We start from the raw sequence: 72,089 nt of genomic DNA on the forward strand, positions 1-72,089 counted from the left end.
AAAATAAGTGTTTGCTTTATTTAGAAATGGATATATTAAACCAAGCGTTTATTTTATCTTTTGAACTTTATTAACTACAAAAAGTACGTACCAAATAGAATAATGCTACAAGCATCGCAGGAGTAATGTCTTTGAAGAACAGTGCGGTCAAATGTTATAATTTAAATCAAGCCTGCAAAATATCATGCGCGTCTTATCTAATAGTCAATAATGTCCTACATTTGGGGCAATTATTATTTGCACTCAAGGTCTGAAGTTTTATCAATTTACTCCAAAGTGTTCTTTCTTTTCTTTCCTCATCTGCTTCTAACTGACTACCAGTGGATTATTTCCGTATAAAGAAGTTCCGTTATACGGATAGATTTAACTTCATGCAAATTTATACGACAAAAATAGCATCAGAGAATATGAAACAAACATTTTTTTATATATAATGACTGAATATTTATTTATTAAAAAATAATTTAAGTAAGGGTTTGTAGTGTATAAGTTTTTTTAACGATAACGTTATTAAAATTTATTCAAAAATACAAATATGCACATTCAGAACATTTGTAGATTTATGAATACATGACGACTTTTCTCTATTAATCTTGTATACCAATATTTATCCTTATGACAAGTTTTAATGTTGCAGCTGTTCATTACATATTTTTTTTATAGAATCATCCATATCACTATTATCCAATGAGAATTTCACCTTCTTGCAGCGGGGGGGGGGGCGTTTCACGTATTCAAACCGTCTTTCTCTATCTGCAGTTTAACGGGAAACAAATACAAGGCCGTTAAATTATTGGCGCCCCCTCTTTTGGAGATGCATTAAAAACGAGCTAGTGACACTTCCGAGGTTGTTGCGGTGAGGACCGGACTTTTTCTAATACTGCAGAAATCTCGAAGCTGAGTGGGATTTATTTATATTTCTTAACATAGTTCGCCTTACTTTAAAAGTCGGGAAATGCGTTGCAATTAAGAGAAGATTAATTCACCGACATATGTGCAGTAACATACATAACACCAAATTTGGACACTTAAATACCTTTAAGATGTTCCATGATGGAATGTTTAACAGCAAATCGATTATTTTGCATATGTGAAGAAGAAGCATCAACACAACTAAATTATATAAGATATGACACCAATCAGTTGCTTTCAAAATGTAAACGTTTTAAGATTAAGCAAAATTGCTTATTTTGGATCAAGTAGCTATTATTGCTTTTTCCCAAATGATGCGGAGCAAATGCCTTGGCGGTGGCCCTAAGATCAGCAGATGTCAATAATGCTATGTTTGAGGGATATGTACTCCTATAACTGTCAAATTGGTTAAATTTGACATACATGCTTTCATTGGTCCATACAATCCTATACAACCTATACAAATCGGCATGTCTGTATTAAGTTGAAATGTCTCTATTGGTGTAAACATGCGACCCATGAGGTATATAGCGCAGCGTTGAGCTCATATTTAGAAGAATCACATTGATTCCAGCCAAACCAACAAACAGCATGAGCGCCAAAATTGGCACCATTATGTCTCAGCGAGAAATCTTAAAACAAACTCAGATATAAATGGTCGATCTTGTGAAAACTCACTGGTACTTATCAGCGGTAGAAGTCCCATTCCCGGTACCACAATCATCGATACGAATGCTCTTCATAATTCGCTCGTTAGTATCTAACGTGCGAATATCCTTCCGTTCAGTTGGTCCGCTTGACATAAGGATAGAGGTAATTTCTTTGCATGTTGAGTAATACATGCTCTTGCAAAAACCAATCATATTGACATTACAAATAAGCAGTTAGATGTATGACTATAACATAAATATAACACAAACAATAATATAATATAACACAAATTCGTAGGTGTTGTGAATAAATTTTAAACGACTATGAAGCAATAAAAAAATTAATGCTATCGTTTCGCTTTTACCTTGCTGCATAGATACATTTAGATTTGTAGATTTTTTAAGGATAGGTGTTGCCGATTTTTGTGACAAATAGTTAAAGTTAATAAATGGCAGCTTTTGGCCTTTTAAACATCTATGAAGATATATTTGAAAGAAGCTTGATGGTTATGAAAATTCACATCAAACATAGCATAATTTACGTGAAGGAAGTCGTGTGCGTTAGGCGACCAAAATGGCTCAATCGGCGTTCTAACATTCAGATTATTTTCAAAAGCTCAACTATACTATTGACTGAATAATTATTGTACTTGAATAATCGATCATGTATAAATATTATGGTATGTCGACATTAAGATTTGTTTATAACCCTATAACGTCATATCCAGTTGTGTCCTTTAAATTCTCTGATACGTTATAAGAATATCAGCGTATTCATGTCATAGAATAAGCAAACACTTTTGTAAGCGCCTTAAACAATTATGCAACATTATCAATTAATATAACTAATGTAATACAATGAAAATTCGACATTTTTTGCAGTTAAATCGCTCGTGGTATGATTCATTGTCTATCACAATATTAATATAAACAACATTGTAAGGATATCTCAAACTATCCAATATTTCATCAACAATACATCGGCTAATACTGTTATATGCTCGCTGAGTAAAAAGTTTATATATTTGAATGTACTTGTATATTGTTTAAATTATATGCGTTATTTGCCTGTATCCGATTACATAACCAACAATCCCTAGACCGGTTTGATAGTAATTCATCCATGGGAAGGGATGTCAATCATTCAACTATTGTATACTATTGTATTATATACACAAACACGTACAGAAGCAAAGAGGGTTTATAAAAATGACACACGAGAGTCATTAGAAAATATGAACAGCTGCTTAAATACATTATGTTACTACCATTCTGGGTTATAACCGTTTGAAATCATCCGCTTAACCGCACTGCAAATATAAGTGAGAAAAGATCGCGTCAAATACGGAATCCCCTTGTGCCGACGGAAACACAATCGTGTGTTGTTTTATTCAGTGTTAGTATGTTGTTTTAAAAGAAAGGGTTTCTTTGTTAAACTCAGCAACAGCCCTTTAAGTCATTTAATAGATATTATAATATAGTTTACATAATACTTGTTGAATTGAATACTTTGTAATCGGTTGATGTTTTTAAATAGTTAAATAAAAGAAATAAAACATAATGTTAAGCTACAGTTTTTTCAATTGAACACTGCTGCCGGGTGTAACACTTTTGGAATGAAAACCATTACAAAACATACCTTTGTATGATACAATCATACACTAAGAAAACCAATGAACTTCGTGTTATGAATTGAAATGTATTTAATACAATGCAATATAATATTTGCATTGAATACCGGTACACACATATGGAATATATCGTTCATCTTGACATAAACATCTTATTGTTGCGTCATTTTACATGTCAGTGAAACCGCAATCCCCAATCAGCATTCGTTTCGTCGAATAGGGTTTGTATATGCATGCGGTAACATGTTTTTCATTCATTTCACGGACAATTGTTTCTGTCTTGGTCGCACAAAAGGCGATTTGAAACATCCTTTGAGAATTAATGTGACATTTAAATGTTATAGGCAGTTTAATTGCTAAATGTTTAATATATCATGTTTTACATACCCAACCTGATATTATGATAAGGAACATCCGATAGCCTGTTATCAATAATAATTTTCTGAATGATATTACTAAAACCATCCTTATATACTCATAAGTATCCGTTAATTCAGACGCAAATCTGCACAAATACAGACCTTAAGCGGAAATTATACCAAAATCGGCAGCACCTCTAACTCATCATAAAGCATTGCCACCACCGCCTACAACAGCATCAACACCGTTGACAGGGTTGTCACCACCTATATCAACAGGTGTGTATCAATTTATATCCACATCACCACCACCAACATCAACAACATCAAGAACATCAACAGCACCATCACTGCCGGTTTAAGTATGCCTGATACCAATTTCGGCATCATTACCGGCATTTGTATCGATACCATTCACATAACACTACCGTATTAACATAATCATCTCAATCCCCAGCATCAACATCATAATACCAACGTCACTACCAATGGAATCAACATTATTTGAAACGGAATAAGCATTACCACTGGAATCATTACAACACACACCGAAATCCGCCTCCGAAACGACATAACACAATTTATGCTACATGAACGTCAAATATAACCTTTTGAAACCAAATTCAAAGTTTAAAACAACATATAAAACAATAGATAATTATAGTTCCATTTTAAGTGAAGAAGTTTATTGTGGTCTGTTTTGTTGCTCAAATTGATCATATTTGCAAAAGTATCACTGTTATTTTAGAGGGCCTGTACGTCGATAATCCAAACTCAGTTGGATAATTCAAACTGAAGAAAAAAATGTCGGCCGAAACTGAAACTGAAACTAAAAGATAGGTGATTATTTTATAATTTCTGCTAATTTAGTAACTATATAGAGGATATTTGTTGGATTTGGTGGAGTATCAATTTTAATTCACGAGTGATCATAGAACATATATTTTTTCTATGATCACGAGTGAATTAAAATCGATAATCCACCGAATCCAACAAATTTTCTTTTTATTTTATGCCTTTTTTACAGTTTATATACATTGTTTAAGAGTTTAACTCAAGAATTTCGCTGGGATAATGATGTCATTTCGTCAAAAAATGACGCCATTTCACAGTAAACAGTGAAAATTATCGATAATTTTCACTGATAATTTTCATTGCTTGAAACAGTGAAATTATCAGTTTTAATTTACTGATATTTCTCTATAATCCACCGGAAAGCATAAAATAAAATGACGTTATTGTTCTACACATGTGATAATGGATGTCTGACACTAACATGCGTTTTGAGTTCTGCAATGATTTAATAGATTTTTTTAGTAAAAAAACTATATATTTGTCTTCGGAAAATTATAATTATCATGAAATGCGACCTATGTGTTGAATTATTTACAAGTTAATTGACAAAAGAGCGAACGAAACTTTAACAGAGATATGCCAAATTATATAATTAATGTTCCTTAAAAGTTTACTTTTAACACCTAGTATGTTTCTGTGTTAAAATTATGTGTTTGCAGGAAGGGTATACAAGTTTATGGATAAATCCAAACTGATAAGAAAATTTATGTGGATAATTACCAAACTCAAAATGGATAATGCACAAACTGCGATGTATTTGACATGTTTTCCAAAGACAGGTTGGATATTATTCTTTGAAAACAACTATTTATGACCAAAACCTCAAACGATGTGTATAATGGAATATAAAAAATACGTTCCACGAACATCAACATTCATTTATTTGTTATTAGTGAAAGCAATTTCAATGGAAATTGCATATATATATACAATTGAGATTAGAAGCAAAATAAGCATGCGAAATTTGCATTCCACGTACACAGAGATGCCATAGCCTACTTATTATATAATCACTTGATTTCGAGGAATTCGAGTCGAAGCTGAATGTTAAAATGGCACTTGCCCTGCTGATTCGTGTATTTGTCACCATATTAGAGGTTTCGAATATTATTCGAGGCATAACTGATCTGATTCATTATACATTATATCAGAAAGATTGCATCGAATTGTACACAAATATTTAAGGCAATATCGACGGCTAGTATAGCATTTTACTTTCCGAAATATATTTACACATTGAAAAGAACATTTTAAATGATTTCTAAATACACAGACATATATATTAAAAATCTTCTGTAAATGATGTATTTTAATAATAATAAAAAGTTTTCCCCATGACCCTTTTTGCCGGCGCGGGAAAATTGAAGTAGTAGTAAAATAGTTACGAGTGAATTGTACAGTACCCCGCTATGCGCATGCTCACTTACGATAAACTACTTTTAACGGCATTTAAGCATAGAAGCTTGCGAGTTCTATATGGAATGACTTTTAACCCTGTTGAAACTTTGGTGGGAAAAATATTTGTGGACTTTTAACTATTTTCTTTCCGATTTCATTAATTACGTATTATTCCTTCCGATTTTATGATAATACAATTTGGACTTTTTGTAAATGTGAATATTTGATATTTTATTATATAGGGAAATACCGTCGATTCGCTCCTTTAAACTGATGACAAATAGTTTTAGAGCCGGGGCGATGGGCAGGCAATTTGATTAACTTTTTCTGTCACTTTGATAACGCCATTTTAAGTAGCGAGTTGCTGATGTTGTTCATCTATGTTTTGTGGAGTAATATCAGCATATATTTTTGTCCGATAAAATAATTGCCGGTTGTTTCATCTAAGGTAAGTTCTCTGATTTTTAATTTTTCTACGTAATAGTTAGTTGTGTTATGGATTAGTATTTCTTTCAGGCATTTAAAGAACTCTGTAAAATAATAACATCTGTAGTTTTCAATTATCTTCTATTTTACATGCAAAGAAAACAAAATCATTTTTATGAAGATTGTTTAACAATGTGCTAAAATGTTTTTGTTGTTAGCAATTAAATAAATCTCGAAATATTTTACAAAAGTATTTTATTTTACATAGAGCTTTACATAAAGACATCTTGCAGTTTGGTCATTATCCATCGACTTCCTAATGGTAGTTTGGAATTATCCATACACTAGTTAGGTCATTATCCTATTTGTATATTCTTGTCCCAAACAAATACGAATATATTGCGTTTTCGAGCATTTACGCCAATCATATCTTTTAAATACATATATGAAAGGTTAATATATAAGTCCAAGCATTAAAACATTAAAAAATTCGATTATAATTGTTTTTGGCCTCAAACTTTCGACAATTTCATTTATTTTTTCCAGATTTTCTAACATATTCATGTTATTTCGATGTAATTGTTTTTAATGGTTATGTTTTTTTAGCACATTGTATCCGGAAAATAACATTTTATCAAAAAGAAACGTTTATTTTGTCACAACTTACCATAAATAAACGTGTTCTTATAAATAAATGACCGGAGTCTTTATTTATGTCGCGATTTTTTCTTCAGTTTGAATTATCCTACACAGTTTGGATTATCGACGTACAGGGGGTGAAGACGCTCACCTGAAACATGTAGGAACTTATCGACTATGTGTTAACTATATTAGAAATCATGTTATCCCAGCCCCGTGTTAACCCCCATGGGGTTTTTGAACATACTTTGTTTAAGACTTCCATACGATGTAACACATCCAATTATATAATATCTTAACCTTGCGATTGCAAAAGTTACGATTTCAAAAGTGTTATACTATATAAGTCTATAGAGATTTTGTGACCTCTTCGGCGTGGCAAGTTTTCATAATTGGGGCATTATTTAAACGAATTCAATACAAGACCTCATTTGTAAAATCTATATCCGATCTAGTGACCTAAATCTAAATAGGTTTAACTATAAAGAACAGAGAATTTTGAAAGATGACACACAAGGATTATTCTGTCAAGTGTCATGAACATTTGCCAAGCGGTTCAGGGGACATCGCTAGAATAAACAAGTCAATGCACGCAGTCAGGGACTGACGGACGGAAATTGCTCTCTGTGAGCACTATGAGCTCAGGTAGGGTTTAAAGAATAATTAACCACTAGGGTGGATTCGAATTAAGCCACCGGTGCATCGTTTTAACAAAAAATAAACAGGACAATCGAACGAAGTTACAAACCAACAATTTAACTCCTTCCCATTTGGTTTCAGAGAAAATAGTTGGTGTTTTAATTTAAAAAAATATATTAAACCTTCGGTGACCTTCTGCATTAGACATGAATGTTTTGCACACTTGTAAGTGTTCAGGTACATGTTTTGAACAATCTTTGTAGAGGAACACTACATGATGTTACACACCAAATATCAAACCTCTGGACTTGTGTTTTTTGAATGGAAACTTTTAACAACCTATTTCATCTATAAGTTTTTATTATAACACAGTCACCCCGTGGACGTGGCCGGTTTTGACCACGGATTCATCATTCGAAAACTGTGTAAAGAACCCGTATAAGGTTTCAAAGAAAAAAGTATTTCCATGTTATAATCTAATCATGCGACAACGTGGGCGCGTCCAGCTTGGATTCCATGGGTATGATTTAAACAATCTTTGTACGTGACTGCTTTTGTTATCAATATACTGAATATCAAAGTACTGGTACTCAATGTTTCAGGGAAGAATATTATTTAAAAGTTATTATAGTACTCTATAAACATCACTTGACCCCTGGAACGGTGCCTTTTTTATCCAAGAGCAGGATTTCAGCAAACTAAGGAGACGAACAATAGACGATATTATACACCAAATATTCAGCCCATGCGCTTTGCGCTTGCAGAGAAGAAATTTATCATGTATTTGCTATAAAAGTCAATATAAATCTTAAAAAAAGAGTCGCATCTTTGACAGTCAACGTCTTCATGTTCTCCCTTTTTTCAAGCAAACGTGTAATATGAGAGGGCCACTGATTTTGTTCTGCCTTCTAATGCTTGGGTTTTTCATAAAGATGCCGAAGAAACATGTCCGCGCGATAGAGATAGTTAAAACAAGGATGGTAACACCATATATCCCAGGAAACCCGATACTTTGTGAGCAGCGTAATACCATTCGAACAGCGTTGTGTATTTTAGCATGAACTTACATAGGGTAAGTAAATTGGAAAAAAAATTCAAAGTCCAATTTGAAACAACTATGTATTTACATTGATAACATAGGTATTGGCCTACATGTAGAAAAAATCCTGACAACTTTTCTTAAAAAATGAGCGAAATGTGTTTCCCTGAAGTAGAAGATCAGGAAAATGGGCAATGTTCAGGCATTTAGGGGAGAAAAACTGCTTTAATTTGCAAGCCACTACAATAATTAAAGGATTTATACAAACTTACACATGTCTGCCGTAACCTCTCAGCAGGGTTTTTCCAGAAAACTATTTCTTGTGGAGAAATTTGCGTTTTTAATGACCATGTTGGGAAAACATGGATACCATCTGGAGAAGACCAGGAAACGGAAACCTTATGTGAGCAGTGACTTTATAATTCTTTTTCGTGACAAAAAATCTAATTTCCAGCCATTGTGTTGCAATGTCTTTGCTTTGTAGAGACCTATAGAAACTGTGGGCACATATGCATACGAATGTACTATGTCCTTTTAATGCTTTATAATACATCCTATGATATTCTTTGCATTTCATCCATTATCATTTCAGAAACTTGAATCCTTTGTCTAATATATAATGTGGTTATACTATTTCGACTTTTAATAGTCACGTCCGTTCCGATTTTTTGTCCGTCTGTCCGTCCCGATTTATTTTCATGAAATAACTTTTGAACAGATCAACATACAACTTTCAAACTTCATATGTTGGTGCACTCGTATGAGCTTTATATATACACTTCATTGTTTTTTAGGTCACTAGGTTAAAGGTCAAGGTCACTGTGATCTCTTATAGAAAACTGTAGCATAGGCTCCAGAATTAGATTGCTTCCGCCTAAAGCCTTCAAATTTCATGTGTAAATGCACCTTGATGATTTTCACACGTCACGCCCTGTTTTAGGTCCCTAGGTCAAAGGTCAATGTGATCTCTTTGTGAAAACTTTATCGACTGTATAATGGAAATGCTTTCACATACAGCCTTCAACATTCATATGTTGATGCACCTCTATGAGTTTTACAGGTCAAATTCAGTGTCAGATCACAAGGTCAAATGTAAATGTCACGTCAACCTCTTATAGAAAACTTTAATGTTGGCTCCAGAACAAAAATGCTTCCATCTACAATCTTCAGACTTCCTATGTAGATACACCTGACCTCAACGAGTTCTACATTATCACACTACATTATTTGGCCATTAGGTCAAAGGTCTAGGTCACTGTGTTTTCTGATGAAGAAACATACTATTGGCGCTTCCTGGGTTATACAAACCTCATATGTAGATACATCAATGAATTTTGCGCACCACATACCCTTTAGGTTACAGGTCAAGGGCAATGCATCCGCGTTAACACTGGCTCTAAAATAAAGGGATTGCAACCTTAAAACTTCATTTGTAGCTGTACCTTTATTAGTACTGTACGGCATATACAGTGTACATTTAAATCAAGTGGAAGTCTCTTTACTATAATATCACATTTTCAATCATGGCATATGGTGGGGGTATGAATCACCTTCATTGGTAGCTCTAGTTGTCTCAGTCGCAATAAACTCATTTATTATTCCTTTTCGTACAGGTCATGATGTTTGCCTTCATTTGCTTCTATTGTGCGGACAAGTTTGAAGTGTTTGAAGCAATAATTAAACATCTCAACCATCGCCCCCAGAAACAGGACATACAATATAAGAAACTTGAACTAGATATCACTATAGGCTTACTAGGGTACAGGACAAAGTCACTAGAAGGCGTTCAACTATCAACGCATACAGTGTTGGCTTGTGATGATAACCTAGTAGGAAATTAAAGAAGTCTGGCTGGTAAACACGTAATATAACAACTTCAAAATATTTTAAAACATCATAAACTTGTTTGTGCTACTATTGCAATTTAAGATCTGATGACTATAAATGTATTTTAGAACATGTCAACAATTTGCATTCAAGTGAAGTGTTAAAATACAGACAGTTAGAGTTAGACGACCGCAGTGGTAAATTTGGTTATCGGACAAAGATAATTGAACAGAAATCTTTAACAAAGGACCTATCAGATGATACATTAGAATTAACACAAAGAGATTTAAATGTGCTGAACATGACTATCACAGCTGAAGAAAGGGCGTCCGAATATAAATGTTCAGTGACAGTACAAGATGATTCGCACGGTGAATCAGATGACTTAGATGAACTAATCAGTTTAATGCCGGGTGTAATTAAAAGCCTCAATGAACATGGCCAAATTGAACAATACAAGAAATGGCGCAAGCTTGTTGCTTCTGAATTATTTCCCTTGGAAAACATATCTTTTTTCGCTTGTTGTTGTTGATTGGTACAGTCATTCTAGTTCATCTGAACTTAGATATATTCAAGAGAAAACACTCAATTTCCGGAAGATGGCCTATAAACTATTTCATGGGAAGTTTTTGTGCTACAAGAGTGGTTCACGAAATGCAGGGCAAGTTGTAAGCGGGCTGTGTTACCTAGGTAATTGCTCTTCAGAAGATTCCGAAGTAAACGTTGCAGCTCCGTCGAAAACCCCAATGAATAAATATCCAGTGTCTCAAATATTTCTTGGTATTTTTATGGATGCGATTACGGAAATGTCAGATCATTTTAAAGATTGGCCTGTGAAAATTGAAATTGATGATAAAACATTTCAAAAGGAAAAGGAAAAGTTCTTGGAGATATTGATTGCTGGGGATTTGAAGGTGTCGATGATTTAGATAGTGAATCTCTCTGTGGTGTCTTAGACCAATCATGAATAGTTCACTTCAAGCAAACAGTTCGTATCATCAATGAAAAAATTCAAGCACTGAGGCAAGAAATAGTCTAGGTTGACCAAGGTATTCAGAAATTCATAGTTCTCGGTGAAAAAGAGAAAAAAAACTTGGAAACAATCGATGTTCGCACCAGTAATACGCAGCCTTAAAGTCATCAAGTATGAAATCAATGAAGCTATAGAGACAGCCTTTAAGTTAACATCAATGCTATTGCTGTATATGGCGTCAGTAAATACGCAGTTACTCTACCAGTGGAAGAGTGAATCTTTCGGGACAGACCAACTATAACCAACTGAAACCAAACAAAAGACGCCAAAATGGCATTGCATCAGAAGTCAAGCTTTAGTTAAAGGGAGTACGTGCAATAAAGCTGCAGGCTTAGGAAATTAAAACAGCAACAACTACATTTGACTGTGTTGTCAATGGTGAGGAGCGTCTCCACCAACCATCTAAAGACCAACTGAAGACCAACTGAAGAATATGAATTACTGAACAGCAAACGAAGTTCATGCTGTTGCAACTATTGTGGGTACATTCTTGCCGGCATACTATCCATTCCTGCAGTAGTTTGAAAAAAGGTTGCACTTGCATTCCATATGAAGAAAACGAGACATGTATGGTAGTCAGCCCGTATAGAAGTTTCCAAACAAAAGAAAACGAAAAGCCGGTCTTTATGTTTGAAACTTAATGCAAATGTCACAATGAGTACATACAGATGTTTACTTCAAAATACCTCTGTACTACATTCCACAGGTGCTTGCTTAAATGAAATCTTACACATGCACTGACCTTCTTTTCAGCTGTTGGTCCCATCAGTCGCTTACAGTATTCAAGATAAAATTTGACAACGAGTTATGGGATAAAATCTTGGACATATTGTGTGAGACATATGGGCAGCAATCACCAAAAAGACCGACGAAATGTCCTGAAAATATCAAAGACTTAAGGGAAGCAATAGTAAAGTTTCAAAAAGAAAATGTTCAAATTCTGGCAGAAATACCTTATTGCAAAAGTGTTAATTTGTCAAAAGGCAACTACACACACAGCACAGTTATGTATGTTACAAAGACAGACAAAACTGAAAAAGACAGTAATACTGACACTGTTCATAGTGATGAAAACTCTGTGGTTAAAGAGGATGCTCTATCTTGCTTCCATAACATATCAAACTGGTTGAAGAACACATACAATTTGTCTAGGTCAACGGCATCTGAAATACTTGTATTTATGGTCCATGATTTGGATAGACGTTATCGAACTGAAATATTGAACGCCCATCCGCTTTCATATGCAATGAAAGGTCCAAATCTTAGTAATGATCGTTTCAGTGCAGCGATTTGGCATACAATTGAAGTGTGTGAAAGTACTAGTTTAAATGTATTGGCAACTTCTATCGATGGGAAGTGGCATCGAATTGGTGTACGTGGTCTAGATTATGAGCCACTTATTATCTATCAGTTGCAAAGGGATATCTGGAAATCGCACAGTAAGTACAAGCAAGAACTGTTAGCAGAATTAAAGTCATTAGCTGCTGTCAAAAGCATTGACGATGTACAGGTGTAGAAACTTGGTAATATACTATATGTGAATGGTAACATTAGAGACAAATTTATGCAAGTTTTGAAGCAACCACTCAGGCGTTACCAGGAAAATGTCGACCAGGAAATAGATCAGTGTGTTGACCAGGAGAAAGATCAGTCTAATGACCAGGAAGATGACAGTTCAACAATGATTTTAGATAATAATGAAGAAGTACAAGAATTAGACGAGATTGTTGATGATGTCGGATGTGCCATGGAAAGAGGATATTCAAACGACGTATATGATTACAACAACAATTCATCAACTGTGTCTTGTAACATAACGTTTGGTGCTAGTTATAATGAGTTAAGTCAAAGTGGTAATCTGTCAGATAGTCTTTATTCCCATGATCAGTCGTCTTTCCTGGTGTCTTTATTCAGTGATGAAGGTTGCAGTCTGAATGAAGGTTACGATGAAGTATGTGGTGATGGTTGGGGGGTCGAAAATGCATATTCAGTTTTGTATGCAAATGGAGAAATAAGTGAAATGAAAAACGATGAACAATGTTGTAGTATGAACGATCTAGATGAATTTGGAGAAGAACAATATTTATCGCCATTGGACGCCCCCAGTAAATGAAAAATGTCATGTATATTCAGATAATAATCTGGTTTTCGGTGCAATAGATTGTGATAATCATAGCCTTAATGACAACTCTGCTAGGACTTCAGAAGAAAAGCTTGTCACAACTGAAACACCGTTAAGTGGTAAGAGTAGCCCACACATCAAGCTACAACATCTAGCACGGAAATAGTGAATTGCATGTACCATATGCTACAAAACAACATTCGTTTTGGGGAAAAATGGAAAGTAATATAATATGATTCTTTCGTTAAAATACTTGAAACCCCTGAAAGTATTTGCAAGGCTATGCTTAAAGATGAAATATCAGCATGCATTGATGATGCAAATAATACAGCAGGTAGAAGTTTTCCTAGAAAGAAGTCTTGGGTAAAAAATAAACTAGCCGAAACGTTGATCAATATCAAATAACAAACCATCAGTTCAATCAAAACGATACTTTCCTAAAAGTCTGACGGTATTAGCTTTCTCCAAAGTTATTTTTTTTCTAAAGATACACTTACTTTATATATTGTGAAGACAGTTGGAATAAAGAAGTAAATACGTGGAAGAGAGACAGTCCAACTACCCGCGTTAATATTCCAGACTTACATGAAGATGTGAGCTTGCAATAGTTTTCAAAACCTCATAAGGATAGAAATGGTAAAGCACGGTTTCATTTCACTTACATTGACATGTTTGAGGACCAAAATATGCACAACAGGCATAGAAGGCCTAAGAAAGGCAGCATGGGTTAAAGCTGCTATAAGCAAAGACACTAGTTTGGACATAGCTATTGTAAATAAATGCATCGATAAGCAAAGTGTCGCTTTCGCCAAAAGATTATTTCGGGACGATGCTGAAAATTCATGATTGCTAATGACTATCACAAAGAAGCAAACTTTGTTCGTCTAATAAGAAGGTGGTTTGAAGCAGAGGATGAAGGTGGTATATCCGCGTCTGAACGCTGTTTTCGGAGACTTGAACTGAGACAATATCTTCTAGACAAAAATTCATCCAATGAATTTCTGTATAAGACGCAATACATCCTTGAAATGCCAGTGGTAACATTCGAAGCATTATTATGCCATCTTGAACGTAAGATACAACAAGAGGGCCATGGTGGCCCTGTATCGCTCCACTGTTTTTTATGCGTAAAAGCGTGCCATGCGCATGGGTTGAAATGTACTCAAGCATGTGACTTTCTCTTTCTATCCCTCGTCCCACTGGGCGCTTTAAGTTGGAAGGATGGCATTTTTTATATATGGAAAACGTTACTACGGTGTTAACTAAACAGACTAAAAAGTCCGGGAATTGTCGCACAGGTCCTTTGCTTATAACGTAGGTACATTTATCTCTCCAAAAGATATTGTCGTTCTTTCTATTTCACATATTTTTTATGCTGAAGATCAAATCTACGCATGTTCTATAAGATTAATGAAAGTTCCTTCATTCAATCATGAATCTTTTTCCAAAATTCTTAAAAGTGTTTGTAGGTTTCAAAGTTTCTGTTAAACATATAGTTCATGACATATGCAAAATTCCTAATGACGTAGATCACCTGAACTTTACTTCATTCTTGAGGCATTAGTGAGTGTAGCAGGAATGTTAACGTGGTGAAGAAATTGTTTATTGTGAAAATAAGATATGTGCCTGAGGAAACATAAAGTTACGAGTTTTTCAGGTTCATGAGGTGCCGAAAGGCAGTAGGAATGATAACTTTGTAGAGGTTGTTTGTAAAACAAAGTAAATGTTATGAGACAAAAAATTGAATTATAATTCATCAAGATGTTGCGATCATGGCAACACTACTTGCATATGGCGTGAGGTTTAAAGAGATATCATGACAAACAATTAGCTTGACCTAACTTCCTTTACTTTTTCCATCTGACATTGGTTACCTGTCATGTTTGTTTTTGAAAAAATACTAGGATTGCCATATATTGAAATAAGGTATCTGACCTATTCTCTGATAGGTTGTTAGTAATAGACTTAGCGGCAGTCATGTTATAAACAAGGGGATTGTTCACGGCATTGGTAGAATATACTTTTAATAGATACATCTTTTTTAAGTTTAAGTTGGATTCTCCTTACTTTTTTGCTACTGAATATTAAAATCACTTAATTTCAATGTAACAATTTGTTGTTAAGTTTATCTTGAACAAATATTTTTTGCAATCTGTTTATAAATCATAAAATGATGTCATTCAATTTTTTTTTAATAAAAAGGGCCTATAATAAAACAAGAATTTTGAGAATGTTAACATAAAAGAATAATACTAACCATTTGGTGAAAACAAACAAAAGAATACATTTTTTTTAAATAAAATGTTATATACAACAAGGTTAATGGACTAAATATAAACAAACACACTTGAGTGTTCTACTTGTGTTAATGATGTATTAAACTGAGTTAAATTAATATATATAATTTGTTTACTTTTCAATATCTTGCGAGTAGACTGAACTCCCATTTTGCAAACAGAAACACAGGTTTCCGTGACACAAATTCACTGTGCACATTTCTAAACAAAATATGTGTTTCTTGTACCTAAAACGTAGTCTTTTTCGTTGACTAACACATTTCATTATTCCTATCAAACTATATGATGTCAGTCGTTAATTCGATTGATATTTGTCATTTCAATAATCTTAATTTTTGCTTCACAACGGCGCCATTTGCATACGAAATACCAAACACATTTTATGAAACCGATTTTAATTGAAAGATTGGGAAACGACAGCCAATTATATCGCTCGTTTTAAAAATGCTTAGGCAGAATCTACCAGTGTAAAATGCGGAGAGATTTCACGGGCCGCGGATATATTAAGTTTATGTTCATTTTTGTGACCCACGGGGCAGGGTCAAATTTGACCCCAGGGGCATAATTTGAACAAACTAAGTTAAGAACTATTAGATGTCACTACATACCGAATTTGGTAGCCCTAGGCCCCACGGTTATGGACAAGAATTTTTTTTAAGTTTGCAAAAAATAGGCTTTATAAAAGCATTTGTTCAATTTTGTGACCCCCGGGGCAGTTTCAATTTGACCCCAGGGGCATTATTTGAAGAAATTTGGTAGAAGACTATTAGATGTCTCTACATATCCAATTTGATAACCCTAGGCCCAATGGTTATGGAAGAAGATTTTGAAAGTTTTCACAAAATAGGCCTTATATCAGCAAATTTTCTATTTTGTGACCCCCGGGGCGGGGTCAAATTTGACCCCAGGGGCATAATTTGAACAAATTTGAAAGAGGTTCACCGAAGGAACATTCCTGAGAAATTTCATCAGAATTGGACCAGTACTTTAGGAGAAGAAGATGTTTAAAGAAAAAGTTAACGCACGGACGCACGCACGCACGGACGCACGCACGCACGACGGACACAGGACCATGACATAAGCCCCGCTGACCTCTGGCCAGTGGAGCTAAATATACCAATTCACACCACTAGGATATAATGCACGAGCTCTTGGTACGCAAGAAGTTGAACAATTTTCTAGCACGTTTAGAGATATGGACCCTGCTGGCCTTGGGACGCCAAAGCCTGATGACATCCCTGATATGATGGCCAAAGCTGTGTTCCTTGATAATATCAGATTTTATCCAGACAGGTAAATTGAATCTAATTTTATTGTTATGTTTTAAAAGTGTTGAACATAGGGGTGTATTCACTGTATGAATAATATGAGGCAGGTCGATAGGAATGCATTTGTTGTTCTTTATGAAATATGATATACATGAAATGTATGCCAAGCAGGCATTTAATCTGGGAAACATCATTTTCATGCTTTCTGTTGATTCCGTTTAAATGCTTTTCCTTTTAAGGAACAAATCCATTTTCCCCTAAAGCAACAAATTATTTCTGTCAGGTGGCCGTGGAAGGGCATAGACAACACAACAATTGAAGCTTCTATTACAAGTAATACACTCATGTGGCCTTGAATTGCCGTGTGTACTGGAATTATCATTTCGTGCTGTTTTGTCTCTAAACGTGTTTTTACATCCTGGATATTGACACTTTACTATCTTGGATGGAGTTCCCATATTATGTGTAGCAAGGAGGCGCTCTTAATTGAATTTAGTACTGAAAGACTTGCAACAATTTATGCATAAATGGTGCTGATGTTTTGTCCGTTTATGTTCCAGTAGTTTGCTTGAATCCTCAAAGAAAAGTGTGCAAAAAGAGAACACTTGTATGAGTCTACACTTCAATGGACCTTAAGATGCATTGGCAGTGATGTTGTTTTCAATTTATATGATTTGCCACAAATGTCACAATTAAAGCGTTTTTCATGCACGTCCACCTCTATGGATATATTTAGAAATAAGCCATCAAGTATAGCTGGATCACTGTGTGCCTCCTCAGGAACATCAGCAGCATCTTCTACAAACTTCTCAGCATCAGCAACGAAAAGGTCTTGCAGCGGCTCTAGATATGTAGGTGACTAAATCGGAAATATATGTAAATTGGCATTTATTAGTAACTTGAAAGTCAGGTTGTAAGGAAATTGTTATACAGTGAAACATCCACTGACAGTCACTGTCAACAACAAACAGTCATCTTCAAACAATTTCACTAATGGCTACCTCTTAGTTTGGTTTACCTCCCCTTATCTTATCAGATATATTCTATGCATGAGTCCCTGTAATACAAGGAACGCTACCTCTCCCTATTGCAACATTTCAAACAAGAGCACCGCATAACGGGTGCCGACGCTCGGCTTCGGGTGCAGTTTTGAATAAACGAAAGATTGTCAGAATATTTTTTAGAGGTCACAGTGACCTTGACCTTTGACCTACTGATCTCAAAAATTAGTCGGGCGTGTAGAACTCATCAAGGTGACCTACGTATGAAGTTTCAAAGTTGTAGGTGGAAGCTCTTTGATTTTAGAACAAATGTCAAGGTTTGAGCACGACGCGGACGGCGGACGACGAGCTGGCTATGACAATACCTCTGGTTTTCTCCGAAAACAGCCGAGCTAAAAATGAATTAAAAACGGGTATCCATAAATTGTTGACTTGAATGTATCCCATTTTCCGATACAACTCGCTCACAGTGTCTATCAACTGTTTGACATCTAAAGTCATGACTTTTGTCAATTGAGATACATATAAAATGTATAAGAAACTAGTCAATTAAACACCTGTTACGCAAACCATCTGAATACAACAGTCATCTCTCTACACCACCCAACTCCTATCTATGGCAGGTTGGAAAAAGTCCTTAATATTTCGGTAATAAAGTAATGACAAGTTGTTTAGGCTCTTAAAAAAGTGATTCAATGAGTAAGAATTGCGATCATCACTACCACCTACTTTAAAACTTTTACTAATAATAGTTTTTTGTTCAATTATTGATATAAGAAAAAAATCTATACCTGATGCAGATACAAAGTCTAAGTGTCTATTTCAATAGATATTGATTCTTGTGAAAATTTGCGCAAAATTAATTTGCAGTACAATCTATTCAGATACCGTAACTGACAGTAACCAAATTTTTACAAATGTAATGACATTGCAAAAAATGTCTTAAAAATAACCAATATATTCCAAAGTCTGCATCTACTTTTGTCCAAATAAAATCAGTGATTGCTTACAAGTTATCTCAAGGTTTAAGTTGTACTGTAGCCATGGAAACCAAACGCCATACACACAATTATTAATTTAAAAGAGGTGAAACTACAATAATTTATTTTAAAGATTTGATCATTCAAATTTATGTTTACTAAACAGTAAACTTTGCAAACAAAAATACACAACATTATTTAAAATGCATTTGTTCAATCTCTTAGCAATTCAGATATAATAATAATTCAATGACAATAACAATTTATAACAAATTCAAAACAGATTCCATAATTTAGTAACTACATAGACAAACATACTTTTCTCTGTTTTGTTCAATTTTCAATAAATCGTTCAATTACTTTTACAAATTGTTATCATAAAACTTATCAAACAACAAAACATTCAGGAATCATAAATCTTACAGAGTTAGTTACATGACAATGATTAAAACTTTAATAGATGGATGCACTTATTTTAAGCCGCTATTGTGGAATGGATAAATTATTTAAAGTGCATAATAAAGTGAGTATAGGTAAAATGTCTTCTACATTCAAACATATTTTATCAACATGAGTGCTAAAGTAACTCTAAAATCTATCATTGCCATTGTACAATACCAAAGACTGCTCGTGATTGTTAATTTGTTACAGCAACTAGCTGTAAAATGAGCTTTTATTAGTCCCATATCGGTTGGAAACTTGCATGGTTACTTCTGCAAGTGGGATAGACCGGAATAGTTGCTTTTGCAAAGTGTTCCATTTCATCGTCTTAATAAATCACAGGCATTGAGCAGAGATGCTTCGTGTTTGCTGGTGGTGTGGTATTAATAATTTATCAAACTTTTTCTCAAGAAGGTCATGTATTCCTTGACATCTTCATGATCTTCTGCACAGAGACCCGGCCTGGCTTTTAATCTTCCAGCTGGCTTGTCTGATGTTATTAAGTGCTTGAGCAAAAATTAGATGTAATCAATAGTCATAAAGTTAAGCAAATTAAATTCATTATACTTTATCTATTGGCAACATAAATATCGCATTTCCATTATGCAGCGACATACAATGATTGTAGGAGAATTTCCAGGTAATTTATCCAAAACAAAATGTAATGTTATCATAGACAAATTTAGGAATGAAATATCTTTAAAAAATATATGGATTAATACCAGATTGAATTTCTCATTTAACCATACAAAAACATTGACGAAATTTATTTATTAAATTAAACTGTAAACAAAATATCACAGGAACTTCGAAAGGTAATGGAGCCAATTTTATTTTCGTTTTCGTTTGAAAATATGTTTTTTTCTTCTTTTTTTAAATTATTTTGTATATTTAACCATAAAAGAAAAGTTGATTAAAAGAATAACACTTACCTTGCTCACAGACAAGTTAAATCCAAATAATATTCATAGCATCAAGCTAAAATCGGTATCAACATGTATTGAAGTCTTGGTTGGGTCTATAAAGAAGCCGTGGCCAAATTCGTTAAAAGGGGAGTAACAAGTCAGCTCATTGAAATTAAAAGATCAAAATCAACTATTTGTTTGATAGACAATTCCTTCCATTGCCATTCTGTGCCACTTTGTTTACTACTTAAATACACTAAACAGTAAAATTACAGAAAACATAGGCAATCTAAACAAAATTAAGCGCAACATTAGCGACGTAATTTCAAATGAGTTTTTCTCATTATGACGCTTTCCGATTTAGTACCAAAAGTCTCAGAACACGCCACAATTAAATAGTATACATACAACCCCACATAAACTTATTAAAACATCATTCTATGTACCTAACCAACTAATTTATGTGACAAAGTAGTCAAGTCTTTCTTTATATTTTCAAAAATAGTGTTGGTAAAAAGAAATAAAACTGGAGCATGTTGAAAAGGCACTATTGATAATATGTAAGGCATTAAAAGTACATTTGAATGCATATGTGCCCACATACACTTACTAAAGGCCTCTACAAAGCAAAGACATTTCAACAAAATGGCTTGAAATTAGGTTTTTTGTCACGAAAAGAATTATAAAGTCAATGCTTACATAAGGTTTCCTGGTCTTCTCCAGATGGTATCCATTTGTTTCCAACATGGTAAAAAACGCAAATTTCTCCACAAGAAATTGTTTTCAGGAGAAACCCTGCTGAGAGGTTATGGCAGACATGTGTTAGTTTGTATAAATCCTTTAATTATTGTAGTGACTTGCAAATTAAAGCAATTTTTCTCCCCTAAATGCCTGAACATGGCCCATTTTGCCCGATCTTCTACTTAAGAGAGCCACATTTTGCTCATTTTTTAAGAAAATTTGTCAGGATTTTTTCTACATGTAGGCCAATACCTTTGTAATCAATGTTTATACACAGTTGTTTCAAATTGGACTTTGATTTTTTTTATTTTTTCCAATTTACTTACCCAATGTAAGTTCACTCTAAAATACATAACGCTGCTCAAATGGTATTACGCTGCTCACAAGGTATCGGGTTTCCTGGGGTGACCATATTCATCAACGCCGCAAATGCGCTTGATAATTTTGATATTCCGAAACAAGGAAATGGTATATCCCGGGTTAGGGTTTGTTTTCTTCCGCATCAGTTTTGTACCTCCATATTGACACGTATTTTCCGCTTATTGACTTTAATTACATTAAACTTGAGACTCTATCATATCAAAATGGGCCGTGCTCTGTAACAAAAGGGGGTTTATGCATGAGCGTATAGTGTCGTCTCAGATAAGACTGTTCAGTCTAATCAGGGACGACACTTTTCACTTTAATTTCAACCTTGTAACCACCAGATATACTCTAATAAGCATAGATGAAACATGTTTCTTATTTTAACCTACAATTACTATGCCAATAAGTTTTGTGGCTTAACCTTTTTGCGATTTAAAACTTAAAAATAATCGCGTTTGTCGAAAAGGACGTATACGTTTAGAAAGCCTACTTTCGGTTTTAAAAGCGGTACCGTTTGAAAAATAATTAATTCTTTGCTAACTAGGCTGTATATTTAATTGTATCTATGCCAATTAGAATATATATGGTGGTAACAATCTAGAAATCCGTCTTTTTTGCGATTTAAAACTAACAAATAATCGCGTTTGTCGAAATGGATGTATACATATAGAAATCCTACTTTCGGTTTTAACCGTTTGAAAAATAATAAATTTCTTGCTAACTACGCTATAGATTTAATGACAATTTTGCACACTTTCAAACTGCATCTATATGTATTGATTAACATGTATTTCATTTCAGGATCAGAGCAAAGTGTGTGGCTTTAATATATATAAAAACCAAATAAAATTTGGTTTTAGGAACTGGTTTAAATATTTTACATATGTGTCTACGCAACAACACATTTCGACCGTAATGTGTATATTTTTTTCTTCAATGAAGATTTTGGAGGTGTTTACGGAATTTAAGTAAAACAAAACTGATAGACTAAGTTATATTGTAACAGTGTATCTTCATCAGGAAAATAATCCCTTCACTATTTAGTGTCAGCGAAATGCGCTATGAAATTTCACAACTTGTATCGCCTCAAAATGGACAACAGTCTTGTTACCATTTTAAGCCTTCTCTCTCTAATGTACATGAATTGTTTCTGTTTGGAAAGTTATAAATGCGGACCATCTCTTTTGTGTCGATGTGTTGAAAGGGATGTGCACAAAGTATATATGGACTGCGAAGCAAAGCATATTGAGGCAATTTCAGATGTTTGCTCCAGCCTAAACAATTCGACATTTAAAACTGTGTCGTTAAAGGTTGGTCGTAATAATATCGGGAAATTAATGAATACAGATTTCGAAGGATGCGAAGGTCTTACGGAACTTGATCTAAAATTCAATCAAATATCGTATATTGAAGAAGAGACATTTCGAAAACTTGACAACTTACGTGTGTTAGATCTGTCTGTCAATAAATTTGGAGTATACAGACACGATTGGAATGCCACTATTTTGCCACCAAGCTTGCATGAATTATATCTCAGAAGTGAAAACGCAGAAAATGATCAGACGTATCCGAACATTTCACATTTACAGAAGTTAAGCAAGTTGGAATTGAGTGGACTGCGAGGTTGCGATTTACCTGCCTTTTTCAATACAATGCAAATATCATACCTTTCGATGTCTGGTTTAAACCCGTATGGAACGTGCAATCTTGAAAATGTAACAGACACCACATTTACATCAATACACTCTGTTAACACTCTCAATATTTCAGGCTGCCGAATACAGACTATTTCTGCGAATGCTTTTACACATCTTACTCAATTAGAAGTGTTGGATTTATCATACAACCGGTACTTAGGCTTTGATTCTATGGAGAACTTGACTTACAGTCTTCAGTTCACAAACATTCGTTATCTAAATGTTTCGCACTTGTACAACACCTTTGGACTCGGTGTTCAGGTGTACATGCAAGACTTGTGCTACCTGTGGAACACAACGCTTTATGAAATAGATCTATCCGGTAACAGAATAGAGGAGTTCGAAACGAATGCAGCTATTCTTACACCAACGTCGTTGAATAATATATATATTGACTACAATAAATTTACGTTTGACCCATATCTCCTGCAGGTCGGATGCCTCGTTAATCTCGTTACATTCTCCGGAAAATATTTGAATTTCGCATATAACCCCTTCGCATTTATACCACAAATGGGTAGTTACAGAAGACAACAAGTTAGGACGATTCCAAACACTCACTGCCCATACTTGACAGAGGAAATCCTGCGAAAATTAGCGAATAGAACAGGCTGTTATTATATTCCCGATAATTTTACAGCTTTAAGCATATCATCAATACAGTTTCCTAAAACACTCAATAATTTAATATTTCATGACTGCAATTATATTTACGATCTGAATATAGCATTTGAAATCCGTCCAGCTGAAAACACAATGCATTACTTAGACTTTTCGGGAAATGTTTTCAAAACAATTACTGGTACATTTTCGGGTCTGAAGGAACTTTACACATTTAATCTTTCGCGCTGCTACATAAGTTTTATTAGTGAGCATTCCCTCAATTATTCCTCCCTCCGTGTTTTGCGATTGGGTAAAAATGATCTTGGAAATCAACTTTCATCCGTCAAGAAAGCAAACATATTTAATTATTTGATTCGTTTGGAATTTCTTGACCTTTCTGCTAATGGGCTGACTGCATTAATAACGTCAACATTTTCGCCCTTAGCTAGTTTGTTAAAACTCGATATCAGCCAAAACAACATAGAAACGTTTGACATTATGATCACCTCGTTAACACACGTTTTACATCTTAATTTGGCTGTTAACTCAATAAGCACATTACCTATGGCTGTTGTGCATCAGTTAGAAAGTACCGCTGCAAATCTGTCTGAATCTTTTACCATAGACATGAACGAAAATTCAATCGCCTATACATGCAACAACAAAGAATTTTTAGATTGGATTAACGAACACCATAATAATATGATTGGTTTTCCGAACTACCGTTTCAGAACATCAAATGGTAGTTACTTGAATTCAAAGACATTTGTAAATGACATTAGTAATATGGATTCTAGGTGTCGGTCATACACACTTGTCATAGTTTTGTCTGTGTTGGGGGTTTCTGTTTTACTTGCAATTATAATTGGTGGCATCGTGTATAGACATCGATGGAAAATTCGATATTTCATGTTTTTGTCGAAGAAACAGTTCTTTGGCTACCGACGCCTGCCCGATGATACGCTGCTGGAAAACTATAAGTACGACGCATTTATATCTTTCTCTGATGATGATATCAAATTTATTGTGAATGAATTTATTCCACGCTTAGAGACCGATGGCGTGTCTCTTTGCATTCATCATCGGGATTTCCTTCCAGGCAACTCGATTTCGGGCAACATTATACGCGCCATCCAAAGCAGCAGAAAGACCATCGTCATCTTGTCAGAAGCGTTTTTAAGGAGCACGTGGTGCATGTATGAATTCAACATGGCGAGGATGGAGAGTTTATACTCGAGAGAGGATCAGGTGTTTCTAGTGTTTGTTATGCTTGAAAATGTGTCACATAACAAGATGCAATTGGAAATGCTTCGATGGATTCAGGAAAAAAGCTATATTGAATATACAAACGATGAAGAAGGACAAAGAATGTTCTGGGAGCGACTCAAGTTGCTGATTCAATAATTGTGTCTTGTAATAGTAAATTGTTATTTATGGTTTAGTGAAATGTTTAACAATAACCATTTCGTTTAAGAAATTAGAATAATGAGGCAAACTACTGTAACACGAAATTTAATTTTTGTATTAAATAGCTTGCTTTAGGACAGTATTTCGTTTAACGTCAATATTAATGTCTTAAAAAGATACAAATATGTATTTCATGTACGACGGCAAATTTTTATTTAATTATGTTATTTCTTTTTTTTTTGTTTATCCGAAAGGGAACTCTCATAAATACTATATGTTATTGTTGTATTTATTATTTAATCATGATTTACATGATGTTCATCAAAGAAATAAACTCTTTATGCCTTTAGGTATTTTCTCTGTATCCTTCTTACCTGTAACAGTATGTAATGTTAATGAGAATCTATCATTATTCTTGAATGTTTAAAAAACTTGGAAATTTATTCAAACTTTTAAACACCATTACATGTACATTATAATGTGATGTCAATTTACGCTACAAAATGCACGCATAGAATAACTGCATTTTTTTTTAATTTGTGAAGACTGATATGTTTCTGATGCATATATGATGGTATAAAACATTTGTTTAGCATGTGTTTTAAATCTTAAGTTATATTTTAAAACAACAACTGTAAAGAATGAATCTGCTATAAAACATACCAGATGCTTCATTATCTTTAACGCATAACATATCATGCATACGTACATACATTAAAAAACCTGCAGAGCTGTTACAGAGGGTACAAATATTTCAACACATTTTCCTGTTAACTGTCCAATATTCAGCAACTTTCTTACCAACACATTTATTTCATAGGCACTGCGCATGCCATTAATTGCATTGAAATTGCATTTTCATGATATCGTTTAGTAACCGTTTGAGCGTTTGCTAGCCGTTTGCTAAAACGTTTTTAGGTTCACTGCCGTGTTCACCAGAGGTGGGGGATACACATTGTCCCGCTCGCGCTCCGTCCGTCAGTCAGTCGACCCTGAACAAGTTGCACAATTTCCCACTTGGGTATTGTTTATGTTGCGTTGCATTGTGTTAAATATTATTAGTAAGACTCCGTGTCTTAACAGTTACACGGATTTATAAACTTTTAGACAACTTGCATAATACTTACTTGAATGAAACCAAACATGAACAGTAAATACGGGTCATATTTTGTGTTTTATTTAAATGTATAGAAATTCTGGATGATACTTGGTCATTAAAACTTAATATGTGATACTCTTTTTTTTCATACTGCAAATGTCTTAAATGATGTTGGTATAAATCTGGGTCAAATCCTTTGTACACATGGACGAACTTGTTTACAAAATGTCCCTTCATACGTACATATGTATATACAATACAGTATATTAAATAATTAACGATTAATTGAAACAGTGTATTGGCTAAAAGGGATATCGACGGTATCTACAAATATCCTATGAAATCATCTGAGTGCATAATTATCTAAGAACGATAATATCATGATTGTATTGTGGAGACAAATACACCGTCAAGTATACGCGTCCATAAAATTGCTGTTATAATCTGCTCCAAGCTATCTTGCAGCCAGTGGTCTACATTTGGATCCAATTGGATCATGCACAATAAACTCATATACAATTTTGTTGTGTTTTCCCGCTCTCACACAAATTGTAGCATGCAAGAAGTAAATCACTGAATTAAATAAAGCAGCGCATTCCAGTATAACATCATACTTTGCGACAGCATTTGTCTCGAAAGAAACGTTCATGTTCGACAATGCTAGTCACCACCGTCCAGATTTAAGCCAGCACAAAACTACTACAAAAAAACAGGTTGATATATTATTACATGAATTTCCCGAAAACTTTCGACAAGGTCCCTTACCAGCGGCTGTATTTAAATACATGAATACTTAATTAAAAAATAGCATCAGCTCAGCAAAGACACGTTTGTCAACGTTTTCGTAACTCGACTACTATCAGGTAATATTCAAAGTGCTGATGAAGGCTAAATCAAGTGGTTAAGTTGGGGAAAAAAAAACATGCATCGATGAAAACCGATATGAACAGATCAGGGTAGAATGGTACATCATTTTAAGCAAACCCTATGAGTAAACAAACAATTATTCAAATATGTATACGCCTCATATTTGTCCGTTTAAAGGATATTTGGAGCATACAAACATTACTTTCTGCGGAATCATTGCTATCTCCTCACTCATCGGGTTGAACAGTCTCATACGCTTAAAGCTGCTGTTAAAGCTTCTGTTAAACGTGTTAAAGTAGCAATAGTAGCAAAAGAGGCAAAATATAACTATCAAATCAAGCGATAAAAGTAACCTGTGCTAATCTGACAGTGGTGACAACCATTATTTTCTTGTTTCTAAATTAATCTTTAAGAGGAATCTTCCCGGCATTTGCTGTTTCCAGCCTTTGAATGCAATTCTATTCCTAATCGGTGTGTTTTTATGTTTTGTGTCCGGGTTGTGATTGGTGTGAATTAAAGGGGCCTTTTCACAGATTTTGGCATATTTTGAAGTTTGTCATTAAATGCTTTATATTGATAAATGTTAACATTGGATCTTAAAAGCTCCAGTAAAAAATCAAGAATAAAATTTAAAAAAAGGAAAAAAAGTAGCCGGTACCAGGGCTCGAACCAGTGACCCCCGGAGTCCTGGAGTTAGTCTGAAGTAAAAACGCATTAGCCCTCTCGGCTATTCCGCCGGGTATACACAGGTTAAGTATTTTATACCTTATATAAGCAATCTTCGTAGTTTCGTAAATTTAAACGACAACGGCAGAACTCTCCGAATTATTCAATCGTTTCGCATTGCAACGCTTTATAATTTTTAGGTTTTCAAATCGTCAAAAGATACATAATGGCTATATTGGACTTTGGTAAATGTTCAGTAATACTGTTTTCTCACAAATATCATAACTAAAACGAAAATTTGCGAATCTGAAACAACTTTTTTCAATTTTGTCAATTTACCAAACCGTGAAAAGATCCCTTTAAGAGTAAATAGTTCATTACTATGCGTTAAATTTAAGACCCTGAAGTTTTGATTACATTTTCAATAATGCGCGCTTACTATATCAAGGTTCAATTGGAAATATTGTTAATTTTAATTGTTGATGATAAAACTGTATGCCGTTTATTGAAGCAGAATACATGATGAGTATTTACATTCCGCTATCCCATAAACGTTAATTCGGGATATTACAAAGAGGTTGTTAATGTTCAAACACGGAAATCTATACCTGGTATGTGTTGAAGCTCATGCATGTACCTTAGCATATTAACAAGCATTGCTCCAAATGTCTTTAAGAACTCTTACAATTGCACAGTTTTTATTGAGCGTAAGAGCTTATCTTCAACACTTATGAAAATTGAAGGACTTAAATACTTGTTCGTAGTTTCATTTCATCGTTCCTCAAAAAGTTGTAACTCTGTTGCTCTGGTCTCTTTCCTACCATTGAGTAATAAAATGGTAATGAAATTGAATACGTTTTAATTCCCTTTTATTATTGTTTATTTTGAGTTGCAATGCTATGAGGTTCAATTTTATTTACACTTATATGTATTATGAATATGGCTGGGCCAAGTTTGAGGTTGAGCGCTCTAAAACCGGTTAAAAGCCCCAATGCTTTGCAGTGACCGTTCCAAGGCGGTGACCCCAGCTTTATTATTATATGTGTTTATGTTGTTTTGCATTGTGCTGTTTTGTACTGTTTTTGCAATTGGTCACTTGCCTTAAATAAAGGGCCAACTAATTGTATATAATGAGAATGCAATACTGCTCCAGCAGCTAAAGTTTAACGTCTTTATATTAAATTAAACATATACTAACCATATTGTAATTAACCGTTCCAATTCTAACCATCACATAATACAACATGAAATTTGATAAACACGTAACATCAGCATACTGCACTCTGCAATAGCAAAATATAAAATAGTGTAAACTGATGTTTGCTTCATCAACAAGCTATATTTGTTGTTTCGTTTAGCGCCAACACCGATTTATTCAACATGCACGTATTTTTGATGACATGAACCTAGGCATGAACGATCAGTTGCAACCACTCATTGTAATTTATAAATGCTGCATGGATTGAACTTAAACGATAAGGATTGCAATCATTTTCTCATAAAAAGGATGTCTTCTTTTTTAAGAACGCTTCCTTGTAATGAATATCGTGTTCGTACATGTAACGCTTTATGACTTTTCAGGAACTGACAGAAATTATTGTTGTATAGAAATTCACCTTGCTATAAGAATACTTTGTAGCCTAAGTAATCGAGAAAATATTGTGTTATGTAAGTATTTACTTATGCACTCAAATAATGAACTCGAAGCATTTTACACCATTACTTAAGGTTCATTCCTGACATCCATAACGATGATCAGGATTGTGTATACAATGATGCTTTTTCTAAAACATGTTAGCAAGAAGAAATGTATTTGTCATTTAAGTTCGCCTCGAATAGTTTTTATTATATTCCTATGCTTCACATTAAAAAATGAACAATTAAATAGTGTTTGTTTTTAATTGAATTCAAACGTTCTTGTTTTTTGTAATACAAGAACTTTGAGGTAACCGTGTGTGAAAACATTTGGGTAACTTAGTGATTAATTATCAGTACAGTGTGAGTTTCGACCATTCACACAGCCGGTTTAATCAATTTAAAAAACGTGTAGGGTTGGCAGTTGAGAGGTCATCAGGAAAACCATTCAAGTGATAGGTAGGGCGCATATTTCATTCCTGCTAGAGATAGCTAACGCAATAGGTATATATCGTAGAACTATTAACTGGATCATTAACGGTTAACTGATGGTAAAACGAAAGACAAAACAAGCCATATGCACTTATGGACACCCAGATCTAAAATCAACATAAACAGGCCTGGCGTTAGGTTTTAAATTCAAAGAATTGGATATTGAACAAAAACCTTTCTTCATATTACGCCATTTGTGGAAGTCATAGTTGGTGGCGTGTCTATTACTTTACAACAGGAAAACATTAGCTTCTGCTGCTCGTTTCGAGGTGCGAGCTGGGGGTAGAATTTACCGTATGACAATACTCTGAATAACTGAATAGGCGTGTGGAATTCAATGTACATAATTACATGTACATTTTTACCCATTTCTCACAAGCAACGTTCCAATGAGGTACTCAGATCTTTCACATTCGATTTTCTTCCTTCATGACTAGGGCTTCCAGTCAAATTGCCCAAAATCTTTTTTCCTCAAAATTTAGAACATTTTAGAACATTAAGAACCGCGGGGAGTATTAAAGCCATCTGACTGGATATCAAAAAGCCTCTTCAAAAGAACATTGAAACCTTAATTGCCTTTCTTTATCGCTTTCAACCACGGGTAAAAGGTCGCCTTGGTGTAATGGATATGGTGTCCGCCTAGCGACCGGGATGTCACAGGTTCGATCCGCACTGTGGGAGCGTTCTTTAGATTTCCTCCGAAGACACCAAGAACTGGTTCTAGGCCCAGGAAACGGACTCGAGAGCGCTTATATAAGCCGTAAGCTTTCGATGCAATCGAGCTAAAATAAATAGGTTTAAACTTACCACGGGTGAGAAAAGGTCAGCAGACGTACACATCTGAAAAACAAAAAGAAAAGTCTCCAAGTGTATGTATCCCGGAAATGCAATCTTTTGGAGAAAAAAAACATACCAATTTTCTGGTACAAATGAAGAAGATGTATAATTCTTTCAAAATCAAACATCGTATTAACCATTATCATTTAAAAACAGATATTATTGGTTGTTATAATGGACCAGCGTTGTTCGTACCGAGGGATTAGTGGGGTTTTCTGAACTCGAGCGAATTCCGGGATCAGTCTATTCATGAAACATTTCGTTTGGTGTCCGTTTCTATTTGTGTAAGCATTTTCAACATATCAACGACTTGTTTTCAAATCAGTAACGATCGAGGTATTGTTCGCTGTTTAATATGAATCGCTGTCCGTTCTTATATTTAACATTAACCGTTATCCCCTCAAACGATTACTGTAAATTGATTATTCAAATAGTATTTTAAATTAATGTTTTTTTCATTGGTATTTAATTAATTAAAATGATATAATGAAGTAAACACGGAATATTTACCGAGGGATCCGAAGTTGCAGGTAAAATGAAGGTATAATGATATGTACTTAACTTTGTGTTCCACTTTACGTTAAGTTTACATGATTTTAGACTTTTGATGAACACGCCAAATGAAATGCTTAAATCTTCCACTGGACCTGATACCTAAAGCCATATTCATATATGTATATTCAATACTATTTTTGAAATCGACGGAGTTAGTTTAATCTGATTAACTATTGGAGCGCTTTAAGCTATTCTCTTCACAAACAAATTAAAGCATGGACAATGGAAAGTTCGTGCAGACTGATTAGGGCTGATGAGACAACCTGAACTTTATCCCTGGTGATACCGTATGTGCACTTAGACATTATTACATATTTTATGCAAGAAGACGATAAAACAATCACTCAGAAAGATCAAAGCGCAAAGCATATATACGCCATCAAGTGTAAGTAGGAAAGCGGTAAAATATTGGACAGTTTTCAGGAAAATGTTTTATATTATTAGTACCCTCAAATGCAGCATTGCATTCTTTTCATTAAGGTACATATGCATTTCATGTACTCGTTCAAGACATTGAGACATGTGTATGTTGTAGCATTTGTTTTCTTTACAATGTTTTCTTTAAAAAAGAATTTATAACATGTATATATGTTGAAAAAAATAATAAGACTATCATATAAAGCATTTGTCACATCTTAAATAAAACATACATTTAGTTGATTCATGCCTTGTGAAGCATCCGTGATCGTAGTGTGACATTTTAAAACAACCTTAACGCAGTCGGGTTTCAAAGTTTGATAAGCCCAGGATCTTTTAGACCATCCTAGTATACTGATGGTCGTTTAGGTTCGATACCGATACATTTACATAAGAATTAGAGAAAATGCCACACCCGCCTAAAGAGGGTATTTATACTTTGAGCAACAGATAAAGAAGATAAAAAAACAACCATAATATTTATAATTTGTCATATTTCTCATATAAGTAAACACAAATAAACATAAGAACTTACAGAAATGATTAAACAAGTAATACATATATATGAAACACCTAGGCTATCGAGCATGAAATAAATATATACACAAGTGTATGTTTCTCTTATCAAATGTCATTATAACTAAGAAGTAATGCTGTCCTAAAACACAATATTTCATATAAGGTTTAATTTTGTTTTTCAATAGCATGTGTAATTACTTATTAATTTATTTTTTATATTGCGAAATTTAAACATTTTGCGAAGTCATGCATGATATCTATTACAAGACACAATTATTGAATAAGCCACTTGAGTCGTTCCCAGAACATTATTTTCCCTTCTTCATCGTTTGTATATTCAATGTAACTGTTTTCCTGAATCCATCGAAGCATTTCCAATGGCATCTTGTTATGTGATACATTATCAAGCATAACAATAATAAGGCACACCTGATCCTCTCTCGAGTATATACTCTCCATCCTCGCCATGTTGAATTCATACATGCACCATTTGCTCCTTAAAAACGCTTCTGAAAGGAGGACGATGGTCTTTTGCTGCTCTGGATGGCATGGATAATGTTGTCCGAAATTGCGTTGCCTGGAAGGAAATCCCGTTGATGAATACAAAGAGACGCATCATTGGGTTCTAAGCGTGAAATAATCTCGTTCAAGATATATTTGATGTCTTCATCTGAGAAGGATATAAATGCGTCGTACTTATAGTTTTCCAGCAGCGTATCATCAGGGCAGTCGTCGGTAGCCAAAGAAGTGTTTCTTTGACAAAAACATGAAATATCGTATTTTCCATCGATGTCTATACACAATGCCACCAATTATAATGGCAAGTAACACAGAAACCCCCAAAACGGACAAAACTATGACTAGTGTGTATGACCAACACCTAGAGTCCATATGGTTTATGTAATTTACAAATGTCTTTGAATTCAAGTAACTACCGTTTGATGTTCTGAAACGATGGTTCGGAAAGCCAATGAAATTATTTCGGTGTACGTTAATCCATTCTAAAAATGCCTTGTGAATGCATGTATAGGCGATTGAATTTTCGTTCAAGACTATCGTAAAAGATTTGGATAGATTTGCAGCGTTACTTTCTAACTGTTGCACAAAATCCATAGGTAATGTGCTTATTGCGTTAACGGACAAATTAAGATGTAAAAGGTTTGTTAAAGAGGATGTCATAAGTTTCTATGTTGTTTTGGCTGATATCGAGTTTTGTCAAATAAGATAATGGAGAAAATGTTGACGTTATTAATACTGTTAACCCATTAGCAGAAAGATCAAGAAATTCCAAATGAATCAGATCAATAAATATGTTAGCCTTCTCAGCGTATGAAAGCTGATTTCCGAGATAATTCTTACTCAATCGCAAAACACGAAGAGATGTATAGTTAAGGGCATTCTGACGAATAAAACTTATGAAACAGCGCGAAAAATTAAGTGTTTGAAGGACGTCTAAACCGGAAAGTGTACCAGTAACTGTTTGAAACACATTACCCGACAAGTCCAAGTAATATATTGTGTTCTCACCTGGACGGAAATAAAATGCTATATTGAGATCGTAAATATAATTGCAGTCATGAACTATTAAATAGTGAGTGTTCTAGTAAAATGTTGCGATGGAATGCTAAGAGTTGTAAAATTATCAGGTATATAATAACAGCCTGTTCTGTTCGTTAATGTTCGCAGTTTGTCCTCCGGCAGGTGTGGGCAGTGAGTTTTAGGGTTCCTCCTTACTTCGCCATTTTTATAACTAGCCATCTGCAGTATATATGTTAAGGGATTATCCGAGAAATTTACATATTTTGATGAGAATGTAACGAGATTCACGAGACAACCAATCTGCAGAAGAAAAGACCCAAACGTAAATTTATCGTTGTCGGCAATTATCCTATTTAACGACGTTGGTGAAAGAATAATTGTGTTCGTTTCGAACCACTCTATTCGGTTGCCAGATAGATCTATTTCATAAAGCGTTGTGTTCCACAGGTAGCAAAAGTCTTGCATGTACATCTCAACACCGAGTCTAATTGTATTGTACAAGTGCGAAACATTTAGATAACGAATGTTTGTGAACTGAAGACTGTATGTAAAGTTTTCCATGAAATCAAAGCCTAAGTACCGGTTGTATGATAAATCCAACACTTCTAATTGAGTAAGATGTGTAAAAGCTAGAGCTGCAACGATTCACCAACAGCTCGATTCGATTCGATTTCGATTTCAGACACTCCGATACCGATTTTTTCGATTCGATTCATCTTTAACCCTAGTTTTATCATATATTCACTCTTATGCCTCAAAATTAACATTTCTGTTCAAATGTGATTTCAATAAAACACATAAAAAAGAAAAGCAAATTAGGAATTTTAATATAAAAACTTCTGACTAGAAGATTGTGTTAATTACACAATAATATAAAAAATAAATAAATAATCATAAGAACGTATCTGGAATCAGTTGAATGGTAGTACTATCACATAATACTTTTACCCAAAACCGCAATAAGCATGTCTTCCATTGTGACATGACAGCATCACCTGTTACCTGTAGGACAAATCACATTCTCTGATAAACTTAACAAAATTCCAACAGAAATAGAACTACTTTCTTGGCTCGCGACTTCAGTAGTTGCACTTGTGCGACCTCTTTGTCTTGCTAAATCAACGTTATGTTTTTGTTTGACATGTTGCATTAGATTAGTGGTTAAGCCGGACTTTGCGTACGCCACATCCGTGAAGTACAGTTTACACTTTGCTTTATCGGTAGGGCTACACAACCCAAAATACTGCCACACTTTTGATTTTAGCGACTTAGGCGCATCTGATAATTTCAATTTGTCGGAAACAACTTGTTCAGCCATTTTGACGCATTTTCCGAAAGTAGACTGTAACGCGTTTATTGATTGGATGACTAAAGTAATAAGCAACCAATCGCGCGGGTCGTAATTACAGGTAAACATAAAACCTTCACCTTCCCGTATCAATAGTCAGAATACAGCGTTCTTTACGTATTTATGTATATATGTATATATGTTAAAGAATCGAATCGAATTTGGTAGGTTTGGTATCGTAATCGAATCGAAGCATTTCGAATCGATTTTCGATGAATCGGATCGAATCGTTGCAGCTCTAGTAAAAGCATTGGCAGATATAGTCTGTATTCGACAGCCTGAAATATTTAGTGTTTTAACAGAGTGCACAGATGCAAATGTTTTGTCTGTTACGTGTTCAAGATGACAAGTTCCATAAGGGTTCAATCCAGACATCGAAAGGTGTGATACTTGCATTGTAGTGAAATAGGCAGGAACGTCACACCCTCTAAGTCCACTCATTTCCAGCTTGATTAAATTATGTAAATGTGAAATGTTCGGATAAATTTGCTCATTCCCTTTGGTTTCACTACTAATATATAATTCATGCAAGCTCGGTGGCAAAACAGTTGCATTCCAATCGTGTTTGTATACACCAAAATTATTGAAGGACAGATCTAGCACACGTAAATTTTCAAGTTGTAGGAATGTTTCATCTTCAATGTGCAATATTTGATTGAATTTAAGATCAATTTCCGTTAGACTCGTGTATTCTTTGAAATCTGTGTTCTTAATTTACCGATATTATTACGACCGACTTCTAAAGACACAGTTTTAATTGTCGAATTGATAATGCTAGCACAAACATCAGGTATTGCATTAATATGCATGGCTTCGCAGTTCACATATATTGCGTGCACATCGTTTACAACACATCGACACAAAAGCAATGCTCCACATCGGTAACTCTCCAAACATAAACAAGTCAAATACAATTGACACAAAATACTAAAAATCATCAAAAAGATGTATCCCATTTTGAGACGATAATAGTTGTGACAATTCATAGCGCGTTGCACTGACATTAAATAGTGAAGCGATTACTTTCCTGTTGAAGATCCAATTACAACATTAATTAAATTTACATGTTCTTTAAACTTCCATGAACAACTCCACAAATGTACTTTAGGCTAAAACTGTGCAGAAAGAGAATTACGGTCGCAATTTCTTGCTGCATAGCAGTATGTGAAAAAGATATGTATATTGTTGAATAATCAAAAACCAGTTCCTTAATACGAGTGGTTTTTTATTTAATCACATTTAATCACATTGTCTTCCACGCATACAGTGTTATATTTCCGAGAATGTAGTAATAGTATCGTCATACATAAACACATGTAAGATTTTGCTTCTAATTAAATGTATTCAACAATTCAAAGCAACACAAACAATATCCAACAACGAGCATGCCGAAAGCATACTATGTACAATGCAATAATGTAAATGTTTCTACTACATTAACTCCACGTTCTTAACAAATATTCACACTTATCCACAATTTTTAACGTGGTCTTATAATGACAATGACTCAATTACGTCTAATACATATCTCAGCTGTTGAAACATCCGCTAATGTAATAATGCAAAGATATAGCCACAATATGAGTAACGAAGGGAGAGTCAGCGCTTGAAGAACTGTAAGTTACAACAACCACGCCGTACATGTTTTGTTCGTTACGGTTATCACTTTTCCATCTACAAAAAGTTTCATAGTTTATAGAAGAAATCTTAGATACGTGTAAACTAAAACGGTAAGGACATATTAGGTGTTAATAAAAAACTAATTTCCTTCATTTTGAAGTGTGTTGTTTTATAACACGTTTCCCATTCAACACATCATATGACAAAGCTTGAACACTGCATGACAGTGATATCATGAAAGACCAATATGAACTGCCACAGCATGTTTAATACGTTAATCTGAACATTCAAACTGTACCTAGTTTGATGGCAACATTTGTGCATCAACATTGCCAACATCAATTTACGTTCAACGTCTCTTACAATAATCCAGGAGATATGAACATACTAGAACATAAGTCAAAAGGCGCTAAATTTTCATCTTTTACAATCAAATCATAATGGATGCTGACCATCAATCGCAAATATACTTTTTTGATGAAGGCTTGATTAACTTTAGAAGTTAAAGCACCATAGTTGAAGCTGAATCAGCACAACCACTCCATGCAAGTGATCAAAGGACGTGAACCAGACGGTGTAGAACACAATTGATATTGGAACTTAATAATTTTGTCCGTGTTCCTTAACGAAATGGACAAACTGCGAACGGTTGTCAGTGTTCCTTACCGAAATGGACAAACTGCGAACGGATAATGATAAACAGAGAACCACGATCTGATTATCAACTGAGAATAAACAAGTCACCGTGGCGTAGTAGATATGGTTTCCGCCCCGCGACCTGGAGGTCACGGGTTCGATCCTTACTGTGTTGGCTTTCTTAAGATCTCCCCTAGAGACACCAAGTACTGGGTCTAGGCCCAGGAAACGGACGCGATAGCGTTTCAAATAAGCCTTAGGCTGTATTTGCAATCGAGCTGAAATAAAAAGGTTTAAGCTAGCGGGGCTTGTATATTTTTGGCGACACGTGGTAAGCGCATTGGGAATGATTAATATAATTTCAAAAAATGTTGTTGTTGGCCTGGGGCGTAGCCCCAAGGCCATAGTAATTATACAAATTTCTGAGCCTATCCGAATTGGCTGGCTGCCAAAAACCTAATTCCCAAATCTCCGATTTACCCCTTAATTCATTCGCAATAAAAGTAGTTCTCCGCAGATCTCAATAATCCGCCATGTAAATACAGAAAACCACTATATAACATGACCGTGTCATAAATATTGTAAAAAAATAAATATTATTGAAGCAAAAATGTCTAAGCATTGGCAACGACATAGTTTTTATTGTTTGCATATTCGTGCGAGAATAAGTTCCTCACTCTAGGCCGAAAAGATACGAGTGTCTACGGAGACAGTAAGAAGAATTTTTGTCTGATACATTTTTTGAAGACATTATATTTGGTATTTATAAACATATTTTAAAATAGTGTTATTTTATATTGCGTTAACGAGACATTCAAGAAAAAAGAAAAAGAGAAAAACAACAACAAATATTCATGATCATTATCGGAAATATACGAAGTTACCGGATATGGTATTTCACTGCGCAAATCGAGCGCGCAAATCGAGCGCGAAATGTTCTACGCGAGACAACGTACACAATCTGTACACCGTTCTTTATCAGGGTAAAGGCCCAGTCTCACTATGATGCCGGCGGAGCCCCGGTGTATGATCCGGGATCTACCGGGATGAACCGGGGCTCTACCGGGAAAGAATTAAAATGTTTAATACCTCCAGGATGAACCGATAGTCACCGGGAAGGACCGGCAACGACCGGCGCGTCACCGGGAACAACCGGGACGGCACCGGGAACAAACGGGACGGCACCGTAGCTCCACCGGGGCCCGTACAGTCCCCGGTAGAGCTACGGCAAAGCCCCGGTGGAGCCCCGGTGAATGCCGGTAGAGTCCCGGTATAGCTACGGTACATAAGTAAACCGGCGCTCTGCCGGGACGCAAACGGCATTCACCGGGGCTCCGCCGGGGCATTACCGGCGACGACCGGGGTGAAACCGGGGCGTTGCCGAAGCTCTGCCGGGTTCTGATGCCGGTATAGCCCCGTTGAGTGCCGGCTGTGTTACGGTATACCGGGGCTCTGCCGGCGACAACCGGGGCTATGCCGGGTTGCTGCCGGCTTTCACCGGGGCTCAACCGGGGCACTACCGACGACAACCGGGGCTCTGCCGGGACTTCACCGGGATAAACCGTAGCCAGTTCGGGTTGACCGGGACTCTTCCGGGCTGTTGACCGGCTTCAACCGGGGAGGCATCGGGGAATAGTGTGACCGCGTTAAATTTTTTCTACGAATCATCCTGGTTCTCGCCGGTCGACCGGCGTTAGCAAACCGGGATGGACCGGGGCTCTACCGGCAATAGTGAGACTTGGGCTTAAGTGGATTTTCAAAGGAAGTATGAGTGTTTTCCTGATCTGGTAATTATGTAATAGAAAGCTATTTAAGGCTATTGAATGTGATTTATTCGACGCCAACAATAACAGTTTTTGCGGCCATGTTGTTGTTGTTGTATATCTTCACCGCCTATGTAGACGAACCTCTACCAGATCTGTAGAGTTGAACAAAAGGTTATCGTTCCCACAACCAGTATCGTGTAGTTCTCCACCGTCTATGTACAGTATAGTATATACACAAATATGGTCTTTTCTTACAGTCTCTGAGCTTCTGAACTATACCGCTAGGGTTAATCCGTATAAATTCGGACAAAGGGAGAAATTCGGACAAAACATCCTAAATTCATTTTACGTCACACTAAATCTAGCCCCAGGCCTTCAGCGCCTACAGCGCTTTGATTTGTATATTGAAGACATTGACTATCCTATGACATCTTAAGTTATCCATACATTATGATAAGATATAGTCGTCATTCGTTTGTTTAGAATGTACAAGCCATAAGGCGGGAAATAAAACATATCAATATGGCGGTAATAAATTAACTCATCTCAATGCGGAAAAAATTACATCAACCCTGGAATAAAATTTCCCTGTTTCGAGGTGTCGAAATTACCAAACCTATCAGCGACATTGATTGATCTGGTGTTTCGATCCATGTTTTAATAATTACTACCGCATAGAAACATTTTTAATAACCTGTATACACACCTAAGCATTAAGAACGTAGTACAAAAGTAAACTCAAGTTTGTCTTAAATCGAGATGGAATGTTTTGTTACGGGGAAACTTAAGGCAATATATTTAGTAAGCTAAATAAATGAAATTTGGTTAGCGTTTAGAGTAGTTACAATAACAATGTATGGAAGGAAATTACGGAAATGACTCGATTAAAAAAGTCGTCTTAAGTCTATTACCAGGGTGATAAGGGTGACGAAACAAAGCTTTAGTGCTACACATGATTAGTTATCAATAAGCATCACTTATCTGCGTTACCTATAACTATTGAAAGGCGTGCAACTAAATATCCAGTGATGTATACAAATCGTGTTCAATTATAGTGTTACGAGGCAGTTCCACGCGTTTTTAAATTACAAACTAACTAATGTCCGTAACAATAATAAACTTACACGCTCATAGTGTTTCATCATATAATCAAGAATGTCCCTCACGTAAGAACAGTTTAGTCTTCGACATTTCAATATCTCGATTTCAAAACATAACATTTTCAAACATGCATATACAGCCCCAATTAATAATACTTCTTAACAGAGCAAGAACATGTGTAAAACAATTAAAATATGTGTGCCGTGCTCTGTGAAAAGGGGGTTTAATGCGAGTGCGTAAAGTGTCGTCCCAGATAAGCCTGTGCAGTCCGCATAAACTAGATCTTTGCTGAGAAGAGACGTTCTTTAAACGAAAAATATCGTAAAAGCGGAAAGTGTCGTCCCTGATAAGCTTGTGCGGACTTCACAGGCTAATCTGGGACGACACTTTACGCATTTGCATTAAAAATATCATAACAGTATTTAAAGCTGGTTTCAAGCGGTTAATCCAAAATTTATGGTATCAAAGTGATTTGAAAGTGGTCTTATATTCATCGTAAAGAAGAACTACAATTTTCGGAACCACGATTAATTAAATAGACACTCAGAATCAGTAAAATCCCTTTAAATAACAGTATTTCGTAAACTTACATCATATAGTAAAACGTCAATCTCAAGGAAAAGTTTAATGCGTTAAAAATATATTTACCCCGAATAAAAAATGTTGACAAATTAGATTATCGTAAGTGTTTAGTAAACAAAGCCGAATTATAACCTAAAAATTGATAAACAACGTGTACGCATGAAATCTGGCAAACTAAAAGTTATGCAACAATTTTTAGGCATAATTCATAAGAAATGCAGTTGACAAATTACACAAATAATATAGTATGAAACCAAACTATTGTGTGTTCTTTCAGTGTTGTTTCTAGGATATGATACAACATTTCAACATGAAAGGTTCATGGTTGTAAAGAAATGATTGGAAAGAATTGCCTTGCTTAAGAACCATAAACATGCACATCCTTAACTAAGAGTTATTGCCCTTTGGTGTGTTTGTATAATGTAACTTTTCAAGGCTTTGTCTCAGATACGCTACAAGATTTCAACATGAAACTTCATGGGTGTGAGGTATCAATGGGGAGAATTGCGATTCATAAAAACAATTACCTTACACTTAATTATTACCTATTAATAAGTTCCCTTCACTTAATGAGAATACTGTATATAAAGGGATATACACCGATTTAGTTTATTTGGCGGGGATATCAACGAATTTGCATGTTCTGACCAGTTTTCAATTTACATGTTTAGTTCAACCAAATAGTGTACATCCTTCTATGTTTTTTACCTAATATGTTTATGCAAGCTTTTATTGAAAAAGGAACACATTATTTTAGGAATTTTCATGCATGCTTTATATAGTTCTGTTTAAGTGATTAATAGCTAGAGGTGTACATTTCATAACACACTACAGGTTCATGCGATTAAGTATTCAGGACTAGTTGAGCAATGATTAATAGTTGCCAATGAAAATGATATCAGTGGTAAAGGTATTAATAAGAACTTAAAAACAATGGGTTAAGTTTTCATTTGTGTTATTGTTCACAATATAGACCAGCAGAAACCATTTCTATAACCAGCGTTATTTCAAACCAGACGCTTGTTGCTGTTTATTCACTTAAATCCTTCACTCTATCATCTAACCATAGCGACTTGAATCTTTCAGTGGCTTCCAAATGTTGTCTTTCCAACGCTTCAACGAGCAAATGGTATTATTCAGAAGGAAATTTTACTCATTGGTTTACTAGCAAGCCATTGTATTCTTAAAATAGTTTCCGATCAAGGTGAAGTTATTAATTTACATCAGGGAAATGATGACGAATACATCGACTGTTTAATTGTTTAGATCGTTGACGCATAAACTGTAAAATAATTTATTGCATTGCATATAATTAAGTGGGTTTTTACAAAAATTACTTTGTACGCAATTCAATTAGTCGAAAACTGACGCATTTGTTTCGGTCACAATTTCCGATGTGATTGTGTTAGTTGCGTGGATTGATCAATCCATAAAATCAATATCAAAATTATTATAAATAAGTGAACGACTTGATATATATATAATATAACAATAATGTACTATGCACAATACTATAGATGTGTAAACGGTAATTTCACGGGGTGTTATTTGGCCTACTAAATAACTAAATAAAATCGTTGTTTGTCATTCAGCAATAATTGCTCGAAGGTGTGCGTAATAGCATTTCAATACATTTGAAGCCCTGAGACGGTTGATTAATCCAACGCGTGTCCTCCAATAGTGTCCTCCTTATAACCTAAGACGAAAAATAGAATAATTGCATATGAAAAAAACACATACTGTTTGAATACATATTAATTAACGCACCTTTTCAGGCGGATAATCTATAGAATATGTGGCAGATGATGCACTTTTGTAACATGTAGGGTTTTGTGTTGATCAAAGGTGAAACATAATTAATTTATTGTCAACGTTTTGTTCAAACGCGAAACAAAAATGAGCCACTCATTCATAAGATCATGCTTTCCGTTCACATGGGAATAATTGCGACCAGGTTTGTCCGATTATCAGACTAAGGCCTCCAAAATGATATTGTGATTTCAACTTTTGTCGCCATAAATGCATTAAATAGAGGATATTTGTTGGATCCGGTGGATTATCGATTTTAATTCACGAGTGATCATAGAAAATATATTTTTTCTATGATCACGAGTGAATTAAAATCGATAATCCACCGAATCCAACAAATTTTCTTTTTATTTAGTGCATTTTCACAGTTTATATACATTGTTTAAGAGTTTAACTAAAGAATTTTGCTGGGATTATGACGTCATTTCGTCAAAAAAGACGTCATTTCACAGTAAACAATGAACATTATCGATAATTCTCACTGATAATTTTCACTGTTTGAAACAGTGAAATTATCAGTTTTAATTCACTGATATTTCTCTATAAACCAACGGAAAGCATTAAATAAAAGATGTGTAAAATGAAATTGTTTGTGAGTGTATTTATTATATACCGCATATATACCGAACCGTTATAAGTATTCATTTCATGTAAAGTGTTAAAATGCCTCCTAATACAACTGTTCCTTTTATATCACCTGTAAATAAAGTTACAAGCCGCAGAAACATATTACGGGTAATAATTACGTGTAAATGGGGACAAATTGAGTCTCGTTTGGGAAAACTTAGGGAAACTTGGGGTTATGCATGTGAATAAAGTACAGTCTACACAGGCTAATCAGGGATGGCACTTTTCTCCGCCTACACTGGATTGTCGTTTAGAGGTGACCTTCTTTAAACAAACAAAAACAAATGCATATATGCGTAATGTGTCGTACCTGGTAAGCACGTGTGGACTGCAAATGCCTTTCTGGGCCGACAATTTACGCACATGCATTCAATTCATTTTTACCACAATGCGGCCCTTTTATTTTAGGGTCGACAGAAACAATAATTAGGAAGCCAGCAGCATTTAATGAAAAATATTGAAAAACAACGAACTCAAGACATAGTGAGGCAGACATAGGTCAAAGTCTTGGTAAAATGAGGTCATAGTCAAATCCTGAGTCACCATTTTGCTAATAGGATTCAATATAATCTCTTCATATTTTACTTGCTCATATGGTCCCATTTAGGTTGTATATTAACCTTTATTCCTTACTTGTGCCTATATAGGTGCTACATATCTTTGTTGCTCATATAGGTTATACATTATTGCTTTGTTCAAATTCGCCCATATATGTTTCAAAGATCTTGCCTGCTGAATTCTTTCTTATAGAGAAGAAACCTGACCATTAGCCATGTTCTGGGAAAATTGAAAAAAACAACCATATTGTATGAACATTTTTGTTTCAGGTAACAACTGTTTAACGCAATTGAATGTTCTAGGAGCGGTTAATTAGAGGGAAAGATTGTCAATCTGTTACACAAACATTTGTTTACTGTCATCTAAACAGTAATACAAACACGTTATCAACAAATGAAATGTGCAGTATATACTGCGTCATGAGAAATATGATACAGCTGTAAAGACAACCAATGCTGCATGAGAGTTGAACCCACTAGAACGTAGGAATTCAAAAATAAAATACAAATGACAAATAACAGCGCATTAAACACAAGTGCATTTCTATCATAATTCTGACGTTAAAGTCAAAGCAGAGGAAAAGCTGGATAAATGACAAGACTTATAGTAAGTAGGCTTTGTCTATTTCGTCGACTTTTTTTATTTTAGATTTCTAATTTGTACTGAATAACATGCCAAATTTGAAAATAACATTCAATATTTGTCTGATGACTTGATAACTTGTTTCCGGTGACGAGTATATTTCTATGTCAGAACCCATCAGCACTTATAGCCTCGCCTTTCCCGATAGTTTTCTGGGCTTGTTAAAAAATAATAACGTTTGTGCAAAATCTATAATTGCTTGACTTTTTGCATGCTGTTTACCTTAAATAAAATTAATTGCCATACACGTGTTACATTGTTATATTAAGTTTAGTTAATTTCATTCTTTTAAAAATATAATTATCGAGTTAAATCATTATTAATTTGTTTAAGCACGTATATGTTAGTAAAAGTACAGAGTTTCACAACATTGTTCGTGCAATAAAAGTCCATCGCTTTAGCGAAAACATTCGCTGCACGTATTTACAATGAACAGAATAAAAAAAAAACATTAGGTTCTAAACTTGCGCTTTCGCGTACTTTTTTCTACGCTTAAAAAACTGCATTCTTCACATATACTAGCTGTGACCAATAAACGAGCAGTGGTAATAGTTGCACATGCACGGGAAGTGGAAGAAGCAGAAACAACTAGACGCCGTTTCGTCATCAAAGCAACAGTCGCAGCGACGTAGCTGAAAGATTATCAGCGACAGTAACAGCAAGAGCAACAAAGACAGTATCAGAAACAGTAGCAGCGACAGTAGCAGCAACAGAAGCAGTGACAGTGAAAGCAGCAGTAGCAGTGACAGTAGCAGCAACAGTAGTTGCGACAGTAGCAGCAACAGTAGCAGCACAAGTTGCAGCAAAAGTAGCTGCGAGAGTAGCATCGACAGTAACAAAACTAGTTTACCAAATGAGGGGTTATATTTTAACTAGTATTAGTAACGACTATTTGTTTACTCGCAAGGAGGTTCCATACCGCCACAAACGAAGACACAGCGGGTCAAGGTGAAGAGGCGCTGGACGTTTGCCGGACCGGATATACTAGGTTACCTGTTCAAAATGTGTAAGCGCTCCTTGGGAAATATCGCAACAGCAGCTGTAGTAATATCCATCTTATCCCTCGTGATTATTCTGAACTACACGGAGAACATACCCAGAGGGATTGTTCAGAGGAAAAAGCCTGATATCAGGCAAGTGCCCAACGGTCCATATCTCGGTGCACGGTCTTTTATTCAAAAGGTGACGAAAACGATGGTTTCGCAACACACAAAAACGACTCTGTCACCAGAGCTCATGGCGATAACGCCCCAACCTGAACTCGATAGGCTCATTAATGCATCGTCTAAAGCGAAGTATCCAGTTACAATTAAAGGAAAGTACATATTTGAAAATCCTCAATTGTGTTCATCAGTGGCAAATTTGTCGGTACTAATAATTGTGCATACCGCTCCAGATCATTTCGAAATGAGGCTGGCGATACGCAGGACATGGGCGAACGACACGTATTACCGGAAAATGGGGGTCGCCCGGGTGCTCTTCCTTCTGGGGAAGGTTGGGGATTCGGCGCTTCAGATGAAGATGGAAGCTGAGTTCAATGAGTACCGCGACATGCTGCAAGGGGACTTCCGGGATTCCTACCGGAACCTCACTCACAAGGGCGTCATGGGGTACAAGTGGATCACCGAACGATGCAGAAACGCGAAATTTATTTTAAAAACTGACGATGACATTGTTGTCAATATGTTCATATTGTTAACTCGAGTCATACCAAAGCTTGAGAACAAAACGAAACAAATAGTATGTCAACATGTTCGGGCCAACACAATGCCGATTATTCGGGATAAGAATAACCCATGGACAAATAAGTGGTATGTGAGTGAAAATCATTTCCGGGGCAAACATTCGTATCCTGAATATTGCAGTGGTTTTATGGTTTTGTTAACTAATGATGTCATTCCTGCAATTTTTAGAGCGGCCACAATGACGCCATTTTTCTGGGTTGATGACGTATACCTTTATGGTCTGGCTCCAAGCCACGTGCCTGGAATAAAGTACAGCAGCCTCACTGAACCTATTCTTATCTGGCAAAATGCGCTGAGTTGCTACAGAAATATGACTGATAATCTCAGCAACAAGTGTGATTATTTGGTGACTGGTTCCAAGGATCTGAGAGTGAGCGAGGAAACTTGGGTGGAAATGATAAAGCAGTTCGAACATCGTATTGGTGCTGATTTGCGTTTCCCAGAAAAAACACACCCAGACATGCGCACATAAATATCCTGACTAATATCTTCACAGAATCAAGAAAACAGTTTTAATGTTATATCAACACGAAAAATTAGTAATAAATGGTATATGAATGGTCTTATGAAGCATGACCTTGATAATTTCGATAAAACTCGACATTTTGCTGCAAATGATGCATTTATTAAGAGCTTGGCATTCCACGAACTTACGTGTTTTGTTTTAAAATGCGTTGAATACCGTATAAAAATGTATTTTATTCGGCAATTGCCAAATAAACATTAGTATGCAAACAAATATCAAGTTTTACTGCAACGAGAAATTGGTTTAGATAGTGTCTTTTACAATGGTGTTTTGCCACATGGTCAATGTGTCGACATGTTTAAGCAATACAGGAAATAAAGGAATGTTTAAACCTAGAAACACTTTACTAAATAAGTAAGTTGATGTATATGCTATATAGATTTACCTGGCTGATTATAAAGATAACGTTTAATAAAAAAGGGTGCGTTAATAATGTTCTTTTTTATCCTTTAGTAAGAAATACTTGAGAACTGTAGACTGAAGTACAAATCACACCAGCTACTTGGTAACCATGTCTTTATAAATGGGAAATATCAAGCATAACAACTTGTTTACATGGGCATTGTTTCGACATCAGTTTAGTTTTGGGTCTTTTTTAATAAAACTTATATAACTAATATGTATAGTGATGGAACTTGATAAATAAAATATAATATTATTTAGCATCATGCACTGTCTGAGTTATTGTCCCTTTAGATGAAACAAGTATCAATCGGTGCCTTTTTTTCCATGCGAAAGGAAATAATATACACTGTGTCAGTAAATTAAAGATTGCTGCAGTTTCCTAGGGACATGAGAATATTGAAAGGGTTATGCATATTAGTTGCTAGTTATTTAGTATCTGTTAAACCTGATATTTAAAATATGATGTGAAAGGTATGGCAAATACTGGACAGAACTTTTTGTTGTAAATATGAGTGTGAGTAGGATACTAGTAGAGAATCCACCTTTTTCCCCAAAAGTCAATCACTGAAAACAAATCTGAATATGTAGTTGGTAATTCTGTAAACAAAAAAAACACGTTGTGTGGAAGATTTTTGTAAGAAGAAGAAAAACGCAATAAAAGGCAAGTCGTCTCTGATGACGTCATCACGTTTCCACCCGTATGCTGCTGCTCCCATGCGGGGGCTCTATGGCGGTGGCCGCGGTGGTCTTTTTTGAGGTAGCAGACCATACAACAGCGGCAGACACAGTAGTGCGAGTGTAACCCGTCCAGGAAGTTGTTTCGCTTGCGAAGAATTCTCGCATTTCCGGCGAAACTGTCTATACGTCCCGAGAGTTCAAAACACCCAGACATCCACTTCCGGGGCCAAGTAGCAGTCCCAAGCGAGAGAAATCAGAGACATTGAAAGATGAGTATTTTTATGATTATACTAAATTGACCAAAGACTATTTGAATACGAGCAATGTAACAAAGACATTATTTTGCGGGGACGACTACGAGAAAATATTAAATTTTGGGAAAGTATTAGAGCAAATGATTATGTTCTTGATGTTATTAGATCTGGTCAAAAAATACCATTTTACACAAAGCCACCAAGGCAGTTATTGGAAATAATAAATCTGCTAGCAGTAATACTGAGTTTGTGTCTGAGGCCATTCAAAATTTGTTATATCGAAATTAAATTGAAATTTGCGAGGAACCTCCTCATGTTGTTAATCCATTGACAGTTTCAGTAAAAAAGTGATGGAAAAAAAGAGACTTATATGAGTTTTAAGAGCCGTAAACAAACATTTATATTAGCAATAATTTGATGATTTAAAAGTGGCTTTGTCGTTTTTGAAAAAAGGATTTTTCGTTGTGAAATTTGACATTACAAGCGCCTATCATTTTATTGAAATTTTCAAACCACATTAAGTTATTCTAGGATTTTGTTGGAAGGGGGCGGACGGCATGGTCCGCTACTTCCGGTTTCTAGTACTTCCGTTTGGATTAAATTTTTCTTGTTGGATTTTCACGAAGATTTGTCGCTCTTTGATCAAAAAATGGCGCAGCAAGGGTAAATACGTACTTATTTTTCTTGATGACGGATTTGGTTGTTCAGATTCATTCAAAACACGTTGGTTTTAGGCACTCAAATAAAGAAAGATATACGCAGTTCAGGTTTTATGCCTAAAGCAGACAAATGCATTTGGATACCAGTTCAAGTCGTGCAGTGTTTGGGAGCTGTACTTGATTTTTTCAATGGTGAGATTCAGATTGCCGAGCAAAGGAAATCTAAGGCATTATGTACATGCTCTTCATTGATTGAAGAATCTACATTACTTAGGCCTATTTCGGTAAGAAAAATAGCCTGTTTTGTTGGGCAAATCATATCAATGACAATTGTTATTGGAAATATCGTTCAAATCAAGACCAGATACTTGAATTTTGATATCAATTCAGCCATTTCTTGGAATTCTAAGATAAGAATAACAGAAGAAAGTGTTAATGAACTTCAGTTTTGGCAGGCAAATCTTTCCAAATTGAATACAAAGGATATTTTTGATTCATATAAATGTTCCAAAGTTGTGTACTCTGACGCTAGTCACGCAGATTACGGTGGTCATGTAGTGGATGCGATCAATGGTGTTTCGCATGGAATGTGGTCACCTGATGAAGCACAGGAGTCTTCAACATGGAGGGTATTAACAGCTGTGTTTAGAATAATGTGTTCTCTCAAACACTTGCTTGTTCATTAGAGCATTAAATGGTTCTCTGATAATCAATCTGTTGTGGCCATCGTTAAAACAGGTTCCAGAAAAAGATATTTGCAAGATATGGCAATGGATATTTTTAATTTATGTTTAGCAAATAAGATAATAATAGAGGTTGAGTGGGTCCCTCGATCGGACTATGAACGGGCAGACTATTTGTCAAAGATAGAGGACATTGATGATTGGGGGATATAAAACGAGTTATTGGCGTTAATAGTCGAAAAGTTTGGTGTGCCTACCATTGATTGGTTTGCATCGCATTACAACAGAAAATTAGATCGTTTTTACTCCAGAGTTTGGAACCCTGGTTCGGAAGGTATAGATGCATTTACTTCTAGATGGTCTTTGGAGTTAGGATTATTTGTGCCTCCTATTTCTGTTATATCAAGAGTTGTGAACACAATGATGGTTGATAGAACACGCTGTGTATTAGTTGTTCCCAAATGGACCTCTGCGGTATTTTGGCCATTGTTATGTCCGAATGGACAGTTTATTCCTGAGGTTTTGGATGTTATTCATCTGCCATCTGACAGACGATTTTATGTTCCATGTCAAAGTGGAAAGGTATGTTTGGCAACATAATTTTAAAATTTGACAAGCTTGCTTGTTACATGGATTTCAGGAAGTGAATAGGTTTTGATATTATCACACTGCAGTTATAAAGACTAAATAATACATAATTTTGTATTTATTTAGCCGAAGGGCTGTCAGGACGCTTGTAAGAAAACGATATTCTGTCGTTTACTCAATATCATCACCACGCTTGTAGTTGATTAAATATCATTGAAACGCTTGTCTGTGATCAAATGACGCTAAGACGATTGTCTGGAATTATACATCAGTAAGACGCTTGTCTATGATTAAATATCATTTAAGACGCTTGCCTTTAATTAAATATTAGAAAGACGCGAGTCTGTGATTATTTGTTAGTAGGACTTTTGTTTTTTTATTAAATAAAAGTTAGACGTTTGTCTGTGATTAACTATCAGTAAGACGCTTGTCTGGAAATAAATATCAGTAAGACGCTTGTCTATGAATAAATATCATTTAAGACGCTTGTCTTTGATTAAATATCAGTAAGACTCTTGTATATGATTACATATCATTAAGACTCGTGTCTGTGATATAAGATCGATTAAGACGCTTGTCTGAAGTCGAAGATCAGTAAGACGCTTGTCCGAGAATGATCTGAAATTGATGATGTACATCGATTAGTAAAAGAGAATCTGTATTTATTTTGTGTGTGTTTTTACATATGTTTTTTTTCAGATCCATGCGCATGAAATAGAGACGTTAACGGAGGTCTTTGCGGACTGGGTAGAGCTGCTCCCGGGCGTCTTGCGCAAATTAAGAACAGAAAGTACATGTTTCAAATATGAAAGAGCATTTATTCGATGGAGAAATTGGGCTTTGTGCAATCGTTAAGGAGTAGTGACATATTGCCCGCTAAGGCTTTTCCGGTTGCGTTGAATTTAGTGTATCTTTTACAAAGTGCTAAAACCCCCGCACCTGTTATATTTGCATTTTACGGGATTAAATGGACGCATGACTTATATGGTTTGGATTCTCCTACTGATTCAAAAAGGAGCTAATATTGTTGAGTCAGCAAAAAGAATTTTGTCAACTCAAACTAATAAAAAGGAACCCATAAAGGTGGAAATATTATTAGCTAGGTACAAACGTATTTACAAAGATAAAGATGTAATGTCTCCACGAATTGACGAATTAGGCTATGCGGGGTGTATGCGCAGTGCAGAATTATTACAATTGCAAGTATCGGACATTGTGTTTGAGGATACATATATTTTAGTTTTTGATGAGTCGAGTTAAACTGACAAGTATAGAGATGGGTCATGGATACCAATCGCTAAATCGGAAACTGTTTTGTGTCTTTACACACATCTACAAAAGTACATTGAATGCGCAAATTTAAATGGAGATGATTATATATTTTGCAATTTGTCTAAGACTAAAACCGGATTTAAACCAAGAAAAGTGATGAAAGCTATGTCTTATACAAGCTTTCGCGAGCAGTATATTACGGCTTTTCAACCGCACGTGTCAGATATTTCTAGCTTTGGTTTGCACTCTTTGAGATCAGGAGGAGCTGCATCTGCTGCAAAAAGCGGTGTAAGAGATAGACTGTTTAAAAGACATGGTCGATGGACTAGTGAAAGTGCAAAAGATGGGTATGTGAAAGATGATATAGATTCTTGACTGATTGTCTCTAAATCACTTGGTTTATAAACGTTTGTTTTTTGTTTAGTTTACAGAAAACTTGTCAATCAATTTTTAGCTAGTTTTTGCCCGAACTTTTCGTTCATCTGGTCGTACGCATAGATACCAAAATACAAGCTGTATTTTCAATTTACATCGTTGTGTTTGTGGTTTATTGAGGAGACTTATAAGGTATAAGGAAATATAATTTTCCTAGTTTGAGCGCAACGAATTAGAGGAAAATTATTTTCCTTTGCATACGAAAGTCTCCTGTAGGGGTCGCTCAGTGTATTGTTTTGGCGGGTAAAATGCTTGTGGAATAGCCATTCGGCTTTGCGATACAAACCAGAGAACACGTTAATTTCCCTAATATTTTATTGGATATAAAATTTTGAAAAGTTTTCTCTTGAAATGATTATCTGCAGGAATATAGTCTGTTGTTGTTTTTGTGTGTAAACTATTTTAGCGTTATTTCATGTATGAGTTATGAAATATATATCAAGATGTGAATTGTTCACATTTGTTTATGTTATACGTTATAAATTTGTCATCTGGTCGTGCGCATAGATACCAAAATACAAGCTGTATTTTCAATTTATATCTTTGTTTTTGCGGTTTATTTAGGAGACTTATAAGGTATAAGGCAGTACATTTCCTGACACATTCGTAAATGCTGTTGTTATTGGATTTGTGGTACATTATTGTGAATTCTTTTTGTAAACGGTATACATTTGCTTTGTTTAGATTTTTAGTGTGCTTATGCAAATACTGAATACTTTAGCTTCAGTATTGTTGTTGTTTGAAGATTTCCTTTATCATGTCTAGGGGTTAAGATGAATATTTAATATTTAATGGTAAAAACATAGACAGTTCATACGTTTATACGTTTATTTTTTGCATAATTACTAAAATCAAAAATATACAAAACAAATATACGATAAATAGCAAATTACCTCACTAAAACAACAGGATCTGAAATTAAAACAGCTTGCAATGCACGCATCATAAACTAATAAAGTGGGCTGGAAGTTAGAGCAGATGGCAGAACGCAACAATGTCCTTAAAAACAAACGCAAGACTTGTACACCGTGTCAATAACACACATCTATCGAGAGGAATATAATACACGCAAAACAAAACACATGAAAACGACTGGTATAGCATGTGGTATGTATTGTTAAATATAATGTTTCATGCGGCTGCCATGACAACGAGACGATATAACATGTGCCTGATGTATTGTGACAAAAGACAGCATTAGTTTTGACCAATTACATAAACTAACACTGTATTCTGTATAATCAGTATGTCAGAACAGGAAGAGAACAGAACAGACTGTTTATTAAGACTTATACAAATGTACATAGTCTAAATACATGAAATATAATACAAAATATTGTCATGAGTCTATATATTACAACGTATGGCTTATGTTATCTAACAAATTGCGACAAAGTATAATTAGCAAAGTAGTACGACTTTATAGTTCATAGTATAATATTATTTCACTGGCAGTAAGGAAATACTTAGTTTTCATTGACAATAATATTTGGATGCAATATCTAACGGTTAGTACTTCCTTAATATATTTACACATATTTATAATTTCAATTTTTCAAGTTGAGTTCAATAAAGTATGGAACTTAAAAACTGATGGATTCACATAGTAAACAGTTTATATATATTTTTGCCTTATTTGACGAAAACATGGACATTTACATATAAAGTGGAATTCGTCTTCTATGTCCCTTTGATCACTTCATTGACAGTATCGTTCATTACGAGAAGCCCTTAGTTTAACAAGGTAAAAACGCAAACTTTTTGGCAGTAAATCTAAATACGTTTCGTATTCAAGAGTTGTTTTGAATATCCTATACATATCTAAAACAGAACTATTATTCATATTGCCAAACCATTTTGTTTAAATGTATCTATTATTCTACATTTAAATTCACATAAAAACGTATTTGTATTAATCATAGTTGCATTTTCGATGATTTTATATGAAAATCCATAATCATTTTACAACTTTTTACAATCGATAACCAATTTGTATATCCATTATCACAATCATTAATCGCTTGGTTATACACAGTTTGTATGATAATATTTTTACTATTTACAACTTTAAGTCAATATTTTACAATACGAACATGCATATTAATATAAAGTGGGTGTCTACCTAGTTCACCATACATAATTGCATAACATGTGTTGCTTTGAACATTAAACAACCTTTTGCAAAATTTGAATTGAATGCGGCCAATATCGTTTAATTTATTTAAACCCCATATCTCTGATGAATATTTCAAAATCGAGCCAACAAAAACATAAAACAACTTACACAATATTCTAGGTTTAAGATCGTACTGTTTGTATTTAAAAAGCAAAGTATTCATAGCCTTAAGAGCTTTGTTACAACCCGTTTTGCAAGAACCCCGTTTTGCAATACATTCATGATTTCATACATATTTTTAATTATTCTTAATATTTTGCCTTGTATACCGGATTTGTAAATTTTTAGCAATAATGCATTGCGATATATACTATAACAACATTGAAGCATATCGACGTAAACAACATACAGACGATTATTATCATTTAGATAATGTTGTACAACTGAAAGAAGAATATATATGGCATGAACAGTTGAACACCCTTTTCTAAATCCGAATAGTGCATCCGAAATGTTGCATTATTTTCACAAAATGATTGGATGCGCTTGTTTAAAATAGTTGTTGATAGCTTAGTAAAACAGCTAACAAGGGTTATCCCTCTATAATTATTTACATCATCCTCAGAGCCTTTTTTATGCAATAGAATAATTATACCTTCTGTCCACTTTTCAGGAAAATAGCCTGATGTGAAAATACTATTAAAAACATCACGCAAATGACCGGATAATATATCAATACACTCAATAAAATATTCGTTTAAAATAAAGTCACCACCATGCGCTTTATTACTTTTCAAATGTTTGTTTGCATTTAAGACCTCATTTACCGTTATAGGTTGGTCTTATCCTGGAAAAGTACAACTTTCAATGTCAAAGTTAATATTCGAAAAAAAAAATCTGCCTCTGCATTATTATTTCCCGAATTAGAATTACTCAAATTTTGAAAATACTACATGTAATGGAATTTTATTACAATAACCTTTACATTTCTTGATTAATTTTTTTTCCAAAATTCTTTCTGTTTTTATTTTTTACACATTCAATTTCCGCCATTTTACGCTGATATGCATTATTTTTCTTCAATCGGTATTGTTTAGGTTAAAATATCTTAAAGCGTCATGGTAGTGATTTCGTGCAGTAATACACTCGTTGTCAAACCAATCTGCTTTAAACAAATGTCAATATTGAATGAATGTTTATTTCTGTACGTATACGATTTTGAGAATAACTCATCCGCTTTACTGCGAATTGTGCACATGTCACGGATATTGGGGACGAATTTCACTGTGTATGTTTTTGTTCATTTGTGATGAAAGACAGCGTTATTATTGACCAATAACATAAATTAACACCGAACACTGTAATATCATTATGCAAGCTTAAATTACAGCAGCATATGTTCAAATATTGGAGTATTGTAACGTATAACGTGTGTAGTTAACATACACGCTTCTAAACATGTAATAAACATTTCTCATTTGCGTTTTCACGATTCACAAATTTGTATTTACAAATAGTGTCATATTGGTGGCAATCTGTATTTCTACGTCAATTATATCGTTCATTTTATTAACAGCTTGTTATATGTTCAATCCTTAAAACGGATATCATTTTAATATACAATATATAAGCATCGCTCTGATAAAAAAAACGTGGCTTGAAATGAAATTTGCACAAGCTAATCAGAGGCGATACCTTCCGCATAAAACAATTTACGCAAACAACAGAATGATGTCCCTAAAACGAAACATTATCAAAACAAACGGAAAGAACCGCCCCTGGTAAGTTTATGCGGACAGCATTGTTCGCTTTAATGCAACTTTATGTTTATATGATATCTTTTCTAAACCAGTCTAGTTGCCATTTTAAGGTAGTGGAGTCGGTATAAACTCAATTTTGCGCAGCATACGTGCCACCCTGTATTAATTACAAGTTATAAATGGACAATGGAAACAAAACTCTTATTAACATTTGTTTGTTCATGTAACACCTGTAAAGCGCCATTGAATGTTCTAGACTCGGTTCATTTGAGGGAAAGATGGTCAATCTGTTACAAACATGTTTTTGCCTTTTGTCAATGATACAAACGAGTAATACAAACGCGTTATCAATAAATGAATTGTCAAGTATGTACTGCATCATAAGAAATAGGATACAACTGTAAAGGCAATACATACTGGATGGGTTTTGTCCTAACGTTGACATAGAAATATAAAACTTAAATACGCATTAACCACAAGTGCCGTTCTATCACAATTCTTGCGTTAACTTTAAAGCACATGGCATTCTGGATAAATGACAAGACTTAAAGTATGTAGGTTTTGTCTATTTCGCCGACTTTTTTATAATATCTTTCAATTTTTTACTTTATAAAATGCCAAAATTTGAAAATAACATTCAATGTTTGTCTGATGACTTTATAACGCGATCACTTGTTCCCGGGGAAGAGTGTCTTTCTTAGGCAGAACCCATCAGCAATTAGAGTCTCACCTTTTCCGGTTTGTTTTCTGGGTTTGTCGTAAAATATACAAGTGTGTGCACAATCTATAAATGTAATTTATAGTTGCATTATTGATTCCATGGTTTTACATAAATGACGTAAATTGTAATGCACGTTTTATATTGCTATATTTATTGTACGTTATGCAGAATAAAATTCATTCTTGTATAAATACATGAGCCTGGATTTGTGAAAAGTGGGTTAAATGCATGTGCGTAAAGTGCGTCAAGCAGTCCGCACAGACTAATCAGGGACTACACTTTCCGCCTAAACAGGATTTTTTCAAAGAATAGACTTTTTGTGAACGAAAAATGTAATAAAAGCGGAACGTGTCGTCCCTGAATAGCCTGTGCGGACTGCCCAGGCTCATCTAAGACGACATTTACGCACATTCATTAAACTTTCTGTTCACAGAGCACGGTCCATATCGAGTATTACTCATAATTAATTTGTTTAAGCACTCATAGGTTTGTAAAAGTTCACAACATTGTTCTTGTAATAAAAGCGCATCGCTTTAGCGAGAACATTCGCGGCACGTATTTACTACCGTAATGATCAGAATTGATAAACATATTGAATACTTGTTGGCTACACTTTTAAAACTGCATCCTATAAATATACTTGATTTGACTAAATTAGCAGTAGTAATAGTAGCACATGTAGCGGAAGTGTTAGAAACAGAACGGAGAGCGCCGACGGCGTTGAAAGTCTATTGGCAAGATACAGGGAAGTTTCTGCTGAAGTAAATGTTAAAGAAACAGTTGACTGAATGAAAATCTGAAAGGCTATCAAAAAGAAAAGTTTTTTTTAGAATTAGTACAAATAAATGAAACAAAAAGTGGTAAAATACTGCAAAAAATCTATATCAATCGGAAAATCATAAATATGTTTCAATGGAGCTTGGAATTTTGAGAGCAAGTAAATGCCCGTATGCAAATGTTATTTCTGATTAGCTGACCGTTAAATTATGCTTTTTTTTTAAATAAACGTTATCATTACATCATTACTATTAACGAGACCGAGCGATTTCTTCATTCGGACGCTAAGGTCAAAGTTTTATCTTTGTTTTTCTTGTATTGCTTGTTACTTTTAAAAAATACTGATACGATCGCTTCATTTTCTTTTAAGCAGAAAGAAACAATTCGTTGTTGTTGCTGTCGTTGTTGCCTTTTTGTTGTTATATTAACCGACTTCGTTACATACGCAAACTATTACATGCTCGCTGTATTTTTGAGCACACGTTCTGAAGTATTTAATCCTTATTCAAATTACTTAAAAAAATTCAAATAATATGCAACACAATTTGCAGATATTATCAAAATATATATGTATTTTGACCCTTTGTTAAAACTATTTATAGTAACGTACCTCATTCATAAATACATTGAAAACATATGTTATCTCAAAATCAAAAACGACGAGATTCACTTTGTAAAAGAAAACATACCGGTAACCGAGTATGCAAAAGGTTTACAAAAATGCTATAAATATATTTATTGTACTTATTGGAATGATGGCAAATATGAAATAAGCTCTGGAACTACGATAATTAAATCACATTCTCGTTCCGATACACGTTTTTAAGAGAATTGTTAACAGATTTTGGCATGTTTTATGAATGTTTTTAGATATGATTGCTTACAAATCTTCAACGTTTTAATAGACTTAGCTATTTTTTATATTATGAAAAAAGGTTGAAAAAACTGACGTCGCCGATATTCGAGTCCGTATCATCAGGATCAGTAAGCGGACGCGTTACCACTGCGACACGCAAACTTTCATGAACTGTAACGAAACATAATACGTATGGTTAACGTTATCTAGCTCTTGCCAATAACAGATTTGTTTTATGATTAAATTTGTTTTTCAAAGAACGTGTTTTACTCAAAATGGTCATAAACAAATTCACTAAAAATGGTCTTAAAAAAATTCTTATAAGGTAATCTTCTAAACGGAGTTTTAAAATTGTAAGAATTAGAAAATTCTATGTTAATATCCTATCTGCTTTGTCTGGAAACATCCCAAATGCGGGTATTTTACCTCTTGATAGGCACGCACCTAACTGCGAGACGTGTTTTTTTTATTTCCGGTAATAAAGTCGATTGGCAAAAGCCATTGACTAAAAAACTAGACGCAGTATCGTCATCAAAGAAAGACTGCCGTCGACAGTAGCAGCAAGAGTATCTGGGACAATAGCAGAAACAGTAGCAGTGACAGTAGGCACACGAGTAGAAGCGACAGTAAAAGCAACAGTAGCAGCAACAGTAGCAGCGACAGTAGCAGCGACAGAAGAGGCAAGAGTAACAGTGACAGTAGCCACAACGTAGCAGCTACAGTAGCATCATCAGTTGCATCGGGAGTAGCACTGACAGCAATAACACTTGTTTACCAAATGAGGGGTAATATTTAAACTAGTCATAGTTACGACTATTTTGTTTACTTGCAGATAACTTCCATGCCGTCACAAACGAAGACACAGCGGGTCAAGTTGAAGAGGCGCTGGACATTTTCCGGACCGGATATACTAGGTTACCTGCTCAAAATGTGTCAGCGCTTCTTGGGATATATCGCCACAGCAGCTGTAGTAATATCTATCTTATCCCTCGTAATTATTCTGAACTACACGGATAACATACAGAGAGGGATTGTTCAGAGGAAAAAGCTTGATACCAAGCAAGTGCTAAACCGTCCGTATCTCGGTGAATGGTCTCTTATTCAAAAAGTGACGACGGCGACAACAATGGTTTCACAACACACAACATCGAACCTGTCGTCAGAGCTTATGGCGATAACGCCCAACCCTGAACTCGATAGGCTCATTAATGCATCGTCTAAAGCGAAGTATCCAGTTACAATTAACGGAAAGTACATATTTGAAAATCCTCAATTGTGTTCATCAGTGGCAAATTTGTCGGTACTAATAATTGTGCATACCGCTCCGGATCATTTCGAAATGAGGCTGGCGATACGCAGGACGTGGGCGAACGACACGTTTTACCGGAAAATGGGGGTCGCCCGGGTGCTCTTCCTTCTGGGGCAGGTTGGGGATTCGGCGCTTCAGATGAAGATGGAAGCTGAGTTCAATGAGTACCGCGACATGCTGCAAGGGGATTTCCGAGATTCCTACCGGAACCTCACTCACAAGGGCGTCATGGGGTACAAGTGGATCACAGAACGATGCAGAAACGCGAAATTTATTTTAAAAACTGACGATGACATTGTTCATATTGTTTACTCGAGTCTTACCAAAGTTTGAGAACAAAACGAAACAAATAGTATGTAATCATATTCGGGCCAACACAATGCCGATAATTCGGAATAAAACTAATATATGGCGTAAATGGTATGTGAGCGAAAATCATTTCCGGGGGAAAAACTCGTATCCGGAATACTGCAGCGGTTTTATGGTTTTGTTCACTAATGATGTCATTCCTGCAATTTTTAGAGCGGCCACGATGACGCCATTTTTCTGGGCTGATGACGTATACCTTTATGGTCTGGCTCCCGGCCACGTGCCTGGAATGAAGTACGACAGCCTCACTGATTGTATTCTTACCCGGAAAAATGCGCTGAGTTGCTACAGAAATATGACTGAAAATCTCAGCAACAAGTGTGATTATTTGGTGACTGGTTCCAGGCTTCTGAGAGAGAGCGAGGAAACTTGGGTGGAAATGATAAAGCAGTTCGAACATCGTATTGGAGCAGATTTGAGTTTACCAGCAAAATCAAACCCAGACATGCGCGCATAAATATTATGACTTATATCTTCACAGAATCAAGAAAACAGTTTTAATGTTATAGCAAAACGCAAAAATATCAATACATGGTAAATGAAGGGTATTGTGAAAGATGACCTTGATAATTTCAAATGATCGATAAAACTCGACATTTTGCTGCAAAGGAGGCATTTATTAAGAGCTTGGTATTCCACGAACTTACGTGTTTTGTTTTGAAATGTGTTGAATACCGTATTTATATGTGTATATTATTCGGCAATTATCAAATAAACTTTAGTGCAAGCAAATACCAAGGAATACTGCAACGAGAAATTGGTTAAGACAGTGTCTTTTACAATGTTTAAGTAATACAGGAAATAAAGACATGTTTTAACTAGAAACACTTTACTAAATAAGTAAGTTGGTGTATATGCTATATAGATTTACCTGGCTGATTATAAAGATAACGTTAAATACAAAGGGGTGCGATAATAATGTTCTATTTGATCCTTTAGTAGGAAATACTTGAGAACTGAAGACTAAAGAACAAATCACACAAGCTTCTTAGTAACCATGTTTTTATAAATGGGCCGTGCTCTGTGAAAAAGGGGTTTAATGCATGTCCGTAAAGTGTCGTCCCAGATTAGCCTGTGCAATCCGCACAGGCTTATCAGGGACGACACTTTCCGCTCTAATGATATTTTACGTTTAAAGAAAGTCTCTTCGTAGCAAAAATCTAGTTTAGGCGGAAAATGTCGTCCTTGATTAACCTGTGCGGACTTCACAGGCTTATTTGGGAAGACACTTTACGCATATGCATTTAACCTCCTTTTCACAGAGCGCGGCTCGTACCAATCATCATTTTGAATGTGGTAGGTCAGTAACCATTAATGGTCCTCCTTTATGAGATAGGCATATATTGCTATCAATGAATTGAAATATCCACCATTACAACTTGTTTACATGGGCATATTTCCGACATCAGTTGAGTTTTGGACCTTTTTTTATAAATCTGATATAACAAATATCTATAGTGTTGGAAGTTGAGAAATAAAATTTAATATTTATTAGCATCATTTAATGTCTGAGTTAATGTCCCTTTAGATGAAACAATGTATAAGTATCAATCGGTGACTATTTTACCATGCGAAAGAAAAGAATATACACTGTGTCAGTATTTTAAAGATTGCTGCAGTTTCCTAGTGACATGAGAATATTCCAAGGATTATATATACTAGTTGATATTTATTCAGTATCTGTTAAACCTGATATTTAAATTATGATGTGAAAGGTATGGCAAATACTGAACAAAACTTTTTGTTGTAAATATGAGTGTGAGTGGGATACTAGTACAAAATCCCCCTTTACCCAAAGGCAATCAATGAAAACAAATCTGGATATGTAGTGTGTAATTCTGTAAACAAAAGAACACGTTGTGCGGAAGATGTTGTGCAATGAGAAGTTTTAAAGGGCTACTATCGGTCCGTCAAATATACAAAACTATTATAATGTTCATTACCTTACCTGTTTTGGATCAATACCACTGTTAAATTGTCTTTATACCATCAGCATGCCGTGTCCATTTACTAAGTATACAGCTTATGCATTTTAGTTTAAGCTTAATACGGTGACCATATGCGCCGTGAGAAATTAATTTCCTGACACATTCGTAAATGCTGTTGTTATTGGATTTGTGGTATTTTAATGTGAATTTTTTAACGGAATATATTTGTTTTGTTTAGAATTTTAGTGTGTTTATGCAAATACTGAATACTTTGACTTCAGTATTGTTGTTATTTGAAGATTTCTTTTACTATGTCTACGAGGGTAAGATAAATATTTAATATTAAAGGGTAAACACATAGATACGTCTATACGTTTATTTTTATTTTCATAATTACTAAAATAAAAAATATACCAAACAAATATACGAAAAATAACAAATTACCTCACTGATAAAAACAGGATCTGAAATTAAAACAGCTTGCAATGCACGCATCATAAACTATTATATTGGGCTGGAAGTAAAGAGCAGATGAAAAAAAGCAACAATGTCCATAAAAACAACACACGACTTGTACATTATTTTAATAGCACACACCTATCGAGAAGAATATAATAAACGGAAAACAAAACTCATGAAAATGACTGGTTTAGCATGTAGTGTGTACTATTTAATATCATTTTTCATGCGGATTGATTGATTGATTGATTTGATTGATTTTATTTGGTAAACATATGAACATTACATGGTTACTACATAATGCAGACAATATAAATATATTATCACAGCAATATACATAGCAAACCATGGAATGCACACACAATACCAAGGATAACACAAAAAAGAGAAAAATGATTTTCACTTATTTCCATTGTGGTCCTTGATATTGGTGGCAGTAACAATGAAACAGGCATATGTACTGTTTAATAAAGTATATTACTGATTAAGAATGAACAAATATAATCACATGTTCATTATTATTACAGAAGTTGCATAAGAAAGTTACACACTGCATATGTAGTTAATAAAAACACTTTGTAGCATACTATAAGTTTAAGAATAATTATGAGATCCTTGCATCTTATTGATCATAAGACTTAAAAATGTATCACAGTATTTTAACAGAACATAAAATTCATAATAAAAATTATACTATTAAAAGCTATAAAGACTCTAAAAACTGTTTCTTGATGGCACCCTTGAAATTGTTAGGTTTAGGTACATCCCTAATGTTTTGAGGAAGACTGTTCCATAAACAGATACCATTATATGTAAATGTTTTAGAACCAATACTTCCTACTCTTGGTTTGGAAAAACGACCAGAGTCTTCAAATGTAAAATTTTCAGCAAAATGATCAGATTCTGGCTGAGCTACCATATTAGACCTAGTACAACGATTATGTACGCCAGACACTGACACGATGTCATGACAACGACCCGATAAAGTTTATTAGTTTGTTTATTTTATTTAAGTCTCATCCACAATTCATCATACCAATTATTACAATAAATGATCCATAGGATATATGAATGTGGCCATTCTTAGAGAATTATAAGAGACTATCAGTATCACAATCTCATAAAAACTGATATAAAATACAACAAAATATAATATACTACACTTATTAAACTAAGATGTAGCTGTTTAAGGTTTTATAATAACGGTATTATGTTCAATTTAAAACTATATTAATGTATTAACATATTAAAAAACTTGATTAATTTCTGCTAATCAAGACATTTAGGTATTTGTATAAAATTGTATTAAACATGACATTAAGAATTAATGTTTAATATATATATATATATATATATATATATATATATATATATATATATATATATATATATATATATATATCTATATATATGTATGTATGTACTGTAGGTAGGTAGGTAGGTAGGTCGGTAGTCGGTAGAGTAGGTCGGTCGGTCGGTCGGTAGTCGGTCGGTAGGTAGGTCGGTCGTCGGTTCGGTCGGTCGGTAGGTCGGTCGGTAGTCGGGGTCGGTCGTCGGTCGGTCGGTCGGTCGGTCGGTAGTCGGTAGGTCGGTCGGTCGTATCGGTCTGTCGGTCGTCGGTCGGTCGTCGGTCGGTCGTCGGTCGTCGGTCGGTCGGTCGGTCGTCGGTCGGTCGGTCGGTCGTCGGTCCTCGGTCGGTCGGTCGTCCGGCGGTCGGTCGGTCGGTCTGTCGGTCGGTCGTCGGTCGGTCGGCGGTCGGTCGGTCGGTCGGTCGGTCGGTCGGGTCGGTCGGTCGGTAGTCGGTCGGTCTGTAGTCGTCGGTCGGTCGGTCGGTCGTAGGTCGGTCGGTCGGTCGGTCGGTAGGTCGGTCTGTCGGTAGGTCGTCGGTCGGTCGGTCGGTCGGTCGGTCTGTCGGTCGGTCGGTCGGTCGGTCGGTCGGTCGTCGGTCGGTAGGTCGTGTCGGTCGGTCGGTCGGTCGGTCGGTGGTCGGTCGGTCGGTCGGTCGGTCGGTCGGTCGGTCGGTCGTCGGTCGGTCGTCGGTAGGTCGGTCGGTCGGTCGTCGGTCGTCGGTCGTCGGTCGGTCGGTCGGTAGGTAGGTCGGTCGGTAGGTCGGTCGGTCGGTCGGTCGGTAGGTCGGGTCGGTCGGTCGGTCGGTAGGTCGGTAGGTAGTCGGTCGGTCGTGGTCGGTCGTTCGGTAGGTGGTCGGTCGGTGTCGGTCGGTAGGTAGGTCGGTCTGTCGTAGGTCGGGTCGTCTGTCGGTCGGTCGGTCGGTCGGTCGGTCGGTCGTTAGCGGTAGGTAGTTCGGTAGGTGGTCGGTTCGGTAGGTAGGTAGTCGGTAGGTAGGTCTTCGGTAGGTCGGTTAGTCGGTCGGTCGGTAGGTCGGTCAGGTCAGGTAGTTTTTCGGTAGCGGGTCGGTTCGGTAGGTATGTCGGCGGTCGTTCGGTTCGGTCGGTAGGTCGGTAGGTCTGTCGTCGGTCGTCGGTGTAGGTTCGTTCGGTTCGTGTCGGTAGGTCGGTCGGTCGGTCTGTCGGTAGGTAGGTCGGTCGGTAGGTAGGTAGGTCGGCGGTAGGTAGGTCGGTCGGTCGGTAGGTCGGTGGTGGTAGGTAGGTCTGTCGGGTCGGTCGGTTCGTGTAGGTAGGTCGGTCGGTCGGTCTTTCGGTCGGGGTCGGTAGGTAGGTCGGTAGGTCGGTCGGTCGGTTCGGTCGTAGGTGGTCGGTAGGTCGGATCGGTCGGTCGGTAGGTCGGTCGGTCGGTCGGTAGGTCGTCGGTCTGTCGGTCGGTCGGTCGGTCGGTCGGTCGGTCGGTCGGTCGGCGTCGGTCCGGTCAGGTCGGTTGGTCGGTCGGTCGGTCGGTCGGTCGTCGGTCGGTCGGTCGGTCGGTCGGTAGGTCGGTCGGTGGTCGGTCGGTCGGTCGGTCGGTCGGTCGGTCCGGTCTCGGTCTGGTCGGTCGGTCGGTCGGTCGGTCGGTCGGTAGGTAGGTCGGTCGGTCGGTCGGTCGTCGGTAGTCGGTCGGTAGGTAGGTCGGTCGGTGGTCGGTAGGTCGGTCGGTCGGTCGGTCGCGTCGTCGGTAGGTCGTAGTTCGGTCGGTCGGTAGGTAGGTAGGTCGGTCGGTCGGTCGGTAGGATGGTCGGTAGGTCGTAGGATCGTCGGTCGGTAGGTCGTAGGCGGTCGGTAGGTAGGTAGGTCGGTAGGTAGGTAGGTTCGGTAGGTAGGTCTGTCGGTAGGTCGGTAGGTAGGTAGTAGGTCGGTTGTCGGTCGGTAGGTCGGTAGGTAGTCCGTCGGTCGGTCGGCGGTAGGTCGGTCTGCTAGTCGGTCGGTAGGTCTGTCGGTCGTCGGCGGTAGTCGGTCGGTCGTCGGTCGGTCGGTAGGTCGGTCGATCGGTGGTCGGTCGTAGGTCGGTCGGTCGTCTGTCGGTCGTCGGTCGGTCGGTCGGTCGGTCAGGTCGGTCGGTCGGTCGGTCGTCTGTCGGTCGGTCGGTCAGGTCGGTGGTCGGAGATCGGTCGGTCGGTGGTGAGTCGGTCGGTCGGTCGGTCGGTCGGTCGGTCGGTCGGTCGGTCGTCGGTCGTCGGTCGGTCGTCGGTCGGTCGGTCGGTCGGTCGGTCTGTCGGGGTCGCGCTCGTCGGTCGGTCGGTAGGTCGGTCTTCGGTCGGTCGTCGGTCGGTCGGTCGGTCGGTCGGTCGGTCGGTTCGTCGGTCCGGTCGCGTCGGTCGGTCGTCGGTCGGTCGGTCGCGTCCGGTCGGTCGGTCGGTCGGTAGGTCGGTCGGTCGGTCGGTCGGTCGGTCGGTCGGGTCGGTCGTCGGTCGGTCGGTCTGTCGGTCGGTCGGTCTGTTCGGTCGGTAGGTCGGTCGGTCGGTAGGTCGGCGGTCGGTCGGTCGTCGGTCGTGTAGGTCGGTCTGTGGTCGGTCGGTCGGTCCGGTCGGTCGGTCGGTCGGTCGGTCGGTCGGTCGGTGGTCGGTCGGTCGGTCGGTCGGTCGGTCATCGGTCGGTAGGTCGTCGGTCGGTCGGTCGGTGCGTCGGGTCGGTCGGTCGGTCGGTCGGTTCGTCGTCGGTCGGTCGGTCGGTCGGTCGGTAGTAGTCGGTCGGTCTGTCGTCGGTCGTCGGTCGGTCGGTCGGTCGGTCGTCGAGTCGTCGGTCGGTCGGTCGGTCGGTCGGTCGTCGGTCGGTCGGTCGGTCGTCGGTCGGTCGGTCGTGTCGGTCGGTCGGTCGGTCGTCGGTCGTCGGTCGGTCGGTCGGTCGGTCGGTCGGTCGGTCGGTCGTCGGTCGGTCGGTCGGTCGGTCGGTCGGTCGGTCGGTCTGTCGTCGGTCGGTCGGTAGGTCGGTCGGTCGGTAGTCGGTCGGTCGGTCGGTCGGTGGTTCGGTCGGTCGGTCTGTCGGTCGGTCGGTCGTTCGGTGTCGGTCGGTCGGTCGGTTCGGTCGGTCGGTCGTCGGTCGGTCGGGTCGGTCGGCGGTCGTAGGTAGGTAGGTAGGTAGGTAGGTAGGTAGGTAGGTAGGGTAGGTAGTCGTAGGTAGGTAGGTAGGTAGGTAGGTAGGTAGGTAGGTAGGTAGGTAGGTAGGTAGGTAGGTAGGTAGGTAGGTAGGTAGGTAGGTAGGTAGGTAGGTAGGTAGATAAAAAGTCTATGCATTTTTGTGCGATCATTTATGCGTGAAAACACGCATGGGAAATAATACACGTATTATAAAATCGTTACCATGCGCTATTTATATAAATATTAACTACTTAAATTACAAACTCCGAATTTTATAGAACGTACCATACAAGTCTTACAAAGAAATTTAATAAATAAACACTAAACGTTAGCCTATGTATTAATATGCATCTCAGGTCGCGTTAGGTATTCCGAATCCGTAGTATTTTGTCTCATCAACCTTGTAATATTATTGAACAGGCTTTACCATTTTTGGTTGTTCATTCCACATGTATTGCACGTCAATTTGATTGTATTGTGTTTTAACTGGCGCTGCACTTAGACGTTGTCTTATATTTTGTTTGATTCACCATACTTTGCTAAACTACCACTTTTAAATATTTAGATACAGGTCACATATCCAATGTATGTGGCCAAACATTCACTTTGTCGCTTTTATTATTTTGTTCAATGTCCTGCGCCCATAGTTCAGTAGCCAAAAGTCCGAATCAAGATTTTTCTAGAACAATTGACTATCAGGTTCTTGTAGAGAACGCAAACAACCACCGTGCCGTCTTAAATCGTCATATGCACGTGACCATTAATGCACGTTAAACTTCCCTGTTTTTAATTCTAACGTTTAGTGCCAATGTTTCAGTTGCCAAAGGTTTCATACAAGAGTTTTCAAACCATCAGCTTAACGTGCTAGTAGAACACATGGCAGCCACGTGCTTTATCGCCATGAAAGCTGTTTGTCTTATCTACACGTAATTTTGATAGTTTCGTTTGGTTATTGAAACAAAGTCAATGCACGTAAAATGTCATCCGTCTACACTTTTTTATCTAGTGTTTAATGTTCATATTGCCCATGTGTCTGAGAGATCCTGGACTAAAGACTAACACAAGTCCCTGCAAAGTTGGTACACGTGACAGAACGTGACAGACCATTAGCCAATTTGCTTACAGCGCAAGTATTTATACGGTAGTGTACAGCGACCAAATTGTAGAATCCTAAGTCCCAATTAAGAGATTTCTCGGTCTATGGATGAACACGTACTTGAAGAGAACACAAACACCTATACAGCTGATATAGGCACACGCCATCTGAATTCGTCACGTCTACATGATCATTAATCCAATTTAACGTTTTCATTTTTTTTAACGTACAACGACCATTTTAAGTGGCCAAAGGGAACAACCGAGAGTTTCCGGACTCTGGCCCTTTATTTGCTTGCACACCACCAGCACATAATCGGTACAACTCAATTTCCTTACCAGCGAGTGTTTACTGATCCGAGACAAACTCCCCACGGCTACTAGTGATAACCACTACCATCACAAGAAAATCCTTCCAAATCTGGAAGGCTGTTTTGTTTAAGTATATTATGAAAAGAAGTATTATTTACTTTTCTATTTTGAAAATAGTGTATTACTTTAGGTTAATTACAAAAAAATATCTTAATTAAAAGAAACGTAAAAATTACAACTAGTGGGTCGTTGATACTGTAAGACGCAATTATTGTACCACGTGGCTCGGCTATCATCACGTGGCTGGTTATATCGACAAGATTTGATATACAGCTATGCTCGGAACAAGTAAAATCAATGCGCGGAGGTTTGAAGCGCGGGGCTAATATCTGCATTTCTTACTGCCGATAAAATTAGCTTTGGTTTGATATATTCGAAAAGATAAACGTTTCACGTGAAACAGTGACGTGAGGAAGATAGTACACGAATACTCATGATTTAAAGTTTAACGCGGTACAAATACCAAGGTAAAATAAGTAACTAAACTAAGCACCTTAACATATATCATATTTCATTATTTTGCAAGTAATTTTAATCTACCAGGGACATTATTTTAATCAATATGATAAAATAGTATCATTTTTACCAAAATCTTGAAAGTGTTCTAGATTTGGGATACATATTTATCCGGTTATGGTCGGCTTTGAGTTGAATAAATGTAAACACTATTTTCTGTAACCTTATTAAACAGTAATTCTATCTGGTTATGAAACAAAAATTGCTATATATAGTTAAAATAGAATCTTCGGATGGGATGTATTGCAGTTTGAAAAATGTATGGTTTCATTTCTCCAAAGTAGTTCAATTATCGAGAACATCTGTTGATTTGTCTTAGTTCTGACATAACAAGTCCAAATTCAGATATGATATATAATGAAATTTAAATAATTGAGTATATAAGTGTAATTCCAATTTCCCAAGGTACATAACGGATACAAGTTCGGATTGAATGTGTATCGGGGTTTACGTAATTGATTATAGAAGTGTTAGGTTTCATATTACCAATGTGGTTTGTCAATAGAGAACATCTGGTTATATGATCGAGTATGCTTAAAGGCTGTATAATTGTCACAAATCCAATTATTATGCATATCAACTGGTCTTATTTTTACCAGATTTCAGTTACTCTTGCATAAAAACTGCTAATAACACAGCTTAGGTACAACGATGTCAAGAATTATGGAAAATAAACCCGTTTCATAATTGGAAGAAATGTTTACATTTTTGCAACTAACGTGATGTGTAGCCTCAGAGCGTTGAAAATGCTTAAAAAAGCCGAAAGAAAATTCAATTTTAATTCTATTTTAACAACTTTTTACCAGCAGAAAGTAACTTATTAGATCACTACAAACGTTTTAACCATTTAGAAGAGACCTACTTTGTGAGTGATACCGGAAAACGTTGAAAGTCATCGTTATATTTTTGGTGACCTGAGTCACTTTCACTTTCTCTTTCGCGAGTGAACAGCGATGTAAATAAATTGTTTGTAAACACAATTGACTTGGAGGACACTTTATTTTGAGCTCAAAACAAGTTGTATTGCTCATGTTTTTATTATTATGTCCAATAGCATATATATATTGTTTTCTGATAACCTTTATAAATAAAATATGAAAAAAATATTTAAAAATCTGTAAATAAAATACGTATCTTCACCTTTATAGAGCCTTTAATGAAATTATCTGCACATGGTCATCACAAAATGTGACATATGGTAGATGCGTGAGCGATCCATCCAATCAACAAGGGTTATTCGAAGGGAGGGGTTTAGTAAATCGGGGAAAGAGTAACAGTCAACCAATCAAGAATAAGACAAGTCATATCTTGTTTATTTTCCTCAGAATAAAATGCTGTGGGTTTGTTGTAAGATTCAGATTCTGCGGTTAGATTTGGAAAATAACTTTGAGAGTCGTCACGTCTTCTTGACGTAGTGGCCATGTTGGCCGCCGCGCTGTAAAATTGTACTTCATGAACATTTAAAGCGTTGTGTTAGAAATAATTTAACAGAAATAAATCTCGATGAAAACAGAAATTAACTTTGGTTGTTACTGTGTGTTATCCACGAACGATAAGTAATTACAAGACAACAATAACTAGACACACGCGGTCTTCCCTCGAGTATATGCTATCCATTCGCGCCATGTTGTATTCATAATTGCACCATTTGCTCCTTCGAAACGCTTCTGACAGGATGACGATGGTTTTCTGCTGCTCTGGATGGCGTGGATAATGTTGTCCGAAATTGCGTTACCTGGCAAAAAGTCTCGCTGATGCAGACACAAAGAAACGTTTTCCGCCTCAAGTCTTGGAATAACTTCATCTAAAATAAATCTGAAATTATCTTCTGCGTATGAAATAAACGCATCAAATCTGTAGTTTTCTATAAGCGTATAGTCCGGTAATCTACGATAACCGAAGAACCTCTTCCTAGACATAAAAAGCAGATATCGGAGTTAACAGCAATGTCGGTATATAACGCCTCCCACAACTGTGGCCAGTGCTTAAGATATCCCGATACAGCAAAGGACAATCAGAAGCGTGTAAGATCTACAGTTACCTTCTAAATTGCTGAATTCTTTTTCTAAACATGTGGCATCCATGATCCTTTCATCTGACAATCGGAAAACCGTTTTCATGTTGCTCTTATGTTCATAAAGCCAGTTTAGAAAGTCTTGGTTTTCACACGAATAATCTAGCGAGTTGTTTCGAAGGTCAATTTCGAACGTAGAATTTAATTTCTTAGCATTCAGCTCTAAACTTGTCCGAATATTTCTTGCGAGAGTGTATAGGGAATTAACGTGCAGATCTATTTGTGACAAATTTGTTAAAGAAGGCAGCATCATAACCAGATTTCCTATATTGTTGTTGCTAAGATCTAGATCTGTTAAATTTGTCAGTGGGGCAAAGGTCGATCTATGCAATATCGTAATGCCGATTGCCAATAAATTAAGAGTTTTTAATGATGTTAAACATTCAAAAATACTTGATCCCACACTGTCTGCTAATTGGTTCCCTAGGTAGTTATTGTCTAGTCGTAAGATTTTCAAAGGATAGTTCAATGACTTTTCCCCGATTTGCATTATGTAACAACGGGATAAATTACTGACTTCAATATTCGGAAACGGTCCATATTGATTGGTGAATATGTTGAAAACGTCATTTGACAAATCAATATGCTTGATTGTATTGGCATTGGGTGTGATATTATAATTTATCTGTTCATTGTAAATGATATTGCCCTCATGAAAATCCACAAATTCTAGATGTTTTGGAAGATTAGTTTCAAGAGTTATGTTTCTCAGATTTGGTTGTATATAATTACATGGCCATTTGTTCGCCGCTAGTTGCATCAGAAATGCTTCCTGCATATAAGGGTATCTAGTAAAATCCCTCTCCTCACATCCTTTTCTTTCGTCGTCAGTGTCTTCAACATTATATCTGGACGGGTGGTGAGAGGAGTGCTGCAAAGCGCCCAACAATTTTCGGACGTTTATCATGCATGAGGTCTGTAACATGTACGGTGTAAATACTAGATCATTGTCAGACATAGCCATGGTAGTTAACGATTCAGGAAGCAAGATTAGGGCATTTGTCTCAATTGACATTAGTCGGTTGCCTGCGATAAACATTTCTTCTATACTTGTGTTCCAAATGTAACAGAGATCCTGCCTTAATAGACGTGTTCCCAGTCCAACGTGGTATGTATATATGCCACATATACACTAAGAATATCGGTAAATTGAAGTCTGTAGGATATATTTTCCATTGATCTGAAGCCAAGCTTTCGATTATAAGACAGATCTAATATTTGCAGATGTTTAAGTTGTTCAAAAGCCCCACCTAAAATATTCCTAACGGAGCAAGCTGAAATGTTCAGTTTCACGATTGATACCAACTGCTTAAAGGTCTAGTTGGAAATATGGGGTATGCTACAGTGACTGTAGGAATACAACCCTGACAAACTTACCCCTGCAGCCTATTGGTGTGTTTCCCAATATCAAAGTTGTCTCTCAACCCATCAAGTCTTAGCCTTTGTAGTTTTCGTAGGTGTGAAAGATTTGGATAG

At 36.3% G+C, this 72,089-nt stretch overlaps 2 protein-coding genes across 2 annotated transcripts; both read left to right on the forward strand.

The window, feature by feature from the left end:
- Positions 1-22,273: 22,273 nt before the first annotated feature.
- Positions 22,274-26,428, forward strand: LOC127860218 (toll-like receptor 4). The gene has a single exon (XM_052398136.1). The coding sequence runs from the start codon at positions 22,591-22,593 to the stop codon at positions 25,231-25,233; it is 2,643 nt and encodes an 880-aa protein (XP_052254096.1). The 5' UTR covers positions 22,274-22,590; the 3' UTR covers positions 25,234-26,428.
- Positions 26,429-44,301: 17,873 nt separating this feature from the next.
- Positions 44,302-59,668, forward strand: LOC127860811 (beta-1,3-galactosyltransferase 2-like). Its single transcript, XM_052399100.1, has 2 exons — positions 44,302-44,515; positions 58,859-59,668. Exons 1-2 carry the CDS (start codon positions 44,501-44,503, stop codon positions 59,666-59,668), a joined length of 825 nt encoding a protein of 274 aa, XP_052255060.1. The 5' UTR covers positions 44,302-44,500.
- The last annotated feature ends 12,421 nt before the right edge of the window (positions 59,669-72,089 follow it).

This window comes from Dreissena polymorpha, chromosome 15, assembly GCF_020536995.1.
Source record: "Dreissena polymorpha isolate Duluth1 chromosome 15, UMN_Dpol_1.0, whole genome shotgun sequence".
Taxonomy (NCBI): Eukaryota; Metazoa; Mollusca; class Bivalvia; order Myida; family Dreissenidae; genus Dreissena; species Dreissena polymorpha.

What these genes read in the sequence shown, in the direction of transcription:
- LOC127860218 (XM_052398136.1), top strand. Translation starts at nt 22,591, where the DNA reads ATGAAATTTCACAACTTGTATCGCCTCAAAATGGACAACAGTCTTGTT.